At 40.2% G+C, this 72089-nt stretch overlaps 3 protein-coding genes and 1 long non-coding RNA gene across 4 annotated transcripts; 1 reads left to right on the forward strand and 3 right to left on the reverse strand.

Moving 5' to 3' along the window:
- Nucleotides 1-1691: 1691 nt before the first annotated feature.
- Nucleotides 1692-15481, forward strand: znf277 (zinc finger protein 277). The gene is made up of 12 exons (XM_053318904.1): nucleotides 1692-1719; nucleotides 3110-3329; nucleotides 4559-4647; nucleotides 5436-5518; nucleotides 6314-6405; nucleotides 7075-7185; nucleotides 8828-8960; nucleotides 11679-11746; nucleotides 11841-11937; nucleotides 12627-12669; nucleotides 12773-12947; nucleotides 14992-15481. The coding sequence occupies exons 1-12, from the start codon at nucleotides 1692-1694 to the stop codon at nucleotides 15191-15193; spliced, it is 1341 nt and encodes a 446-aa protein (XP_053174879.1). The 3' UTR covers nucleotides 15194-15481.
- Nucleotides 15482-16137: 656 nt separating this feature from the next.
- LOC128359016 (uncharacterized) lies at nucleotides 16138-30897 on the reverse strand. The gene is made up of 13 exons (XM_053319430.1): nucleotides 30775-30897; nucleotides 29281-29409; nucleotides 28796-28915; nucleotides 27811-27924; nucleotides 27004-27117; nucleotides 26603-26769; nucleotides 25378-26038; nucleotides 23260-23402; nucleotides 21543-21603; nucleotides 21015-21223; nucleotides 20196-20382; nucleotides 17909-18004; nucleotides 16138-16304 (listed from the first exon to the last, which is right to left on the reverse strand). The coding sequence occupies exons 1-13, from the start codon at nucleotides 30895-30897 to the stop codon at nucleotides 16149-16151; spliced, it is 2280 nt and encodes a 759-aa protein (XP_053175405.1). The 3' UTR covers nucleotides 16138-16148.
- A 6556-nt stretch (nucleotides 30898-37453) lies between these two features.
- Nucleotides 37454-40246, reverse strand: LOC128358627 (uncharacterized). Its single transcript, XR_008321407.1, has 3 exons — nucleotides 40204-40246; nucleotides 37923-38076; nucleotides 37454-37490 (listed from the first exon to the last, which is right to left on the reverse strand). It is a non-coding gene; the product is annotated as an uncharacterized LOC128358627 (long non-coding RNA).
- Nucleotides 40247-47498: 7252 nt separating this feature from the next.
- On the reverse strand, nucleotides 47499-53491 carry LOC128359020 (protein NLRC3-like; the record flags this gene model as incomplete). The annotated part of the gene is made up of 6 exons (XM_053319433.1): nucleotides 47499-47607; nucleotides 48265-48438; nucleotides 48825-48940; nucleotides 50353-50470; nucleotides 51573-53126; nucleotides 53205-53491. Coding segments are annotated over 6 exons (2358 nt in total), but the record flags the coding sequence as incomplete, so codon positions are not given.
- Between the last annotated feature and the right edge of the window lie 18598 nt (nucleotides 53492-72089).

A 72089-nucleotide genomic window follows, 5' to 3' on the forward strand; every position in this document is an offset into this window, starting at 1 on the left:
TCCTTCCTTCCTTCCTTCCTTCCTTCCTCTCTGACTTCCTCTCTGACCTCCTCTCTGTTCCTACCTGACACTTTAGACTTCCTTCCTTCCTTCCTTCCTTCCTCCCTTCCTCCCTCTCTGACCTCCTCTCTGTTGCTACCTGACACTTTAGACTTCCTTCCTTCCTTCCTTCCTCCCTTCCTCTCTGTTCCTACCTGACACTTTAGACTTCCTTCCTTCCTTCCTTCCTTCCTTCCTTCCTTCCTCCCTCTCTGACCTCCCCTCTGTTCCTACCTGACACTTTAGACTTTCATATTAAAGAGAATCTATTCAGTCTACAGCCCCGTCCTCCTCCTCTATAATAAGTCAAGGCTCACTTTACACAAACAGCATTTCATCTCTTCTATAACTCATCTTTATTTCCCACTGAACCCAATAAACACTTCTTTCTCCTTTAAACTTATCTGGAGGATGTGAAATGATGAAATGCTTGAAGGCCAAACATTTCCTTCAGTTAAATAAAAGCAAAAACACAAAGTTACCTGATGCCTTAAATCTAGATTTCAGCTTTTTTTTTTTTTACGTTAAAATCTGAGCGTTTTTCTACAAAAATAAAGATTTTTCTTTATTTTGGTAACCTGAGAGACAGTTTAAAACTCTTTGTCACCTCCATCCTTTCCTTCCTTCCTTCCTTTCTTCCTTCCTTCCTTCTTTCTTTGCTCCCTTCCTTCTTTCCTTCCTTCTTTCCTCCCTCCCTCCCTCCTTACTCCCTTCCTTCCTTCCCTTCCTTCCTTTCCTCCCTCCTTACTCTTTTCCTTCCTTCCTTCCTTCCTTCCTTCATCCTCTCAGATCCTCTCATCCTCTCATCCTCCATTCAGTTTCTCCTCCCTCTCTGTAAAACATTCACATTCAAAATCAAACGGTCCAGTCAGTTTATTTATAGAGCACATTTAAAAGCAACACAAGATGACCAAAGTGCTTTGCAGACACTGAGAAATACAATGAATAAACCCTAAAAGCACAGCAGCATTGCACAGAGAACAAATAACTAATAGAGAGTAAAATAAAAGCAACGTGTAGCTATCCAAAAAGGGTTACAGAGCTTTTTCTATCACTGAGGAACAGTTTGCCCCTCACTGTTCGATCTTCCTCATCTATCAGCACTTTTAAACCCCAGCTAAAGATCCTCCTTTAGGCTGCAGAATCACATTTGAGCTCCCTTAATTTTTAATAGTGTGATAAATTATTAACATTGACTCTTACAGTTACTTATTTTATTAAGTTGTCTTTATTTAACCATATTTTATTTTTTTTCTGTAGAGCAGAGCACTTTGGTCAACTACTGTTACTTTTTAATTATGCTCTATGAATAAATTTGATTTATCTCTTCTAATAACAATAACAAGCAACTTTAACACATATTTATCTTATATCAGTGTGTTTCATCTAAATAAATACCTTTTAATAGTATTTTATAGGCTACAAGCAGCTCTGTAAATATGTTTTTATTTTACTCTTCTTTTAAAAACAGCCATTTAATCGCTTTAATCAAGCGTCAGCCTTTAAAGCTGTAATTTACTGTTGTCTTTCCAACACGTGAACGCACCGTATCACATGTGCGTTTACCAGCAGACCCTGAAGGCAGCACGGGGGTCATTTCCTCGCTTCTGATTGGTCCGTTGACCGCTGTTATGACCACGTGGTGCAGGAAGATGGCTGCCCGTGACGGGAGTAAAGACGGTACGGTGAAGTTTTTAAACGTTTAATTTGACTTAATGAAGTTGTTTTGTTCTCTGAGATGGTTTTTACACATGGGGATAGACTAACGAGTCTGTGTCCGATATTAGAACCGACTGTCAGCTCTTTTATTTGTAACATTAGGAGCTAAACAGATAGTAGCTAGCCGGCTAAGCTAATAGGCTAACTGCATGAGTCTGATTGTAGCTTCTTAAATGTGAATATTTTCGTGTTGTTTTAAATCCTCTGTGACAGTAAAGTGAATATTTTGGTTTTGGATTGTTTTTCAGGACAAGATAAGACATATTATTAAGACTCAATATCCTCCTTATATCCAGCTGATAGTATAAATACAAATATTATGATGTATTTTTACTCTTATAATAAATTCCAACATTAAGATTAAAAGCTTTTCAGTTGAGGACGTGATTTACCTTAAAGGAGCTCTTCACCTCATCCTCCTCCTCCTCCAACTCCTCCTCTTGCTCATTCCCCTCCTCTTCCACCACCATCTCCTCCTCCTCTTCCTCTCTCCCTCTTCCTTCTAACCTTCCTCTTTCTCCCCCTTCTCTTCTTCCTCTTCCTCTTTCTCCTCCTCCTCAGATCACACTGTATAATATGTGTGTGTAACCTCAGCTCTCTCTCTCTGTGTGTGTGTGTGTGTGTGTCTTATTTAACCTCAGCTCTGTGTGTGTGTTTGTGTGTATAATGTGTGTGTCTTATTTAACCTCAGCTCTCTGTGTGTGTGTGTGTGTGTGTGTGTGTGTGTGTGTGTGTGTTATTTAACCTCAGCTCTGTGTGTGTGTGTGTGTGTGTGTGTGTGTGTGTGTGTGTGTGTGTGTGTGTATAATGTGTGTGTGTTATTTAACCTCAGCTCTCGGTGTGTGTGTGTGTGTGTGTGTTATTTAACCTCAGCTCTGTGTGTGTGTGTGTGTGTGTGTGTATAATGTGTGTGTCTTATTTAACCTCAGCTCTCTCTCTGTGTGTGTGTATAATGTGTGTGTGTGTGTGTGTGTGTGTCTTATATAACCTCAGCTCTCTCTGTGTGTGTGTGTGTATAATGTGTGTGTGTGTGTGTGTGTGTGTGTGTGTCTTATATAACCTCAGCTCTCTCTCTGTGTGTGTGTGTATAATATGTGTGTGTGCGTGTGTGTGTGTGTGTATAATATGTGCGTGTGTATAATATGTGTATGTGTGTGTGTGTGTGTGTGTGTGTGTCTTATATAGCCTCAGCTCTCTCTCTCTGTGTGTGTGTGTGTCTTATATAGCCTCAGCTCTCTCTCTGTGTGTGTGTGTGTGTATGTGTGTTATAATAACCTGAGTACTCTGTGTGTGTGTGTGTGTGTGTGTTATAATAACCTGAGTACTCTCTGTGTGTGTGTGTGTGTCTCAGGTGAGGACAGCATCCTGGAGCCGTTGTGTTTTCCAGAGCCGTCAGCTGATGATGATCCCGGCGTTCCCAGTGTGCAGCAGCGTTCCAGTGAGGAGCTGCTGGTGTGTCTGTTCTGCTCTGAGTCTGTTCCTCTGAACAACAAAGACCTTCTCCTCAAACATCTGCTGCTGCAGCACAAGCTCGTCATCGCTGACGTCAAACTCATCGCAGACCTGCCAAAGTAAAGAAAGTTGTTTTATTAAAGAGCTGCAAAATAGAAAGAATCTGAATTTAAGACTTTAAATTAATAAAATAAAACACAGAACAGAGAAAGATAGAAGAAAAAGAGAAATATATTAATTTACTGAGTTAATCTTTTCATTTTATAGATGCAGAAAACTTACTTACTTTCTTTCTTTCCTTCTTTCCTCCTCTCCCTCCTCCTTCTTGTTCTTTCCTCCTCCTACTTTTTCTTTTCTTTTACCTTCTTTCTTTGTTTCTGTTTCCTCCTCTTCCTTTCCTCATCTCCCTCCCTTTTCTTTCTTTTTTTTCTTACCTCATCTTCCTCCTCCCTTTTCTTTCTTTCTTTCTTTCTTTGTTTCTCACCTCATCTCCCTCCTTCTTGTTCTTTCCTCCTCCTACTTTTTCTTTTTCCCCGTCTTTCTTTGTTTCTGTTTCCTCCTCTTCCTCCCCTTTCTTTCTTACCTCATCTTCCTCCTTCTTGTTCTTTCTTCCTCCTCCCTTTTTCTTTTTCTTTCTTTCTTTCTTTCTTCCTGTCTGTCTTCATCTCCCTCCCTTTTCTTTCTTTCTTCCTTCCTTCCTTTCTTTCTTTCTTACCTCATCTCCCTCCTTCTTGTTCTTTCTTCCTCCTTTTCTTTCTCTTGCCTTTCTTTGTTTCCTCATCTTCCTCCTCCTCCTCTTTCTTTCTTTCTTTTTCATATAGTTTTTCTATATTGTTGTCATTATTTATATTTTTTATCTAAATGTATCTCAGTCAAATTTAAACAAACTAACAAAATAAGTTAGTTTTACACATGTAGATCAATATAAAACATCATTTCCATTTCAATTTAGTTTTTATTTGATGTTATGTTGTCCATTTTCCAAGAGATATATGTGTATTGGTTTGAACAGTATAACTCAGCTCTATGAACTCAGGTGTAACTTTTACTTAAATGATCTCTTAACTTTTCTCTAGTAGTTCTGCTAGTAATCATATGAGCCTCACAGTTATTATTATTATTATTATTATATTAACTCTTTCTCTGCTAGTAATCATATATGAGCTGCACAGTTTGACTTCAGATAAACTGTATATTGATTATCGGATGTTAAGTATCACAGTATATAATCATTTCTCTGACAGTAAAGCAGCCTGTTGATGTTGAGTTAAATCTTCTCTGTCATGTTTACCTGTGAGCTCTGATGATGCTGTGATGATGCGTTTCCTGTCCTCCGCTCCTCCGTCAGGTACTTGCTGTACTGGAGAGGCAGATTCTTGGAGCAGCCCGTCACAGATTTCTGCAGCGTCATCAAGACAAACTCCACCGGCCCCATCGGTGAGTCGAGTCCAGAGCTGCAAACAACCATCGTTTCATTATTAACTTTATATTGATACATGAATCACCTTCTTCTATAAACATCTATAAACAGAAAAAAGGCCTGTTGTAATATCATAGAGCTCACAATAAATATATATTAGGACCAAAAGGAAGAAAAAAAGAACCATCAGATATTTGGCATTTTTGCTTAAAACACTTCCAAAATAATTAATTATTAAAAGTGATGCTGATGATGTATCTTTAACCCTCCTGTTGTCGTGAAGGGAGGAAAGGAAGGAAGGAAGGAGGTAGGGAGGGAGGGAGGAAAGAAGGAAGGAAGGAAGGAGGGAAGAAGGGAGGAAGGAAGGAAGGAAGGAAGGAAGGAGGGAGGGAGGAAGGAAAGAAGGAAGGAAGGAAGGTAGGTAAGAAAGAGGGAGGAAGGAAGGACAGAAGGAAGGAAGGAAGGAAAGAAAGGGAGATGGAGGAAAGAAGGAAGGAAGGAAAGAAAGAAGGACAGAGACAGAGGAAAGAAGGAAGGAAGGACGGAAGGAAGGAAGGAACAGTCAAAACAGATGGGGTCAATTTGACCCTGGAATACGACAAGAAGGTTAAGCAGTTCAGAGGGAAGTGGATGCTGCAAATTATTAGAAAACATGAAATCCACACAAAATAATAGAAACTTTACAGTGATAATGAATCTGTGATGTGATGATAATGTATAAAAGCATCCTTGACTTCATCCTGTAAACAGTGTAAATATCTTAAAGTCCGTCTCAGCTCATTTAAAGCTCGTCTCGTTCCTGCAGAGAAACAGGAGGACTACTTCCTGCTGTGTGACGTTCTTCCAGAAGACCGAATCCTCCGAGAGAAGCTGCAGCAGAAACGACTGGTGAGGATTTAAAAAGAGGAGGAGAAGAAGAAACACAAATAAGACATTCATTAAAACCAAAGATTTAATCTCCTCCTCCTCCTTCTTCTTCTCCTCCTACTTCTCCTCCTCATCCTCCTCCTACTTCTCCTCCTCCTCCTCCTCCTACTTCTCCTCCTCCTACTTCTCCTCCTTCTCCTCCTCCTACTTCTCCTCCTCATCCTCCTCCTCCTACTTCTCCTCCTCATCCTCCTCCTACTTCTCCTCCTTCTCCTCCTCATCCTCCTCGTACTTCTCCTCCTCATCCTCCTTCTCCTCCTCATGCTCCTCCTTCTCCTTCTACTTTTTCTTCTCATCCTCCTCCTTCTCCTTCTCCTCCTCCTCCTCCTCGTCCTTCTCCTTCTCCTTCTTCTCCTCCTCCTCCTCCTCCTTCTCCTTCTTCTCCTCCTCTCTGTAATCATTCCTGAAGGAGGACTGTGGATTTAGTCCTCCATCACTTCATGTTCATCTGAGCTCCTGACTGTTTGTCATACATTATATTCCAGTCAAAGTCCAGTGTTGCTCTTCTTCTGTGGTGTTTGTCTCCAGTGCTGCTCTTCTTCTGTGGTGTTTCTCTCCAGTGTTGCTCTTCTTCTGTGGTGTTTGTCTCCAGTGCTGCTCTTCTTCTGTGGTGTTTCTCTCCAGTGTTGCTTCTCTCCAGTGCTGCTCTTCTTCTGTGGTGTTTGTCTCCAGTGCTGCTCTTCTTCTGTGGTGTTTCTCTGACAGCGTTGCTCTTCTTCTGTGGTGTTTCTCTGACAGCGTTGCTCTTCCTTACAGGAGGAAGTGTTGGAGCAGCAGCAGAAGGAGAGAGATGACAGCAGCTTCCATCGTCTCTGCATGTTCTGCAGTGATGAGTTCTCCGGAAACAGGTTCTCTACTCTCAGAACTCCCTCCTCCTTCCATACTAAGTTCCTCACTTCCTTCCTTCATTTCTTCCTTCCTCCCGCCCTTCTTCTCTACTTACTTCCTTCCTCTTTTCCTCCCTCCTTTCCTTCCTTCCTTTCCTTCTCTACTTCTCTCCTTACTCCTTTCCTTCCTCCTTCACTTCCTTCTTTCCTTCCTCCCTTCCTCCTCTACTTACTTCCTTCCTCTTTTCCTCCCTCCTTCCTTCCTTCCTTCTGTCCTTCCTTCCTCCCTTCTCCTCTTCCTTCCTTCCTTCCTCTTTTCCTCCCTTCTTAATCCCTTCCTCTCTTCCTTCCTCTTTTCCTCCCTTCTTAATCCCTTCCTCTCTTCCTTCTTCTTCACTTCCTTCCTTCCTTCCTTCCTTCCTCCTTTCCTTCCTTCTCTCCTTAGTTCTGTCCTCTTTCCCCCCTCTCCTCCCTCCCTCCTTACTCCTTTCCTTCTTTCCTTCCTTGCTCCTGTCCTTCCTTCCTTCCTTCCTTCCTTCCTTCCTTCACTTCCTTCATTCCTTCTTCGTCACTTCCTTCCCTCCCTCCTTCCTTCTTTCCTTCCTTCCTTCCTCATTCCTTGACCTGAGGACATCAGGAGGGTTAAACCACTCACCTCTACAGTCTTAACTCGTCTTGTTGTGTCTTCAGGTCGTCTCTGTTGAACCACATGGCCAGAGAACATTCCTTCAGCATCGGCCTGCCGGACAACATCGTCTACTGCGACGACTTCCTCGACACTCTGCAGAGCAAACTGGACAAGTAAGAACCAACACAGAGGCAATAAAAAAATAAAATAAAAGTTTAACCCCAATTTAGTTGATTTCAGATTTAAACTTGCCTGAAATCCTTTAAAGTGAATTTTTGAGTTGAATTTAATGAGAACAAGCTCGTCCTCCTTCAAGCATGAAATGAGAGTTCATATTCATTAACTGCTGCTGAGCTTCAACACTTGGTATCATATCATTTGTGTCAGTAAACATGCACCTCATCATCAGAGTTATAATTAAGTCACATAATAAAAGACACACACACACACACACACACACACACACACACACACACACACACACACACACACACACACACACACACACACACACACACACACACACACACACACACACAATACACACCTTGTTAGATTCAGCTCAACTTTCTCTGAACTTCTTCTAATCATCAGGTTTAGAGTTTTCTTCACTATCAAAGTAACTCAGTGATCGTTTTCTGTGTGTTAATTAACCCTGCTGTTGTCCTCAGGTCAAGGAAGGAGGAAGGAGGGAAAGGAGGGAGGGGAGGGAGGGAAGGAAAGAAGGAAAGGAGAGAAGAAAGGGAAGGAAGGAAGGAAAGAAGGAAGGAAGGGAGTAAGGAGGGAGGAAAAGAGGAACAAAGGAAGGAAGGAAAGGAGTAAGGAGGGAGGGAAAAGAGGACTAAAGGAAGTAGAGGAGGGAGGAAGGAAGGAAGTGAGGAAGGAAGGAAGGGAGTGCGTCGGGAAGAAAAGAGGAAGGACGTAATTAGGAGAGGGAAGGAAGGAAGGAAGGAGAGAAGAAAGGGAAGGAAGGGAGTAAGGAGGGAGGAAAAGAGGAAAGAAGTAAGGTGAGAAGGAAGGGAGTGAGGAAAGGAAGGAAGGAACAAAGGAAGGAAGTGAAGGAGGAAGGAAGGAAAGAAGGAAGGGAGTAAGTAGGGAAGAAAAGAGGAAGGAAGTAAGTAGAGGAGGAAGGGAGGAATGAAGGAAGGAAGTGAAGAAGAAGGAAGGAAGGAAGTGAGTAAGGAGGGAGGAAGGAAGAAAGTAGAGGAGGAAGGGAGGAACAAAAGAAGGAAGGAGGAAAGAAGTAATTAGAGGAGGAAGAAAGCAAGTAAGGAACAAAGTATGGAAGGAGGAGGGAGCAAAGAAAGAGGGAAGGAGGGAGGAAAAGAGGAAAGAAGTAAGGCGAGAAGGGAGGGGAGTGAGGAAAGGAAGGAAGGAACAAAGGAAGGAAGTGAAGGAGGAAGGAAGGAAAGAAGGAAGGGAGTAAGTAGGGAAGAAAAGAGGAAGGAAGGAAGTAGTGGAGGAAGGGAGGAACGAAGGAAGGAAGTGAAGAAGAAGGAAGGAAGTGAGTAAGGAGGGAGGAAGAGGAAGGAAGTAGAGGAGGAAGGGAGGAACAAAGGAAGGAAGGAAAGGAAGGAGGAAAGAAGTAATTAGAGGAGGAAGAAAGCAAGTAAGGAACAAAGTATGGAAGGAGGAGGGAGCAAAGAAAGAGGGAAGGAGGGAGGAAGGAAGGAAGGACAGACGGAAGGAAAGAAGGAAGTGATGGACATTTTGAATCAGCAGTTTGTGAGTTGAAATGTTTGTTATGTTTCAGTCTGCAGTGTGTAAGGAGGGAGGGAGGAAGGAATATTTTATGTGTTATATGTTATATTTCAGTCTGCAGTGTTTGTACTGTGAGAAAACGTTCAGAGATAAAACGACGCTGAAGGATCACATGAGGAAGAAAGCTCACCGCCGCATCAACGCCAACAACCACGACTACGACCGATTCTACGTCATCAACTACCTGGTACAAAAAATACACCTTCAGACTCAACCTGAACCACTTCCTTCCTTCTTCCTTCCATCCTCCCTCCTTTCCTTCCTTTTCATCCTTCCCTTCCTCCTTTCCTTCCATTCTCCCTCCTTTCCTTCCTTTTCTTCCCTTCCTTCCTTCCTCTTTTCTTTCCATCCTCCCTTCTTTCCTTCCTTTTCTTCCCTCCCTTCTTCCCTTCCTTTCTCTTTTCTTTCCTTCCATCCTCCCTCCTTCCTTTTCTTCCCTTCCTTCTTCCCTTCCTTTCTCTTTTCCTTCCTTCCATCCTCCCTCCTTTCCTTCCTTTTCTTCCTTCCCTTCCTCCTTTCCTTCCATCCTCCCTCCTTTCCTTCCTTTTCTTCCCTTCCTTCCTTCCTCTTTTCTTTCCATCCTCCCTTCTTTCCTTCCTTTTCTTCCCTTCCTTCCTCTTTTCTTTCCATCCTCCCTCCTTCCTTCTTCCCTTCCTTTCTCTTTTCTTTCCTTCCATCCTCCCTCCTTTCCTTCCTTTTCTTCCCTTCCTTCCTTCCTTCCTTCCTTCCTCTTTTCCTTCCATCCTCCCTTCTTTCCTTCCTTTTCTTCCCTTCCTTCCTTCCTTCCTCTTTTCCTTCCATCCTCCCTTCTTTCCTTCCTTTTCTTCCCTTACTTCTTTCCTTCCATCCTCCCTCCTTTTCTTCCCTTCCTTCCTCCCTCCTTTCCTTCCTTTTCTTCCCTTACTTCTTTCCTTCCATCCTCCCTCCTTTTCTTCCCTTCCTTTCTCTTTTCCTTCCTTCCATCCTCCCTCCTTTCCTTCCTTCCTCTTTTCCTTCCATCCTCCCTTCTTTCCTTCCTTTTCTTCCCTTACTTCTTTCCTTCCATCCTCCCTCCTTCCTTCTTCCCTTCCTTTCTCTTTTCTTTCCTTCCATCCTCCCTCCTTTCCTTCCTTTTCTTCCCTTCCTTCCTTCCTTCCTTCCTTCCTCTTTTCCTTCCATCCTCCCTTCTTTCCTTCCTTTTCTTCCCTTCCTTCCTTCCTTCCTCTTTTCCTTCCATCCTCCCCTTACTTCTTTCCTTCCATCCTCCCTCCTTTTCTTCCCTTCCTTCCTCCCGTCCTCCTTTCCTTCCATCCTCCTTCCTTTCCTTCCTTTTCTTCCCTTCCTTCCTTCCTCTTTTCTTTCCATCCTCCCTCCTTCCTTTTCTTCCCATCCTTCTTCCCTTCCTTTCTCTTTTCTTTCCTTCCATCCTCCCTCCTTTCCTTCCTTCTTCTTCCCTTCCTTCCTTCCTTCCTCTTTTCCTTCCGTCCTCCCTTCTTTCCTTCCTTTTCTTCCCTTACTTCTTTCCTTCCATCCTCCCTCCTTTTCTTCCCTTCCTTCCTCCCGTCCTTCTTTCCTTCCTTCCTCTTTTCCTTCCTTCCATCCTCCCTCCTTTCCTTCCTTTTCTTCCCTTCCTTCCTTCCTTCCTTCCTTCCTCTTTTCCTTCCATCCTCCCTTCTTTCCTTCCTTTTCTTCCCTTATTTCTTTCCTTCCATCCTCCCTTCTTCCCTTCCTTTCTCTTTTCCTTCCTTCCATCCTCCCTCCTTTCCTTCCTTTTCTTCCTTCCCTTTCTCCTTTCCTTCCATCCTCCCTCCTTTCCTTCCTTTTCTTCCTTTCCTTCCTTCCTCTTTTCTTTCCATCCATCCTCCCTCCTTTCCTTCCTTTTCTTCCCTTCCTTCCATCCTCCCTTCTTTCCTTCCTTTTCTTCCCTTCCTTTCTCTTTTCCTTCCTTCCATCCTCCCTCCTTTCCTTCCTTTTCTTCCCTTCCTTCCTTCCTTCCTCTTTTCCTTCCATCCTCCCTTCTTTCCTTCCTTTTCTTTCCTTCCATCCTCCCTCCTTTTCTTCCCTTCCTTCCTCCCGTCCTTCTTTCCTTCCTTCCTCTTTTCCTTCCATCCTCCCTCCTTTCCTTCCTTCCTTCCTTCTTCCTTCCATCCTTCCTCCCTCCCATCTGTCCTTCCTTCTTTCCTTCCTCCCTTCCTTCTTTCGTCCTTCCTTCCATCCTTCCTAACTAAATTTTAAAGTTCTTTGTCTCCTGGTTGATGGACATCTCTTGTATGAATCTATATCTATAAAGTTTATTATTATAATTATAAAGTGTCAGCCAGTCATATCTGAGCTTCTCTCCTTTATTCTCTCAGCCAGTAGAGGGAGACAAAAGCTCTAAAAAAAAGGAAGAAAGTAAGTGTAGGGGAAGGAAGGAAAGGAGTAAGGAGGGAGGAAAAGAGGAAGAAGGAAGGAAGTGAGGAAGAAAGTTGAGGAGGAAGGGAGGAAGGAAGGAAAGGAGTAAGTACTACTTCTTCCTCCTTTTCTTCCTTCCTTCCTTCCTTTCGTTCTGTCCGTCTTTCCTTCCTGCCTTCCTTCCTTCCTTTCCTTTCCTTCTGTCCATCTTTCCTTACTTCCTTCCTATTTTCCTTTATCTGGCCTTCCTTTCTTCCATATAAGACAGGAAAGTGTTCCTGTCTTATTTTCCTTCCATCCATCCTTCCTTCCTCTCTTTCTTCCTTCCCTCTTTCCCTCCTGTCTTATTTTCCTTTTCTTCTGTCCATCTTTCCTTCCTGCCTTCCTACCTTCCTTTCCTTTCCTTCTGTCCATCTTTCCTTCCTTCGTTCCGTCCTTCTTTCCTTCCTTTCCTTCTTTCCTTCCTTCCAGACGAGGGAGACAAAAGCTGTTTTAAATATCCGTCTCTGTCTCTCTGTCTCTCTGTCTACAGGAGCTGGGGAAGACCTGGGAGGAAGTGCAGAGCGAGGACGACAGAGAGCTGGTGGACGAAGAAGACGAGTAAGTATCTTCATCACAAACAAAAAGAGTTAGTTTAGTTTAAAGTGACTCCGTTTATTATTCTTAACTCTTCTCAAACCGGTATCGTCTGCAGTGATTGGTCGGACTGGCAGGCTCATCCCGTCTCTGCTGTGTGTTTGTTCTGTGATCATCAGTCTGAGACCATGGAGCAGATCTACACACACATGAAGGTACTACACACACACACACACACACACACACACACACACATGAAGGTACTACACACACACACACACACACGAAGGTACTACACACACACATGAAGGTACTACACACACACACACACACACACACACACACACACACACACACACACACACACACACACACACACACACACACACACACACACACACACACACACACACACACACACACACATGAAGGTACTACACACACACACAGGTTCTCCCTCCCCCCCCTTTCCTTCCTTCTTCTTCCCTTCCTCTTTTCCTCCCTCCCACCCTTCCATCCTCCCTCCCTCCCATCCTCCCTCCCTCCCTTCCATCCTCCCTCCCTCCCTCCTTTCATCCTCCATCCCTTCCATCTTCCCTTCCTCTCTCCCTTCCATCCATCCTTCCTTCCTTCTTCCCTTCCATCCTTCCTTCTTCCTCCCTTCCTCCTTTCCTTCCTTCTCCCTCCCTTCTTCCTTCCAACCTTCCTCCCTCCCCCCTCCCTTCCTTCCTTCTTCCTCCCTCCCTCCCTCCTTTCCTTCCTTCCATCCTTCCTCCCTCCTTTCCTTCCTCTCTTCCTTCCTTGACTCAAAGACAACAGGAGGGTTAACAAGCAAATTATTTTAATTATTTTTAATCTATTTTTACTTTTTTTTTAAATCATTGTTCATCTTGTTTTTTCTCAGGAAACTCATGACTTTGATCTCCATAAGTTGAGGATGGAACTCAGTGAGTAAAACCACATTATAAAATAAACACAGTAAATTAAAGTATTAAACTGTAGACTGTTTTATATGATATGGATTGATACATACTGCGTCTCTCTCCTCAGATCTCAGGTTCTACCAGCAGGTCAAACTGGTGAACTACATCCGGCGGCAGATCCATCAGAGCCGTTGCTATGGCTGCCAGGAGAAGTTCGACTCCAGAGCCGACGTCCTGCGTCACATCGTGGCCGAAGATCACACCATGAAGCTGCCGGAGATTTCAACCTGGGACCAACCGCAGTGAGTCCAGCTGCTGTGTTTGTTTTACTGCTAACTGGTTTATTTTTATATTCTGTGATTTCCAGTTAAACTCCTTATTTATCTTCTACTGGTCCTTTATGCAGCCGCTCAGTTCAGCCTCTGTCTATTAACAGGCCGTTTTAGCTCCTGTCTCTGTAAAAGGTCAGAGGCTACATCAATATATTTTTGTATAGGAGCAGGATTTCACTTCTTTTTCTCCTTCTTTACTCAATATATAACCACCTTAAATAAATCTGTACATGTTGGAGCTCATTCATCAGCTCTGAAATATGACTACAGACAAGAACAGCACATAGAAAAACCTTAGCAACAACCTTACTGGGGATTTCCACCGGGTCCGTCAGCGGCGCGGAACGGCTGTGCTACGGTTTAGCTCCGTCCTCTGCCCGGCGTCGACTCACACCGGGAGCGTTACAGCAGCGGAGCGGAGCATGCTCTGGTAGAGAAAGCTGCCTTTTAAAATGACGTTGCACTGTTAATACAGTAATTACGGCAGCCCAATCAAATCTGAAAGAGTGCCTTTAGCCTACCGTAATTACTGTAGTAGCTAGTCTACCGTAATTACTGTAGTAGCTAGTCTACCGTAATTACTGTAGTAGCAGCACAACTAAACAGCTCGATTTTGTTAACTTGCTCAATTTTGGTTGATTTGGTAATTTTCTTTGATTTTTGTGCTTACCCCATGTGTCAGTAGCTACGTAGCTAGATTGAATCTTTATCTGTCTGTTTTATTCCTGTTTGTTGCTGAAATACGATCGGGAGGCTGCACGGGTTGTTTTATTTTGAAAGATGGAAGTTTTATTATGCCGATTCAGTGTCTGACTTCCTGTCTGGTGCAATCTGCTCTGTTGAGCTTGTCGCGAGTTGGAAACGGCTCCGTCAAAAATACAAATGCTACCTATTGATAGCGCTGCGGCTGCTGAAACGTTCCCGGTGGAAACACTCTCATTGATTATAGTGTTACCGATCAGCTCCGGTGACCGCGGCGCAGCTGTAACGCACCGCTGCCGGACTCAGTGGAAATTGGGCTTTAGCAACCAAGCTACAGAACAGACGGTGCGGCAAGGTAGAAAAACAAAGTGTGCAGGGCTGGTTGAAGCCCTGACTTTTGACTTGCAGGGAGCATTTTTATTTAGCGTCAGCATGTTCACCTCTCGTTTAGGAAATTTGGACCATGTTTATATCATAAAATAAATAAGGATGGCAAAATGGTGTTTTTGGGTGGGAAGCCTGTGAGGGATGAAGTCATTGCAGCACATTGCTGTCTGTCAGTCACTTGTCATACCTAACCCTACCACTAGAGGACGCCAGTGTCAGAAATCTTACACTTACAAACTTTTATTTGAAGTTTTTGACAAAAGCATGATGGGAAATGTAGTTCCAAAACTCAGACCATTATTACCTCACATGTAGAGGTAAGAAAAAAAGACAATATAATAATAATAAAAAGACAAAATCAATTTTTTCTTTGTCTTGTATGATATGAACATTTCTATATTTGACATTAGTAAGACTCAGAATGTATATAATACATATTAAAAGAAATAAATGTGTGCACACCTGAGTAGTGGCAGGTGTGTAGGAGGAAAGAGTAATCACACAATGAAAAATTATATAATACATCATAAAAACAACTAAAACTAAAGAGAAAAGTAGATGATCTTCCTTCTCCTTCCTTCCTCTTTTTCTTCCTTCTACCTCCCTTCCATCCTTCCTCCCTCCTTTCCTTCCTTCCTCCTACCTTCCATGCTCCCTGCCTTCCTTCCTCCTTCCATCCTCCTCCCTTCCTTCCTCCTTCCATCCTCCCTCCTTTCCTTCCTTCAATCCTCCCTTCTTTCCTTCCTTCCATCCTCCCTTCCATCCTTCCTTCCTCCCTCTTTTCCTTCTATCCTCCCTCCTTTCCTTCCTTCTTCCTCCCTTCCATCCATCCTCCCTCCTTTCCTGCCTGGTTAAGACTAAAAGCTTAAAATCAGAACAGTGTGAGTTTCTAAGTGAACCTCTGACCTCCATCATCTCTCCTCAGATATTACTTCCCCACGTACGAGAACGACGCCCTCCTGTGCACGCTATCCGACAGCGACGACGACGGTGACGACGGCCGAAGCCACGAGCCGAATCACGGAGAGGAAATCCCCGTGATCGCCGAGGACATCTCCAACCTCCGAGCTCTCAGACAGACGAGCGTTCTCAACCAGCTGCTGAAGAACAAAGGATCCTGCAGCTGAGACACAGCGGGGACTTCTCTGATTTCTGGACAGATCAGTAAACCTTCGGAGAGCACTTATGGACAGGAAGGTTACCCCACGGTGACAAACTAAATCATGCAGCCTGAGCGTGCACTTTAAAAGCCAGCAGAAGACTTTTCCATCTTTCCCTCCTAACGTCGTCTAACAAAGGCTTAAAATCTACATATGTACACAAAAACATCGACTAGCTAAATCCCTGAGCTGTGACATCACACTGAAGATTTAAAGAGCAAACATCCTCCTTTCCTTCCTTCTTTCTTTCTATCCTTCCTTCTTCCTCCTTTCCTCCCTTCTTCTTCTTCCTCCTTTCCTTCCTTCTTCTTCTTCCTCCTTTCCTTCCTTCTTCTTCTTCCTCATTGTCTTCCTTCTTCCTCCTTTCTTTCCTTCTTCTTCCCTTCCATCCTTTCCTTCTTCCTCCCTTCCATCCTTCCTTCCTTCTTCCTCCCTTCCATCCTTCTCCCTCCCTCCCTCCCTCCCTCCCTCCCTCCCTCCCTCCCTCCCTCCCTTCCATCCATCCTCCCTTCCTTCCTTCCTCCCTTCCATCTTTCCTTCCTTCTTCCTCCCTCCCTTCCATCCTACCTTCTTTCCATCCTTCCTTCTCCCTCCCTCCTTCTTCCTCCCATCCTTCCTTCTCCCTCCCTTCCATCCTTCCTCCCTCCCCCCTCCCTTCCTTTCATCCTTCCTCCCCCCTCCCTCCTATCCTTCCTTCCTTTCTTCCTTCTTCCTCCCTCCCCCCTCCTATCCTTCCTTCCTTTCTTCCTTCTTCCTCCCTCCTTTCCTTCCTTCTTCCTTCCTTCCTCCCTTCCTTCCTTCTTCCCTCCTTTCTTTCCTTCCATCCTTCCTTCCTTTTTTAAGGTTTAAAGAGCAAACATCCTCTAATAAGTGTTTTGTTAAATAAATAAATATCATAGCTGGAGCTTCAGTGTGTCGTCGTCTACTTGACTTGACTGGTCTTGTTGTTTTTATTCGGTACGATGTTCTGCGTGGCTTTGCCGAGTGAAACCTGTCGTATGGTGGAGCCGAACTGCAGCGTGCTCAGAGTCTCCGCTGCGTCCTTCGCGTCCGGACTCACGTTCACAAACACGCAGCACTGCAGAGAAACCAAAAGCACACAAGCTGATTAAAACTCTGTGAAATCACTGCAGCAAGTCTCATGTGTTGATTATTAACCTTTGTGTCGTCCTCCCGGGTCAAATTGACCCCGTCTGTTTTGACCCTTCCTTCCTTCCTTCCTTCCTTCCTCCCTCCCTCCTTCCTTCCTTCCTTCCCTCCCTCCTTCCTACTTCCTCCCGATCATCCTACCATCCATCCTACCTTCCTTCCTTCCTTCCCTCCCTCCTTCCTACTTCCTCCCGATCATCCTACCATCCATCCTACCTTCCTTCCTTCCTTCCCTCCCTCCTTCCTACTTCCTCCCGATCATCCTACCATCCATCCTTCCTTCCTTCCTCTGTCCTTTCCTTCCTTCCTCTCCTTTCCTCCCTCCCTTCCTTCCATCCTTTCCTTCCTTCTTCCTCCCTCCCATCCTTCCTTCCTTCCTTCCTCCCTCCTTCCTTCTTCCTCCCTTTCATCCTACCATCCATCCTTCCTTCCTTCCTTCCTCTGTCCTTCTTTCCTTCCTTCCTTCCTCTGTCCTTCTTTCCTTTCCTCCCTTCCTTCCATCCTCCCTCCCTCCTTTCCTTTCTTCTTCCTCGACTTACAGGAGGGTTAAAGGATGAAATGTGATAATTCAATATAAAGCCTGATATTCTGTTTATATTTTACACCCTCACTCTGAGAATCTCCTCATAAAAAGTGTCTAAACCAAATGTTGAAGCACAGATGCGTTTAGAAAGCATCAATAGTCGATCTGACTGATCAATAAATGTGATTAACCCTCCTGTTGTCCTCAGGTCAAGGAAGGAAGGAAAGAAGTAAGGAGGGAGGGAGGAAGGAAAGGAGGGAGGAAGGGAGTAAGGAGGGAAGGAAGGAAGATTGGAAGGAAGGAAAGGAGTAAGTACGAAGGGAGGGAGGGAGGAAGGGAAGAAGATTGGAAGGAAAGAAAGGACAAAGGGAGGGAGGAAAGAGGGAAGGAAGGCATGGAGTAAGGAAGGAAGGAAGGGAAGGAGTAAGGAGGGAGGAAGAAAGGAAAGAAAGAAGTAAGGAGGGAGGAAATGAGTAAAGAGGGAGGGTGGAAGGAAGGAATGAGAGAAGGAAGGAAGGAGGGAGGAAGGAAAGTAAGGAGGAAGGGAAGGAGGAGGAAGGAAGGAAGGAGGGAGGAAAGGACGGAAGGAAGGAAGATTGGAAGGAAAGAAAGGAGGAAGGGAGGGAGGAAAGGGGGAAGGAAAGCATGGAGTAAGGATGGAAGGAAGTGAGGAAGTAGGGGAAGAAAGAAGGAAAAATTAAAGAAAGAAATGGAAGAAGGAAGGAAGGAAGGAAGGAAAGAACAGTCGAAAGAGAGATGGGGTCAATGTGACCCGGGAGGACGACAGGAGGGTTAAACCTTGATTCATGTCTCAGAGCAGAGAGACTAAACATCTCCTATCACACAATATCATGTCCTATTTTACCTCAGATATGAAAATATAACATAGACATAATGATGGAAATGTCTCTTTTTGGTAGTTTTGAGTCTCTTTAGTCTCTCCATCTCTACGTTGCCATGGTAACTAGATGGCAGCTGTTGAACACTATGTAAGGGTTTAAGAGTTTTACCTTTGCATCTCCGCTGAGGCAGGGCTGCAGCAGGTGGGTGAGTTTAGAGTTTCTGAACGGGATGTGAAGAGCGTTACACTTCAGAGCACTGAACACCTGAAGGAGAGAAAAAAACAGTGACCTTTGACCTGACTGAACACCATCATGGAGGCCGTCTGATTGGTCCCAAATTCATTCTGCATGCAGCCAGAGTCATAAAATAAACTGAAGAAGAAGAACGAGGGGTCCTGCAGCAGAACATCATGGAGTCAGTCTGGGATTAACATGAAGAGACAGAAGCAGCTGAGACACACAAATCCGAAGAAGAAGAAGAAGAAGTATGAGGAGAAGAAGGAGGAGGAGTATGAGGAGAAGAAGGAGGAGGAGTATGAGGAGAAGAAGAAGAAGGAGTATGAGGAGAAGAAGAAGGAGGAGTATGAGGAGAAGAAGGAGGAGGAGGAGGAGTATGAGGAGAAGGAGGAGGAGGAGGAGGAGGAGTATGAGGAGAAGAAGAAGGAGGAGGAGGAGTATGAGGAGGAGGAGGATTATGAGGAGAAGAAGGAGGAGGAGTATGAGGAGAAGAAGGAGGAGGAGTATGAGGAGGAGTATGAGGAGAAGAAGGAGGAGGAGTATGAGGAGAAGAAGGAAGAGGAGGAGTATGAGGAGAAGAAGGAGGAGGAGGAGTATGAGGAGAAGAAGAAGGAGGAGGAGTATGAGGAGGAGGAGAAGGAGTATAAGGAGGAGGAGGAGGAGTATGAGGAGAAGAAGGAGGAGGAGTATGAGGAGAAGGAGGAGGAGGAGGAGTATGAGGAGAAGAAGAAGGAGGAGAAGAAGAAGGAGGAGGAGGAGTATGAGGAGAAGAAGGAGGAGGAGGAAGAAGAAGATAAACTGGTTTACCTCACATTTTTGCTTTTTTACTGAACTTTGACGTTAACTGATAAATAAAAACTATTCATGTCATTATTTTTTGAAAGCATCCTCACATGCTTAAAACATTTGCACGCTACTATAAACACAGATCTGAAACTCTGGATCAGTGTCGATCTTAAAAATCACTAAATATTTAAATTTATCAACAGAACGTTAACCGATTAATCATTTTTAGAAAAATACTGAACCTCTCTGCTCCTTAATCGTGTATATTTTCTGGTGTGTTTAGTCCTCTGTGACAGGAAACTGAATATCTTTATGTTTATTTATCGCACTTTTCCACTACACAGTTCCAACTCGACTCGACTCGACTCGACTCAGGGTTTTTTGTGTTTCCACTAGGGATAGTACCTGGTACCTGCTACTTTTTTAGTACCTGCTCTGCTGAGGTTCCAAGCGAGCCGAGCCGATACTAAATGTGACGTCAACAGACTGCCGGCCACTGATTGGTCAGAAGAGTTGTCGCTGGAAGAGTCATGAGCGCTACGTCCCACACAAGAATCAAACCCGCCATTTTTAAATATCAACAACAGCGTTACAGCGATTAGTTTCTCTTCTCTTTGCTTTGTGTGAGACAGAAAGCCACATACAGCAGCAAGTACACCATCACCTCCATGTCCTCCATTGTTTATGTGTTTGTGTCGCGTATAAATGAAGTCACCGCAGTATCGCTGAGCCGTTGCTATGGCGACCCCGCCCACGTTGAGTAGGTACTTCTTTGTAATGGAAAAGGTCCTGAGTCATGCTGGAACTGTGTAGTGGAAAAGTGCCAATATTTTTTTGCCTTTAAAAGACATTTCAGGATGTCATTATGGGCTTTTGGAAACAGTGATCAACATTTTTGACCATTTTTTTAAACATTTAATGGACTAAAGAACTAATGTGTTGAAATAAACAACACAGAATTGGTGTTTAATGAACTTTGTTTGCTGTTAATTAGTTTTTTTTTATGCTCCAAACTGATGGAACAACCTTCAACGCAGCTTAAATATCGATTCCCTGATAACATTGAGAAACTTTAGAAACACAATCTTAAATTTTAATGAATGTTTCCAACTGCTTTAATTAGGAATTGATCTTTGTATTTCTGCTATTTGATTAATGTTTGTACTTTTTACACCTTTATAAATTTTAATATTTCTTAATGTAATTGCTTTAATTAGGAATTGATTTTCTGCTCTTTTTACACAGAAGGACAAGGCGAAGGAGACGGCGATGCTGCTGAAAAGGACAGTGACTATATTAGAGAGTATCACTTTAATAAACATCACACCTGCTCCACTACCTTCTACAAAACTTAGAGGAACATTAGTGACATCATTTAAAAACCTTTAACTGTATCAGGTGAGTCAGATTAAACAGCGTAGTATCATCTCACCTGTCCCAACGCTGTCAGTGACTTGTTGATGGCGGCCGCCTCCACCAGCCTCTGACCCTCCGCTTCGGTTTTAGAGATCCTCTCAGATCCAGCGAGGTCACACATGGTCAGCGTACCTCTGGACATCAGTCCCGACACCTCGTCCGAACCCTCCACCTCCAGCGCCACTACCAGGTGAGAGCGGGAACTGAGGAAGAGGAAGATCACGCAGCTGATGCCTTCATGAGCTCTGAATATAATCAGTGATGTCTCTAGTTCTGTTTTTACCAGACGGGGAGTTCCTGTCCTCTGAAATGAGGCCAACGCGGAAGTAACTTAGACCTGCATTCTATCAAAAGGCCACCAGGGGGCGACCGTCTCTATACAAGTCAATGGAGAATTCACCAACTTCTCACTTGATTTCTAACCTCAGTAAACGTTTTCAAAATGTGTTTATGGTCTCAATCGCTAGTTTAAAGCCTTCTTCAATGCAGTATGATGTTCATTTGGGACATTTTGGCCTCCCTGATTTTATATGTGACGATAAAGCAGGGTATGCATTAGGGCGTGGCTACGTCCTGATTGACAGGTTGATTGCCCAATGTCATCGAGATCCAGCCCTCGCAACCATAGCAACCTCTCCGCTCCGCCCATGGCCCCGCCTCATGCCCATATAAGTAGAATCTGTGTTTTTATTTTTCCCAGCATGCATCTGAAATTTTCAAGATGGCGCTGCCCAGATTTGAAACTATTGGCTTCCGAGCAGCAGTCAACAAACCAATGGGTGACGTCACGGATGTTACGTCCATTTCTTTTATACAGTCTATGGTTTTTACTCACCTCTGTATGTTCATCTTGGTCGAGGCGATCTTTCTGTTCTTTTCACCCGTTTCCATGACGTTGAGGATGTCGGCCTCGGTTTGGACTTGGACCTGGGTCAGTCCAGGGACGGATACCGACTTCCCCTGGACTCGGATTTCCAGCGTGGCACCGGAGCTTTTAGCCAACAGGTCGTTCAGACTGTCGTTATAAATCTCCAACATGGAAATCTAAAAAAAAGGTGGAAAATAAATTGTGAGGATTCGACTTTTAAATTAATAAAAGGAAATTTTAAGCAACACAAGACGTATAATGAAATATATGAAAGAATAAAATCAGGAAAGAGTCTCTGACAAAAGTATGTTTTAACCTTCGTGTCTTCCTTCCTTCTGTCCTTCCTTCCTCTCTCCTTCCTTCCTTTCCTCCCCCCTCCCTTCTTCCCTCCCTTCCTCCCTCCTTTCCTTCCTTCTTCCTCCTTTCCTTCCTTCATCCTCCCTCCTTTCCTTCCTTGACTTGAGGACAACAGGAGGGTTAAAACAACAGTCATACCTTCAGAGAGTAGGACACCTTCTCTTTTTCTGCACAAATACGGAGCAGCTCTCGTATAGACCTGAAGACAGACACACACGCACACGCGCACACACACACACACACACACACACGTTACTCTGTCACTGCAGACGTGAAGTAACACGAGACGGTGATGAGCAGAGTTTTGTGTTGCTGTTGTTTGTCTCTTCTCTGACAGGAAACTCGACCTCTGTGTGTAAACTGAGTCTCTTTCTGTCAGCGCTGCAGCTCATCATCACATATTTATTAACTGTTGTCAGGTCACACGTTGCATAATGACACACAATTAGTCTCATTTGGCCCCTGACAGCGATTCATGTTCCAGGCAGAGAGATAACAGACTGCTGCTGCTGCTGGAAGAAGTATTCAGATCCTTTAACTGCAGTAAAAGTACAAATACAGCAATATAAAAATACTCCATTAAAAGTAAAAGTACTGCAGTATTATGAGTGATGTAGTATGCAGTATTACAGTAAAAGTACTGCAGTATTATGAGTGATGTAGTATGCAGTATTACAGTAAAAGTACTGCAGTATTATGAGTGATGTAGTATGCAGCATTACAGTAAAAGTACTGCAGTATTATGAGTGATGTAGGATGCAGTATTACAGTAAAAGTAGTGATATATTATTATATATGACATCATTAGATTATTAATAGTGAAGCATCAGTGTTAGAGCAGCATGTTACTGTTGTAGCTGCTGGAGGTGGAGCTAGTTTATACTACTTTATATACAGTTAGCTAGTTTACACTACTTTATATACAGTTAGCTAGTTTATACTACTTTATATACAGTTAGCTAGTTTACACTACTTTATATACAGTTAGCTAGTTTACACTACTTTATATACAGTTAGCTAGTTTACACTACTTTATATACAGTTAGCTAGTTTACACTACTTTATATACAGTTAGCTAGTTTATACTACTTTATATACAGTTAGCTAGTTTACACTACTTTATATACAGCTAGCTAGTTTACACTACTTTATATACAGCTAGCTAGTTTATACTACTTTATATACAGTTAGCTAGTTTATACTACTTTATATACAGCTAGCTAGTTTACACTACTTTATATACAGTTAGCTAGTTTATACTACTTTATATACAGTTAGCTAGTTTATACTACTTTATATACAGTTAGCTAGTTTATACTACTTTATATACAGTTAGCTAGTTTATACTACTTTATATACAGCTAGCTAGTTTACACTACTTTATATACAGTTAGCTAGTTTATACTACTTTATATACAGCTAGCTAGTTTACACTACTTTATATACAGCTAGCTAGTTTATACTACTTTATATACAGTTAGCTAGTTTATACTACTTTATATACAGTTAGCTAGTTTATACTACTTTATATACAGTTAGCTAGTTTACGCTACTTCATATACAGTTAGCTAATTTAAGCTACTTTATATACAGTTAGCTAGTTTACACTACTTTATATACAGTTAGCTAGTTTATAGTTTATAGTTTAGTCCAGTGGTTCCCAACCTAGGGGTGGGGCCCCTCCAAAGGGTCAGCAGATAAATGTGAGGGCTGCTGAGATGATTAATGGGAGAGGAAAGAAGAAAAAACAAAGTTCTGATACACAAATGTGTTTTCAGTTTTTGGTGACATATTGGATCATAAAATCTGAAATCTAATATTAAATAATCTCTTCAGACTCTTCGGTGTCTCTGACCTGATGTTGACTCCGGGGTTTTCCTTGGGGCCCATCATGGTGAACGTCTTCCCGGAGCCAGTTTGTCCGTAGGCCAGAATACAGACGTTATATCCGTCCACACAGGAAGTAATGACCGGCAGAGTTCCTGTGAACACCTCCTCCTGACGAGAGGAAGACAATGTTGGAAGGAAATCAGTAAAAGCGAAAATTATCTTCCAAAATCCAAACATAGAATAATAAAGAAGGGCTGATGTCTCTTTTCTAATCTTCTGTTCCATTAGAAAGAGATTATTGATCCCAGCAGGACTCGTCTTTTTAATAATGGTCAAATTAAACTTTATGGAGATCATGCTAATCTTTTAAAAGTGCTGTTTAACAAATAGATTAAAAGTTTAATTTTAGATTTAATAGAGGATCTTCACTGCTGCTCTGAAGGTACACAGCTCGTTAAGACCCAGAGCTCATTAAGAGCTGCAGCTCATTAAAGCTGCTGCCCTTACAACTAAATGTCACAGGACTACATAAAGACTAAAACTAAAGGCTAAAAAAAAAAAAAAGACGATAAAAATCTTGCTCACAAAAAATATGAATTATTAATCAGAGGTAACGAATGCAGAGCTATAAACTCACATGCATGATGAAGTTTTATATTCAGAGATGTATTTCAGTACAATAAAAAATGTGCAAAGTAAAAGTTATTTGATATATTTCAGCTCCATAAACCTGCAACACCCTTCAGGTCTAATAAACAGACAGTCCTGGTTTCTCTCATGGAACAAATAAAAACACAATTTCAACATTATAAATAATTAAACTGATTAGATGTCCAAAATCTCTCTATTTACTACATAGTGCACTGAATTTAGTCTCCGCCGATGATTTGTTAGTGTCTGAAATCTTTATTTGTTGCTGACTACTGAGTGAACTATGTAGTGTGTATTTCTAGGGAGTAGTGAATGAGTGAATAAAGGAGTGATTGCAGGGACAGTAATAATTTATAGCATGTTAGCACTCAACACAAAGCTGAGGCTGATGGGAATGTCATTAGTTTGCAGGTATTCAATTCAGAACCAACCCAAGGCACTGGACTATTGGACTTTGACCAGTTGATGGTGCTAGATAAAAAGTCAGAGGACCACTAAAAGAGTTATAGAGTTATCCAAAAGTTGTTGATATATTTCAGTTTGTACCAAAATGTTGGATTGACAAACTGGCCTTTACTTCAGCTACGCTCACTTTTGGTCCACAGAAAATGCCAGAAAAGGTCCTCACATTTCTAAACACTTTCTTTTCCCCAAAAGATAAAATACTGTTTAATTGTGTGGTGTTATATAACCACACCAATCAACTGGATAATGATGCAGTAGGGAGACTGTTTTGGATCGGTTTTATCGTTTAATTGGGCTATAAAGAAAGTCTTGAGGCATTATTGGATTCTGACATGTTTGTTCTCTTTGGGCCAGATCATGAACAGGAAGGAAGGAAGGAAGGAAGGAAGGAAGGAAGGAAGGAAGGAAGGAAGAAAGGAAGAAAGGAAGGAAGGAAGGAAGGAAGGGAAAAAAGACAGGAAGGAAAGATGGAAGAAAGACGGAAGGAAGGAAAAGAAGACAGGAAGGAAGGATGGAAGGAAAGAAGGAAAAAAGAGAAAAAAGACAGATGGAAGGAAGGAAGAGAAGACAAGAAGGAAGGAAGGAAGGAAGGAAGGAAGGAAGGAAGGAAGGAAGGAAGGAAGGAAGGAGGAAAAGAAGATAGGATGAAAATATGGAAGGAAGGAAAAGAAGACAGGAAGGAATGAAGGACAGATGGAAGGACGGAAGGAAGGAAAAGAAGACAGGAAGGAAAGATGGAAGAAAGAGAAGAAAGACAGATGGAAGGAAAGAAGAGAAGACAAAAAGTAAGGAAGGAAGGAAGGAATGAAATAGGAAAAGAAGACAGGATGAAAATATGGAAGGAAGGAAGGACAGATGGAAGGAAAGAAGGAAAAGAAGACAGGAAGTAAGTAAGTAAGTAAGGACAGAAGTAAGGAAGGAAAAGGAAAGTGGGCCAGATTGGATCCCTTGGCGGCCGGTTCTGGCCCACGGGCCGCATGTTTGACACCCCTTCAGAAGGGTTGAAAAGGTAACTGTTAGGTATTACCTGCGTGCTACTGGGAGCGTAGACCTTATCAAACTGGAACTTCTTCCTGTTTCCCTTCTGGACGACCACCACTTCCTGGTCGTCCGTGTTCTCCAGGCAGGAGTTGGATGCTGAGCTCTTCCTGCAGCGGCAGAACACGCGGATGTTCCCCTGCAGCTCCAGCAGCTTGTTGTACAGACTCTTCCTCTCCACTGCTTCCTTCCTGTAGAGGGATCGAAGCTCCTGCACTTCCCCAGCCGCCTCCTGCTCCACCTGGGCCACTTCCCCCACACTGCCCTTCAGCTGCTCCAGCTGGTTCTGCATGTCCGTCAGCGCCTGGCGAACCGTCGACCGGAGCTGCTTGTTGGAGACGTTCAGCTCGCGGGTCAGAAGGCTAACCTGGCGGAGTTGGTCGGGATCCACGGTGGGTTTGATGATGGTTTTGGCAGGCGGGACAGCAGGGGCTCGGCGGCTCAGGAGGGATCGGATCTTCTCCCGTGCCTCCTGCTTGTCGGCCTCCAGCTCAGCCAGCTTCTGGTTCAGGTGCTGGACGACCTCGTTCAGGTAGCGGACCTCTCTCGTCAGGTAGCTGTTCTTCTGGAAGAGACTGTCCACCTCCTTCTCTTTGGTCTGGAGCTTCTGCCTCAGATCCTCAATCACCCGATCCCTCTCCAGGAGAGCTCTGATGGGTTAAAGTGAGATGTTTGGTCAGTTTAGTAAAGCAAGGAGGGTTTACCACACAGGATAGAGCCAGGAACTTTACCTCCTGCTTATCTTAAAAGCAGTCTTACTTTAACCCTCCTGTTGTCCTCAGGTCAAGGAAGGACAGGAGGGAGGAAGGAAGGAAGGGGGAAGGTAGGGAGGGAAGAAGAAAGGAAGGAAGGAGGGGAAGAGGAAGGGAGGGAAGAAGGAAGGAAGGAATGAGGAAGGAAGGAAGGAAGGAAGGAAGGAAGGAAGGAAGAATGAAAGAAAGGAGTAAAGAAGGAAGGAAGGATGGATGGATGGAAGGAAGGAAGGAAGGAAGGAAGAAAGGAAGGAAGGAAGGAAGAAAGGAAGGATGGAAGGATGGAAGGAGGAGGGAGCAAAGAAAGAGGGGAGGAGGGGAAGAAGGAAGGAAAAATTAAAGAAAGAGGGAGGAAGGAACAGTCAAAAGAGGTGGGGTCAATTTGACCCGGGAGGACGACATGAGGGTTAAAGTATAAAAATGAATGTAGTTCCTTTCTTAAAGTCAGCGTTTCTTGCAGACCTGAAGGAGTTGAGGTCAGCGTAGTTGTGATCTGCACCGGGAGGAGCCTGCAGCAGGATTTCTCCAAACATGGCGAGGTAGATGGAGACGACCTCTTCAGGGTCGTAGTTACACTGTCGGAGCGCTGCGGTGATCTCCTTCTGGTCCACCAGGCCTGGCAGAGAAGACTGCAACACAAAACCTTAGTCTTCATTTCCTGTTTTGGTTTACTTGGAAGCTGACAAGTATAGAGGTGATAGGCATTTACAGCTTCCACAACTGTTCCATAAAACAAGGGAAGCTAAACTATCCATTGGCAGATATTAAAGTTAACTAATACTCCTGTGAGCCTTTACTGATAATACAAGACTGAGAAATGTTTAGAGTAAAGACACATCAAGCAGCATCAGAGTCTTCCTCACCATGACTCGTTGGACTCGGGCTTGAACGAACTCGACGTTCATCTCCCACTGCAGCGGCAGCAGCAGCCAGACGCCCGCCTGAAGATCCCAGAACCTGCAGATATTCACCCTCTCCTGGAAAACACCAGAAGATACTGGAAGAGCATGTGGATGAAATGACTCACTTAAAAACTAAACTGATTTTTTTTTTTATTTAATGTAGCACCATAAACAGTATTAAACGGATTATATGAGTGTGCTGGCTCATTTGGTACAAACAAAGACAAAAGGAAGTTCCCAAAGTTTCAATTACATTCAATTCAATTATATAGTACCAAATAACAACAAAACATATCTCAAGGCACCTTTCACATAAAGTACTATACTCTTTAAATTTAATTTAAATAGACCCAACACTCCTTCATTAGCAGCACTTGGAAAGAGCAACAAGGAAAAACTCTCATTTAACGGGAAGAAACCTCAAGTAGAACCAGACTCTAATAGATAGATAGATAGATAGATAGATAGATAGATAGATAGATAGATAGATAGATAGATAGATAGATCCTTTATTGTCATTGTCACCAATACAACAACATGTAAAGTGCTCACCAGTCATCATTCATAAATAAAAAAAGTCTGTCTTTCTTTCCTTATTTTCCTTCCTTCCTTCCTTCCTTTTAATGATCCGGCCCACATGAGATCAAATTGAATTGTATGTGGCCCTTAAATGAAAATATGTTTGACCCCCCTGATAAAGGGTGTAAGTGAGTTTGAATTTGTCAGAGCTGATAGTGTGTCTTCTGGTTTAGTTTTTACCCGTCTCACCTCAAACATGTAGGTGATGACGGTCCCTCTGCCTTGGATGTAGATGCTGCCGATGCGGTCGTCCTCCCTGACCGCCGGCTGGCTGTTGGCCACAGTCTGCGGCTGACCGGAGCTCTAAAGGGACAAAATCCTTTTTTTTAACCCAGCAGCATTTTCTCCATGTACACTAACATATCCTGTCAATGCTTTTACTGATCACAACAAAAAAAAACACAAAAACAATCTCATCTCACTGTTGGGGGTGATGAAGCGTCCCTGACTGTACCAATCCTTTGGGAAGGGCTGCAGCTTCTGGGAAAGACAGATAAACGATTAGGAGTCCAGTTGCATGTGTAAGAAAATATCATAAATCCACAGAAAGGTGTGTTGTTAACCACCCTGCCAAATTTGAATGATTAAAAAAAATCGCCAAATATATGAAATTAGGCTTCAAAGTTGTGTAAAAATCAGCCTCTTTCTCTGCTACCAAACGCTGTGGGCGTGGCCGCTGAATTTGGACGCTACGTTTGAGAGCTTTCTGCTGCTAACTCAGCTGCTAGCTTGGCTGCTAACTTGGCGGCTAACTCAGCTAACTGGCTAACTGTAGACTGTAGTAGTAGTAGTGTGTGCTGAATGTATTTCTACCTCTACAGCAGCAGGGGCGGGTTTATGCTAATCACTAAATCCTGAAAACAGAAATCTTGAAACACAGTTTGTGAAGCCTAGCTCCACAATTCAAATCTAAATGGTTGAAATGCTTTTTACACCTTTTTTAGAAATACATTTATGACCTATTTAATGTGTTTAGAAGAAAATGTTTGAATTCACTTTACACTTTACACAAACTATACAAATTGTGAACACGTCCTTTAAATAATAATCGCTATCTTACCACACAAAAATGTGGGTCTGACCTGCTGGCTATACATGAACACTAGCTGCCTTTTGTTTTTCCAGAGGTTTAATGTGTTTTTATTTTCCCGGTAGGACATGTTTTAGTTCCTACCTGCGACTCATCAACATAAACTCTGTTTCCGTGATGGTTGAAGCAGCTGTAGAGAGTCCCGTTGTTGTGAAGGAAACTCTCAAAATCCAGAGACAATTCTTCACCTTCCTCCACTGTTTCCTGATGATAAGTATTCAAAGACTTTAATATTTTGTTTCATTTACAGTACAGAGACAATTCTCAATATGATATTGAATGTATTCATTAAAAAAACAAGAAAACGTTTTAAAGAGTTCTCATTAACATGTATTTTTTAAACCTTGAAATTATACTATATTATACATCTCAATTTAAAAAACAGCTGTTGAGTTTCTTTTCTTAATCTGTGTAATCCTACATAGTAAGGATAACAAAGTAATAATTAATGTCCAAACAACATAAATGTAACAGATACTAATACTTATAAATTATGATAGTTGTAATTGATAACATGACAAATGCATTATTAATGTCTGAGTGAACATTATAAAACAAAAGCTGCTCACATTCACTGCTGTATTCACGACAGTTTGTGTTGTTACTTCTTCTTCTTCCCTTTGAGTATCGATCTCTTCACTCTTTAATGACTGGATGTCCACCGTGTGGCTGTCAGGTTTCACCACTTCTTCATCTGCCTGAAAACACCAGAAACACGTTGAAGCAGGAGACAGTCACTGACTTCCAGACCAGACTGTTAATGTCTTTGATACGAGCAGTGGAAGAAGTACTCGGAACCTTTACTTGAGTAAAAGTACCAATAGAGCAAAGTTACAGTACTGCATGAAAAATCCTATTACTGTAAAAGTACATACGTATTAACAGAAAACTGTATTAAAAGTAGTGGTTTGGTCCCTCTGACTGATATATTATTATATATGACATCATTAGATTATTAATAGTGAAGCATCAGTGTTAGAGCAGCATGTTACTGTTGTAGCTGCTGGAGGTGGAGCTAGTTTATACTACTTTATATACAGTTAGCTAGTTTATACTACTTTATATACAGTTAGCTAGTTTATACTACTTTATATACAGTTAGCTAGTTTATACTACTTTATATACAGTTAGCTAGTTTATACTACTTTATATACAGTTAGCTAGTTTACACTACTTTATATACAGTTAGCTAGTTTATACTACTTTATATACAGTTAGCTAGTTTACGCTACTTTATATACAGTTAGCTAGTTTACGCTACTTTATATACAGTTAGCTAGTTTACGCTACTTTATATACAGTTAGCTAGTTTACACTACTTTATATACAGTTAGCTAGTTTATACTACTTTATATACAGTTAGCTAGTTTACACTACTTTATATACAGTTAGCTAGTTTACACTACTTTATATACAGTTAGCTAGTTTACACTACTTTATATACAGTTAGCTACTTTACTACTTTATATACAGTTAGCTAGTTTACACTACTTTATATACAGTTAGCTAGTTTAGTCCAGTGGTTCCCAACCTAGGGGTGGGGCCCCTCCAAAGGGTCAGCAGATAAATGTGAGGGCTGCTGAGATGATTAATGGGAGAGGAAAGAAGAAAAAACAAAGTTCTGATACACAAATGTGTTTTCAGTTTTTGGACTTTTTCTCTAATCTTTGATTTTTGCTGAAATATTGGATCATTTGAACATTTATTGAAATGAAAGCATGTGAGAAGTTTAGAGATCACTATTTGGTGGCGCTGTTAACAACTCATAGACATCTGAAATATGAGCCGACTACACACTGCTTTTTGGTTTTATCTTTAACAATGTGTTGTATTTTAAAAGCTTGTTATATTATCCATTGTGTCAAATCTTCATCTGAAAAGTAACTAAAGCTGTTAAATAAATGTAGTGGAGTAGAAAGTACAATATTTCCCTCTGAGATGTAGAAAGTATATCACATGGAAAGTAGTTAAATGTATCCTACTTAGTTTCCACCACTGGTCGATACTGTTGAAGTGGATTATATTTAATACTCTATACTTAAAGCATGCATTAAGATATTTACCTGCACGGTGTCGTCGCTCTGTCCCGCCGGTGTGGAGGCTCGGGGAGGGTCAGGCTCAGGCTCTACACCGGCCTCCAGCCTCTCTGGTTGGGACACTTCACTCACAGACGCTCCGCTGCCCATCACGACATCCAGAGAGATAAACAGCCGGAGAGATGAAGCCAGGCAGGAGCGGATAAAGCCAGCGATGATGTAAGAACAGACAGGTGAGAAGAAGAACAGGTGCAATCTGACACACATCTCAGGTGACTCTGTTAATGGTTGTCATTACAACACCTGGCGACCCCATGGAGGTTAAAGACGGGACCAGTCAGTCAGAACTGAAGAAGCCTCTTGGATCAGAGTCCAAACGTGTCTTCAGGTGTCTAAAAGTCTCTGAACAACCATGACCTGCAGACTGACAACAAACTGATACACCTGTCCGCGTGACTCCACCTACCGGCTTCCCGTCATTTAACATCCGGTGTAGATGGTAATGGTCCGGTGTGACTAAACAGGCGATGGATATGCTCCTCATATTGTGAAAGTGACGCAATGCCGGTGTTTTTGTGCTTTAATTAATATAATATAATAAAATGATTAGTGGTTATGTGATTTTCGTTTTAAAATATAAAAGATTAAATTGAAATATGAGCCGTTTTTCTTCCTGGTCAAAAAGGGATGAGCTGAAATTAAAAAATGGTTTGATTTTCTTTTCATATTTCTGGTCTGGGTCTGGTCTTCTTTTGTTTTAGTGAAAATAAATTTGACTTTTGAGGTATCTTTTTGTTGCAAGAAGAAAAAAACTGTACAGAGATCAGTTTGCTTGATTATTCATCAGAAAGCAGGACGTTGCTGTTTTGTGGCGGTAAAAAGATCTTTCATGTGTGCTGACTAAGAAGCTCACCGTGCAAACCTATTTCACTCTCAATCTTCATTTTTTCTTGATGTTTTGACACCTTGAATTGCTAGACTGACTCTCCTCTCCCACATTGTTTAAAATGTATTTTATCATGCATTTATTTCTCCTGAGTGTGCTCAGTTTGTATGGATTGCAATTCACTTGTATCGTCACGTAGTGGCGCAGTTTCCTTGTTTGTATTGTTACAGATTTGGGTTTCTTTTTTCTTTTCTTTCTGTCCTTTCTTTTGTGCAGAGCTGATTTTTAAACCTGAGAGGCTGCAGCTATGCTTGTTATTGGTTGTCTGCTGCAGGACCTGACTTCCTGCCCATTTGTTTGGCGGGAGTGACTGATAAATTTGCCACAGCTGATTGATACACAGTGGTTACAGAAGAAGACGTTTTCAGCTTTTGCATCATTATCAATTAACCTACTGAAGTGCTGCTAAATTGTAGCATGCCCTAATGGATATGGACCGAGTAGCTGCCAAGTCTAGAAACTCATGCAGATTAACAGAACTCAAGTTGGGAAAACTTTCACACACCTGACAGTTTCCAATAATTAATGACTGATGAATAAATATGAACTCAGGTGGAATTGGAAAGCTATAAATATCACCAAATTACACAGACAATTCTTTCCTGAAACTTTAAATAAATGAATAATAAATTATAAGAATAATGGAGCGTTAGTGTGACATAAACTCAGATGTTGTGTCCTGGTGGTCCAGTGGTTGGACAAAAACAGATCCACAGAAACAAAGAACAGATTCAATCAAATATGAGTCATTAATACACAAATACAGAAAAATAACTACAATAAAAATAGATGTTATACATGACGCAGAAGCTCCACACGGGATAAAAACACTCATAGTTCATTTATTTCCACTTTTATTAGAATTTGAATAAAGCAGAAAGCACTCAGGAGATTTAAATTTAAGATGTACTGCATATAAAACTAAATAACTGGTAGATCAGTGGATAAAAATGAGATTAGTTATTGAATGTGTTTAAACTGCTGATGGCACAGATATATTTCAAAGAGCTGCAAGGACACATAAATCAACAGGAAGTTCAGCTGGAGATGAGTTGGACAGTGGAGAAGATACACTTCATGTTTTAAATCAGTCCGTTTGTATCATAAATCACTGTGTGCAATGTTGTACAATACATGCAAGATGCTGCACTAATGTAGAAAACAAGATGGAAAGGATGTGATTGGATAGATTTGTAGATTTATTTATTTGAAAGACAGGGACAATTCATATTAATCAAAAGACATTAACATGTAAATACACAAGATTATAGTCAGTGGCTACTTCCATCTTTAGTCCCTGGGCGCAGGTTGAAAACAACAACATGTAAAATAACGTTCTTTAAAGAAAAAAATTATAGTGTTGAGGTGTTCACAGATCTGCTATGTTCTTCTTCTTTTACAGTATCTGTAAACGATGCATCCTTCTTCGTCCTCTTCGCCGTGAGTCAGTTACAGCCTGGTACAGTCACTTCAACACAAACACAGTTGATTCAAACATAAATAACATGACAAGCAGGCAACTGCTTTCTTTTATGCTTGATTATTTCAGTTAGTTTATGTTTTAACATGATGACAGAGCTGTTAAAAGCTCAGATAAAGATTTATAGAGGATTTGTCTGCTGCTGGTCAACACGAGAATACGTTACAAATCAGACTACAGTGAAAAATGTTTTTTGAATTAAAAGATAAACAAATAAAATAATCTATAACAACTGAAGTTGTTATATGTGTCTATATGTGTTGTTCTATCAGCTGTTTGATTGGACTGAAATAGGTGATCAGCTGTCTGCAGTTACCTGAGGAATGGCTTTGGCCTCTTCTGCATCACTTCCATGAGCCCCGACGATGCCGGCATCGTCGGATGATCCAACATCTAGAGACGCAAAAAATAGCATGTCAATCAGATGTTTCCATAATCACATTTATTACAGGTAAATTACAGATGTTAGTGAGAGGGAGAAACATTCAATAAATCACATTTATAAATACAGGCCTTCTTTTTCATTTTCCCAAACTGATCAAAGGTAAACTTTTATGAAGTAAACAGTGAAATGGAAAGTTGTCTCACTGCATTCTTTCTGAGCATGCTCCGCCTTGACATAGCCTAAATGCGCAGTGACGTTTCCTCACTTATAGATATGGTGGCTTCCAAGCAGAGCAACTGGTCCACGGCGAAGAGCTAGTTTCTAATTCAAACTCTAAAAGACTTCAATATTATAACACGTATTATCGTACGCCGTCTCCTCCTTAGTGCCTCCAGTAGGAGCGCCTCATTATCAAACTGTTGCTGAAATCAAAATGTCACAACAACAGCAACAACTGTGCTAATCAGTTGACAGATCTCCATCTTTGGTCAATCATGTAATGTTTACATCAATCTGTGCATGTCACACAGTTGCAAAACTTTAAAATTAAATGCGGTGGAGCATAAACACCAGATCGGAAAAGCTCATGTCACATATCTTTAATCGGAATGAAAAAAAGTGGCTACAGGTAGGCATGCCCTTAGTCATACGCTGCTATATTGTCTATTTTACTATAAATGGGGCCATAATTTACAAAATGAACATCATGCTGTGTTGAAGAAGACAAACTAGTGAAAACTAGTGATTGAAACCATAAACTCATTAGGAAACTGTTTACTAAGGTAATAAATTAAGCCAGAAGTAGGCTCATTTTCTCATAGACTACTATTTGGATCCAGTGGAGTCGCCCCCTGCTGGTCATTAGAGAGAATGCAGGTCTGAGGCACTTGCACGTTTATCCGATGATAATTAAGATAATTTAGTTCCTTCTCTGACGTTGGAGCATGTGGTTTTAAGTGTGTGTGTGTGTCTGTGTGTGTGTGTGTGTTTCTGTGTGTGTGTTAAATGTAATAAAATTCTGGTGATAAAGTGATAAAAAGCTTCATTCTTCAAACGTTGCTGCACTGATATTTGAGATCAGTTTGACACAACAAAGGTATCCTCTGCTGTGTGTGTGTGTGTGTGTGTGTTCTCTCACCGTGTCTCCTCATCTCGTTCTTCACAGCCTCCACACCTCCTTTCTTCTCAATGAAGACGTAGATGATCTTGGATGTCTCTCGGTCCTTCAGCTGAGCCTCAGAGATGCTGCAAATGTCGAACAGGTTTTTCAGTTCAGGGTCCAGATTGTTCAACTGCCACAAAAACACACAACAGGAAATGCTTTAACACAAACAAACAACATCAGCCGAGGACCGATGACATCCACAGTTAAACAATTTAATGTTAATATCAAACCAGACCAGAGAAATGTCTGCAGGAGGCGCAGCACCCAGAGTTCCTGATCCAGAAGGAGGAGGGGGGTCATCATGAGCGGGAGGTGGAGGAGGAGGGGGGTCGTCATGAGAGGGAGGTGGAGGTGGAGGGGGGTCACCATAAGAGGGAGGTGGAGGAGGAGGGGGGTCATCATGAGAGGGAGGTGGAGGAGGAGGGGGGTCATCATGAGAGGGATGTAGATGGGGGATACCATGAGGGGGAGTTGGAGGGGGGCCACCACGAGAGGGATGTAGACGGGGGCCACCACGAGAGGAAGGTGGAGGTGGAGGGGGGCCACCACGAGAGGGATGTAGACGGGGGCCACCACGAGAGGAAGGTGGAGGTGGAGGGGGGCCACCACGAGAGGGATGTAGACGGGGGCCACCACGAGAGGGATGTGGATGGGGGATACCATGAGGGGGAGGTGGAGGAGGTGCTACAGTGGGGGGGGGGCACAAAAAATATGAGATCAGGTTAGATAAGATGACATCACACAGAGATCACAGCAGGTTGGTTTCATTCATCTGAAGGATGACAGTCTGATATTTACGAGCAGGATTTGTGACATCACAACATGTTTGGAGCCAATCACAGTGCAGTATTCACCTTAAACAGGTGTGACGTGGAAAGTTGAAACTTAAACAGCCAATCCAGTTTTTACAAGTGTTTGTTTTGTATGTTTGGCCACATAAAGCGAAACTGAGTTTGGTATAAAGAGGATTCTTGTTAACCAATAAATTCACAAACACTAGTCTTTTTATATTTTGCCTAAATTTGGGATATTTTTATTATCAATGATTTCAGTGATTCATTGATTAGTTGTTTAGTCTATTAAAATAATAGCCTTATTTTTCCAGATGTGACGTCTTTGACCCACAGTCAAAAATTTAAATATATTTAGTTTACTATCATGACAAAGAGGAAGTTTGAAATCTTCACATTTTAGAAGCTGAAATAACTTTAAAAAATGACTAAAACATTTGTACAGTCAGTCCTATTTACTGTATGATGGATCAAAGTGTCTCTGTAAGGTGACTTATTGAGTCTCTCTCACCTTGTCTCCTCAGCTCGTTCTTCACAGCCTCCACACCTCCTTTCTTCTGAATGACGTCGTAGATGTCCTTGGATGTCTCTGGGTCCTTCAGCTGAGCCTCAGAGATCCCGCACATGTCAAACAGGTTCTTCAGTTCAGGGTCCAGATTGTTCAACTGCCACGAAAACACAGAACAGGAAATGCTTTAACACACACACACACACACACACACACACACACACACACACACACACACACACACACACACACACTAGGGATGAGCGGATCGATACATACAAGCTACTCATTTAGTATCGATTCTCTTTTTTTAAAACTATACTATATGTTAAACGGTGGCTGCATCATTTCTTAAAGTTTTCAGTACTTTTGTGTAATGTTTATCTCTCTGAGATAAGCCGGCCCGTGTCACATGACTGTGGTATGCTCAGGACTGCATGAGTAGGAGCGCTCAGCTGCAGCTGCAGGCACACAGGGCATGCTGCGCGTCCACAACAAATGTGAAGGACTTGTAACGTTGTGCAGTTCTACTTTTCATCTGTAGTTAGAACTACAGCGAGACGCACTATTGATGATGAGAATCCTGTTTAAACCTTTAAAAACAACGCGCCCAGTCTGCTGCCAACTGTCCCACAAAAGACTCTGCAGGAGAGTTTTGAGGCCAAGTATATCCAGGATGGATAGCACTGTTATTAGATATGAAGCCTATTACCTCTGCTAGAGAGTTGGCAGAGATTATATTTTGGTCTGTCTGTTTACCATAATAAAAGTCATCATCATAATATGGTTTTAAATTTTGTTACACAAAGGTAATCAGGGGTTGGTAATGTATTCTATTCATCTTTATGTTTTAATTCTTTATTTTATTATTATTTCAATCGTAATGTTTCTGAAATGTATGTTTAACATCACAACTACCACAGAAACCAATAATAGTCCGATATGCAATTTACCGTAAAACTAAAATGCAAACTTGAAGCCTCCAGCAAGTTCATTTTCATTGATCTCGAATTTTCCACAACAGTTTGAAAAAGGAGATGCGGCTTTAAAAGCTTTTTTCAGCCTGTTAATGAATGTTAGTGCGTACTCACATCAAAACCTGCGTTAGGATCCCAGCCCACGTGACCGATGTGCCTGAGGAATACAGGACAGACATGGTGAGATCACACACAAACACACACACACACAAACACACACACACACACACACACACACACACACACACACATACATACACACACACACACACACACACACACACCAGCTGTGTGAAGGTGAGAACAAAGCTATCACAGCTCACTGAGAACTGGACATAATCTGTGATAAAAGTGGGACTGGACTCACTGGAAGTTTCTGGGCATGCTAATGTCGGCCTTGGTCAGCCTCTTCTTCTTGTCTTCTTGGGCCAGGCCACCGTGGCTCAGCATGCTGTTGATGGGTACCGTGGCGACGTGTGACAGAGCCGGACCTGCACACAGTGAGAGGAAAGAGGGAGATCAGAGAGAAACTGATCACATTTCTACTTGTACAAAAGAAATATCCTTATCTCATTCCTGCTCCCCAGAGGATGAACCTTTTTTATTTTAATGACTCCATGACCAGAGGTGGGAAGCATTTGTACTTCATTACTTCTTTTTGCTTTTCCATCTGCAGATTATTTCAGCGATTCATTCATTTAGTTGTTTGGTCTATAAAGAAAATAATCAGAAATGCCTGTGTTTTTCACTTTTGCACATTTTTCAATAAAATTCTGGTGAAAGTGATAAAAAGCTTCATTCTTCAAACGTTGCTGCACTGATTCATTATATTACAGATCAGTTTGACACAACAAAGGGTATCCTCTGCTCTGTGTGTGTGTGTGTGTGTGTGTGTGTGTGTGTGTGTGTGTGCTCCCTCTCACCATGTCTCCTCAGCTCCTGTATCACGGCCTCCACGCCTCCTTTCTTCTCGATGAAGTCGTGGATGATCTTGGACGTCTCTGGATCCTTCAGCTGAGCCTTAGAGATGCCCCACACGACGAACAGGCTCTTCAGTTTAATGTCCAGATTGTTTAACTGCAACGAAAACACAGGAAACGTTTTATCACACACACAACATGCAACTGAGGACCGATGACGTCCACTTTAACATGATTTAATGTTAATATCAAACCAGACCAGAGAGATGTCTGCAGATTTAACAGCTCAGAACATTTTGCTGATTCCTGCTGCTCAAATGTGTTATTTTAGTCACATGCTGGCAGGAACATTTACTGAAGTACTGTATTTAAGTACAATGTAAAGGTACTTGTACTTTACTGTAGTACAGTTTGAGGTACTTGTACTTTACTGTAGTACAGTTTGAGGTACTTGTACTTTACTGCAGTATAGTTTGAGGTACTTGTACTTTACTGCAGTATAGTTTGAGGTACTTGTACTTTACTGTAGTACAGTTTGAGGTACTTGTACTTTACTGTAGTACAGTTTGAGGTACTTGTACTTTACTGCAGTATAGTTTGAGGTACTTGTACTTTACTGTAGTACAGTTTGAGGTACTTGTACTTTACTGCAGTATAGTTTGAGGTACTTGTACTTTACTGCAGTATAGTTTGAGGTACTTGTACTTTACTGTAGTACAGTTTGAGGTACTTGTACTTTACTGTAGTGCAGTTTGAGGTACTTGTACTTTACTGTAGTACAGTTTGAGGTACTTGTACTTTACTGCAGTATAGTTTGAGGTACTTGTACTTTACTGCAGTATAGTTTGAGGTACTTGTACTTTACTGTAGTACAGTTTGAGGTACTTGTACTTTACTGTAGTGCAGTTTGAGGTACTTGTACTTCACTGTAGTATTTCCATGTGATGCTACTTTCTACTCCACTACATTTATTTGACAGCTTTAGTTACTTTTCAGATGAAGATTTGACACAATGGATAATATAACAAGCTTTTAAAATACAACACATTGTTAAAGATGAAACCAAAAAGCACATTTCAGATGTCTATGAGTTGTTAACAGCTCCACCAAATAGTGATTTTTCCCTCTAAACTTTTCACATGCTTTCATTTCAATAAATGTTCAAATGATCCAATATTTCAGCAAAAATCAAAGATTAGAGAAAAAGTCCAAAAACTGAAAACACATCTGTGTATCAGAACTTTGTTTTTTCTTCTTTTCTCTCCCATTAATCATCTCAGCAGCCCTCACATTTATCTGTTGACCCTTTGGAGGGGCCCCACCCCTAGGTTGGGAACCACTGGACTAAACTAGCTAACCGTATATAAAGTAGTGTAAACTAGCTAACTGTATATAAAGTAGTATAAACTAGCTAACTGTATATAAAGCAGTGTAAACTAGCTAACTGTATATAAAGTAGTATAAACTAGCTAACTGTATATAAAGTAGTGTAAACTAGCTAACTGTATATAAAGTAGTATAAACTAGCTAACTGTATATAAAGTAGTGTAAACTAGCTAACTGCATATAAAGTAGTATAAACTAGCTAACTGTATATAAAGTAGTGTAAACTAGCTAACTGTATATAAAGTAGTATAAACTAGCTAACTGTATATAAAGTAGTATAAACTAGCTAACTGTATATAAAGTAGTATAAACTAGCTAACTGTATATAAAGTAGTATAAACTAGCTAACTGTATATAAAGTAGTGTAAACTAGCTAACTGCATATAAAGTAGTATAAACTAGCTAACTGTATATAAAGTAGTATAAACTAGCTAACTGTATATAAAGTAGTGTAAACTAGCTAACTGTATATAAAGTAGTGTAAACTAGCTAACTGTATATAAAGTAGTATAAACTAGCTAACTGTATATAAAGTAGTGTAAACTAGCTAACTGTATATAAAGTAGTGTAAACTAGCTAACTGTATATAAAGTAGTATAAACTAGCTAACTGTATATAAAGTAGTATAAACTAGCTAACTGTGTATAAAGTAGTATAAACTAGCTCCACCTCCAGCAGCTACAACAGTAACATGCTGCTCTAACACTGATGCTTCACTATTAATAATCTAATGATGTCATATATAATAATATATCACTACTGTTACTGTAATACTGCATATTACATCACTATAATACTGCAGTACTTTTACTGTGTTAGAGTCCAAAACCTGAGTGTGTGTGTGTGTGTGTGTGTGTGTGTGTGTGTGTTTGTGTGTGTGTGTAGTGTGCGTACTCACATCAAAACCTGTGTTAGGATCCCAGCCCATGTGACCGATGTGCCTGAGGAAGACGGGACAGACGTGGTGAGATCACACACACACTTACATCATCACAGAGACAGTGTGGTCATTGAGCATGCTCAGACTCAGCTGGTCAGATGGTGGAAACACTTTTCTCATCTTTGAATCGTTTAAACTGACTGAAAATCTCCAACTTTAAAGAGCCACAGCAGCTGTGTGAAGGTGAGCACGGAGTGAAGGTCTAATTTTTCTCTTGAGTTCTTTTAAAAAATCCTTACAAGACGATTTTTGTCACTTATTATACGAATGTTTGACTTCCAGCTCCTACCACAATATTTTGGGTCACAGGCAGTGTAGGCCTAGTGTAGCAATTTCTTTGAGAAAGTTTGAGGGAATGACATCAAAGCTGCCCCTGGTGGGCTTTGTGTGTTTTATGATTCAGTTAAAAATGGCAGAGATATGGGTTTAAAATGACTAAAATAACAGTGAATGTCTCTGCTGGAATGTAAAACATGGGCTGGGGGGGGGGGGGGGGTTGATGTGTTTGGGGTTGATGTAAGTGTGTATTAGTACTATTCATCATAATGAATGCAATCAACCCTCAAACAGGAAAACATCACAGAATTATATAATAATAGTGTTAGATTATCAAATGACATTAAACTGAATCATCTTGAGGTCAGTTTACAGTAGAAACAGTCTCTTACTTTGTGTCTGAGGGTCCAAGATCATTACTGAAGTATGGAGGTTCATCATTAGACCAGTCACTCTTCATAGATGGACAGCTGGATATTCCAGACTCTGCTCCGTCGTCGTCCTCTTCCTCCTCTTCCTTCATCTTCTGGAGTCTGAGAGGTAAACCAGTAACACTGGAGACACACACGCACACACACACACACACACACACAGAGAGAGTAATAAACCCAATCCTGCCTTAATAGTTTACATGACTTAAACTACAACCATGTGTGTTTTCTAGTCATCACAAAGATAAACTTTGACTCTGGTTTAAATCCAACAAACAGTCTTTAGATAAACATCTGTGTGTTTCTTAACTGTGACTTTTCTCTATTTAAAGCGCAGCAGTGAGTCACGTTAAATCATTGTGAGGACGCACAAATCAGGAAAAGAAAAACAGGAAATTACTTTTCAAGGCATCAAACTCTGTGATTTCATATTTTTCTGACACAGTTTAATCAACTAAACAATTAACCTGAAAAAATATCGGAACATTGATCAATAATGACAGTATTCATTATTTACAGCCCTGATATTAACACTCACCTGCCTCAGACTTCTGTTTTTCTCCTTCGGCTCCGTAGATTTAAGTTTCACTTTCCTCTCTTCTTCATACTTATTGGAAGTCACGTGTGTTGGTGTGTGTGTGTGTGTGTGCTTGTCTTTCTATCTTTTTGAGGCCGTGTCTGTGTTGTGAGGACATTTTGTCTCCTCGCTACTTCAAAGGACAAGGAGTTAAGGACTAGGACTAGGAGTTAAGACTTTTCTTTTAAGGTGAAGGTTAGAATTGGATTTAGACACTTATTTGTGGGAAAGCTTTATGTCAGTGCGTGTACCCACAAGGCTATGATATGGGAGGCCGTTTAGGGTGAAAACTATGGGAGGCCGTTTAGGGTGAAAACATTGAAATATGTGCACACACACATTGAAAACATGCACACACACACTAAAAACGTGCACACACATTGAAAACGTGCACACACACATTGAAAACGTGCACACACACATTGAAAACGTGCACACACACACTGAAAACGTGCACACACATTGAAAATGTGCACACACGCACATTGACAATGTGCACACACGCGTTGAAAACGTGCACACACACATTGTCAATGTGCACACGCACATTGTCAATGTGCACACACACGTTGAAAACGTGCACACACACATTGACATGATGTGCAAACACGCACTGAAAATTTCCACACTCTACCACCTTCTCACACAGCGGGATATAGGCTACTGTGTGTGTGTGTGTGTGTGTGTGTGTGTGTGTGCGTGTAAAATCTCAGTGCGCCAGGAAGTTGTTTCAATGTAACAGGAAGGCACCGCCATCTTTTCAAAATAAAATCAGGGCGAATGATTAATAAGATTTATGAGCAGGTGATGTGCCTCGTGCGTGTGTGTGTGTGTGTGTGTGTGTGTGTGTGTGTGTAAAATGTCAGTCTTGGACAGCTACTTCTGGTTTAGCCACGGTGTCTAAATAGACATAAATCATTGCATGTTGTAGATTATAAAGCGAAGTATAGAAGGTTTCATGTGACGTGTGCAATAAATATCTCTCTCCACAGGTTTAGGGATGTTGAACTAAATTATTAAATAAATTATTAATTGTGCATATTGTTGCCTAGATCACAATCATACAATCTGTCACTACAAGGCACATCACCTGCTCATAAATCTTATTAATCATTCACCCTGCCTGATTTTATTTTGAAAAGATGGCGGTGCCTTCCTGTTACATTGAAACAACTTCCTGGCGCACTGAGATTTTACACACACACTCAGATACACACACACACACACACACAGTAGCCTATAACCCGCTGTGTGAGAAGGTGGTAGAGTGTGGACATTTTCAGTGCGTGTTTGCACATTGACAATGTGTACGTGCACATTGTCAATGTGCGTGTGTGCACGTTTTCAATGTGTGTGCACGTTTTCAGTGTGTGTGTGCACCTTGTCAATGTGTATGTGCACATTGTCAATGTGCGTGTGTGCACGTTTTCAATGTGTGTGCACGTTTTCAATGTGTGTGTGCACATTTTCAACACTTATGTGCACATATTTCGATGTTTTCACCCTAAACGGCCTCCCATAGTTTTCACCCTAAACGGCCTCCCATACTATTAAGAGGTCACTCACGGTCAACACACTACACGCACGCACGTTAGCTTTAGTCAAAGAAAACCTGTTTACTGCGCCTTCATCTATCACATCATACTGTTGTAGGCTGTCATACATCATACTGTTAAGTCAACAGACAACAAGAATAACAGTCATATCTGATTATAAAGGCAGTGGACAAAAAATAATGGATCAATGGCGGAGATCAACATTTGTCTCCAGAGGAAAACATGAGGATGTCAGCTGACTGCGTTTGTCACTCCATGCTCGCTATAGCCTACAGTCTATTATATTTACCTATATACTATATTTTATTTGTTTGCTCCAATTTTGAGTGTGTAAATACATCAACTGTATAGTGTCTCTAAAAAAAACCCATTGACTTTTATTTAATACCATCTTTTTCAGAAAGACCCATAGATCTAGTTAGATTTGTTTATAATAGCAATAGCAATATAAACGCAATAATACAATAAGCTCTTCTTGGGCCCTGCAGGTCAGCTTATATTAGACTCATAACCTGAGGGTTCAGGATAAAACACTTTTTTATTGGAAATGTTTTTTTTATCCCACTGGTTAGAAAAACCTTTGAGGATTCAGGAAATACAAAGTGAAAAGCATCACATTCTTATAATATTACCGAGTTGATGAAACCTCCTGAGATCAAATTTATCAATATTCTCTCTTTCCTTTCTTTTATTTTAAATCAGTCTTAAAATTAAGCTATTTTTCAAAATTATTAATATTTTTTGTCTAATTTTCTTGATTTCTTAAAATTCTATAAATGTGTTTATAAATATTTATATAATATTTGTTGTTGTTCTCAGCAGTCCTGTCTTGTTTTGTGCATGTGGTACTGTGTGGTATTATTTGTTGAATAAAGTTTAGTATTTAAAAAACAAACAGCATGTTGACAGATTGTCTACTGTGGGAGGGACAAAGAAGCATTTATCCTCTTTTTTTATTTGAAGAAGAAGAAATGTGGTAAGAAAGATCTCTGTCCATATACGGGCACTAAGATGTTAATCATGAATAACTGGATTGTTTTAAATATGCCGCCTCAGAAAGAATGAATCACTGAAGAAATGATGAATGATGATGAAGACATGGTTAAAAATGAAACAGCAAAATAATACCAGAGACAGTGTGTGTGTAGGCTGCATGTCTTTCTAACCTATTTCCCTATTAATCCTAATTTTTCCTTTACATCTATAACTAGATGAACTCTCTTCTTTCCCACATTTTTAAAAATCTCTTTTTTCATGTATTTCTTTCCTTGTTTTGTGTTCAGTCTGTATGGATTGCTGTTTTCTCCTATCGTCACTTGGTGGTGCTGTTTCCTTGTTTGTATTTTGATTTCTGCAAGAAAATGAAAGAAGAAAACAGCCAATCTAAAGTGAGTACATTTCCTGGAAAGAACCAAATACTTTATCACTAATTTATACATGCAAACACACAATTCAACATATATGAGACTAAAGTTTCCAATAATAAATGACTGATGAATAAATATTAACTCAATCAATAAATACCACTGAATTAGACAGACAATTCTTTCCTGAAACTTGAAAGAAATTAATAATGAATAACAATAATGGAGATTTAAAGTAAAGCGGTACATGAACTCAGATGTTGTGTCCTGGTGATCCAGTGGTTAGACAAAAACATCTAAACAGATTCACAGAAATCCAAAACAAAGAACAGATTCAATCAAATATGAGTCATTTATACACAAATACAGAAAAAATACAATAAAAATAGATGTTTGAAGCATTTATTTGCACGTTTATTAGAAGTTGGTCTTTGTTTAGTATCACCATCATCCCACCAGCCTTCCTTCAGACGAGTATAAAACTTCTCAAACCAACGTTACACAATGCTTTACACAAAACTAACAAACATACAGAAGATTCAAATTTAAGATGTACAGCATATAAAACTAAATAACTGGTAGATCAGGGGATAAAAATTAGTTTGAAGAAGTGATTTAAAGGAAGATAAAGACTCCTGACATTGATCAAGAGTCCTGACAGCAAAGACCAGGGTCCAACTGTGCTGATAATCAGCACTAATTCATTTCCCTCCACTCTGTGAAGTTAGAGAAAAACAAATGGTGGCTTTATTTATTGAATGATTCATGTGTTTAAACTGCTGATGGCACAGATAGATTTCAACGAGCTGTAAGGACACAAGTCAAGGCAGCTTTATTTACATAGCGCATTTCATACACAATGGCAACTCAATGTGCTTTATATAAAAAAATATTTAACATGAAGAATTGGAAACAAAAAACATAAAAACATGCAATTTGAGAAATAAAAATAAAACCCAATAATAGTAAAAACATGGAAACATTAAAACATAACCACTAATAATAAAAATAAATAAATAAAAACAAAGTACAAAAAAAGAGAGAGAAAAAAAAATTCAGCTGGAGATGAGTTGGACAGTGGAGAAGATACACTTCATGTTTTAAATCAGTCTGTTTGTATCATTATTGCTGTGTGCAGTGTTGTACAATACATGCAAGATGCTGCACTAATGTAGAAACAAGATGGAAAGGATGTGATTGGCTAGGGCTGGATCACATGATCTCACCTACAAGTTTAAATTAAATAGTTATTGTTAAAGCCTCCTGATTGGCTGACCAGTGTTTACTTACAAACTGATGCAAATGATTTTTTAAATAGATATAAATGATTTATATTGACATCATCATTTTGCAAATAAAAGCTGGATACCTTTAATATTTACACACTAAGTTTCTCTGAAATGTAACGTTGAGCCTTTAAAAGTGACTAATCAAATCTTCAAATCAACAGGTAACCAATCAAGTAATGATAGAAATGGAGCCCAAGCTCAGAGTCTGCATCAACCAGCTCATGTAGAATCTGTTAAGTGCTGACTTCAGCTAAATCCAGAGATAACTGTTCAGTTTGTAGTCAGTTAAGAGACTTAAGTGATGATGACAAAGTCCAGATCCAGACTCGGGTCCAGATGGATCATCAGGATCCAGCTGATTCTCTCTCAACACTCCTGGATGTTCACTCTCACTCTGACAGAGATCAATGCCCCACCTTCCAGCTGATAAGAGAAGAAGAAACAACAGAGGTCATAAATGAGTGTTTAGTGAGACTGGGTTCATCAGCTGTCAGTCAGTGATGCAGCACATCCAGTATAACGAGCAGCAGGGACTTCAGTCCAGTGTTGCCAACTCCTCAGTAAGGAAAGTAGCTATAGGCTGTCCTAAAAGTCGCCAGAAGTCGCTAAATGACGTCATCGCCTAATTTGCATAATTACCATTTGCATGTTATTGTATTGGACGCTGTGGGGGAGACAAAAAGTGAGTTAAAAAACCCTAAATATGTTAAAAACTACAAATGAGCTTTCTTATGTTGATTCTTGGTTTGTTTGTTTTTTAAAATGTAAATCAATTTTGATCTTTATTGTTAAATGTTAGAATATCAAATTTAATCAAAAGACTGTTATGCAGGGTGGATGCGGAGTGGTATGAGTCTCCTCTCTGCTCTGACTGCAGCTGTGTGAGGCTACTGTGAACCTGACCGCCTGTGAGTGCTTTGGGATGGGGGAGGGGCTCACGGCAGCACCCACTACTCGTTGAGGACAGTAACGATACATGCTTTCACTTCAGCGTCTCCAATAACACCAGAAAAAGTCGCTAGATTAGTCGCTAGTCGCTTTTGAGGAAAAAAGTCGCTATGAGGGTTTGGAAAGTCGCCAGATTTAGCGAGAAAGTTGCCAAGTTGGCAACACTGCTTCAGTCCTGTTCAGACCAGATGTGGAACAGTTGTGCAGCATAGCTTGCTTCCTTTCAGCTCTCATGTTAACGTGTTGGAGTGAACACACTGAGCTCCGAGCTCAAAGACCTGCACACACTTTTACTATCAAGTCTGTTTTCTCTCCAGATTTCACTCAAGTACACAAAGGAAATAAAGTGCTGAGAGTCATGAACACATCATTACTGCAGAAACAGAGACATTCACTCATCAGTTTACTGATGGATTTACTGCTGATACATGTCAACTCTTATCAAAGTTTAAAGCTACAGAGTCTCTGTGGGATTTGAAGATGTTTCCTGCTGTTAAATCATCACATGATAATCAGTCAGAGCTCTCCGATAAACAGCTGCTGTGATTCCTGGACTTCAGCAGAGGTTCTGGTTAAAGATTAAAGATGACTTCATTGCCATTGTTCAAAAGATACAACGAAATTCAGGCGTGCTCAAGACCAGACTCGTATATCCAAAAAAAAATGAAGAGAAAAAAGAAATAGTTAAGAATAAATAAATGCATCCATCACTCATATACACTGTCCATAGAGCAAACAGACCATATACTCCTTTATGCCAGCGTATGCAGTTAAAATGGGATAAAAAAGTGCTCATAGATATTATTGCACATTTAGTTGTGATGTGTTCCGGGGGTTTGCTTTTTTATGATTCTCTGCAGGGACTTTTTGTCTGCTTCAGAGCTGCTACCATACCACACCAGGATGCCGTGAGTGAGGACACTCTCAATGGAGCAGCAGTAGAAAGACCTCAGGAGCTGCTGTCAAAGATTTATCTTCCTGAGCGTTCTCAGGAAGTACATTTGCCTCTGTGCCTTTTTTTACCAGTGCTGTGGTTAACTGTCCATGAGACATGGGCTGTATAAAGACCACATGGTTACTAAACGTAATGATGCTTCAGTGAAATCAGAGCCAGTGATTTGCAGGCTGCAGTCAGACTGATCTTAGAGCTCTGACAAAGATGAACTGATCAATTGTTTAGTGTTGAAATGAGAGAACAAACACTTTGAGATCAGATTTGATGGTGTGACAGTTTGATGATGAGGAACACTGTCTCTATACATCTTGTAAGGCTGTCAGCTGTAATCCAGCTTTATTTCCTGCAGACATCAACACAACAACAACAGTCGTCTTCACATCAAAAACACATGATCGCAACAAGCTTCTCGCTGATCTGATTGGCTGACTGTTCTCTCTCTCTCTGTCTTTCTGTCCAATCCTGAAGCCTGTCACCATTCTCCTCTCACAGCTTCACCGAGGAAAGCAGCACTGAGAAGGTTGGAGCTTCACCAGGAAATACTGGATCTTTGCTTTGATACTGACTGTGTTTAATACTAAACTGCTGAAACCAGCACAAACTGACTCCAACGCTCTACTGACCTCAGAGTCTCCAGCTTGCAGTCTGTACTCTCCTTAAGATCACACAGCTGCTTCACATCTGAATCCTTCAGGTTGTTCAATCTCAGATCCAAATCTCTGAGATGGGAGGAGTTGTACTTCAGAGCTGATGCCAGAGAAGCACAGCTGATCTCCGTCAAACTGCAGCCACTCAATCTGAATAAAAAATAAAAGATGTTAGGTTAGAAGACAAAGTTCCTGTTTGAAATCATTCAGTGTTTCACAATCTATTCAGATGTGAAGGTTTAAATACAACTGAAGCCAACAGGATATAGGTTAAAATGGTCAAATACAAAAGACAAAAACATAGTTTTGGAGGTTCAAAGTGAATTATCCAGTGTAAATGTTTATTGTTATATTGAAGGTTTAAAATTGCAGCTTAAAATTGCTCTAACACAGTCAATGGACTAAAGAAAACACATTTTCCTCTTAAGATATGCTGTGTGGATCAGCATAATGTCAACTTTATGTCTGCAGTTTAATGTCACCACAATTTTCACATCATATTAATCTCAGCACAGAAGTAAGAAATGGTGTCTGACCCCAGAGTCTCCAGTCTACTGTCTGGACTCTCCAGTACAGCAGACAGATCCTTCACTCCTGAATCCTGCAGCTTGTTGTTGCTTAGATAAAGCTCTCCGAGATGGGAGGGGTTGCACTTCAGAGCGGAGGCCAGAGAAGCACAGCTGATCTCTGACAAACTGCAGTTAATCAATCTGAATAAAGAATAAAATATGTTCCTGTTTGAAATCATTCAGTGTTTCATAATCTGTTCAGATGTGAAGAAGGTTTAGAATCTACTGAACATCCTTCAGAGAAAAATCATCCCAAAACAGGGGATCTTTCCCTGTTTTGGGATGATTTTTTCTGTTTTCTTCCTATTTTAATGTCATTGTTTTTAACCTTGTAAACATTTTTTTACCTCATAAACATCATCCTTATTAGATTAGATTAGATTAGATTAATTTTATTGTCCCGAAGGAAATTTGTCTTGGGCTAAAAGTGCCAGGTGCAGCTGCACATATACAACAATACATAATAGGCACAGAAAAACAAAACATACACAACAAAACAAAATAACAAAAAGTGCTACAAAGTGCTTCAAAAGTATAGTATATTGCACAGAATAATATTGCACAAGATCATGTAACGTACGGCACAAGAAAGGAACAAAGTCTGCAGTTTAGTGTCACCACAGCTGTCACATCATAATAACTTTATTTGACACAGACATCACAATAGCATTGGAACTGTAACATACAATTATGCACAGGCAGCAGATGCACTGTTATTTAGTGTTTGTAGCTAAACACTGATTTACATCACCTGACCACAGGATGCTTTTTAATAAAGTTAAATAGAAAAAAGAAAAGAAAGAAAGTTAAGAAAGTGTTTCTCTTTTAGCCATGATTTGACACCTCTGTTGAAAACGAAAATGAACATTGTGCTGCATTTTCAGCTCAGTGGGCTCAGACACTTCCAGAGTTCATTTAACAGTAAAGACTGATTGTCTAAATTAGGTTTTGTATGTTGCAATGTGACAGTTCCAGTTTGTTGAGGCTGTGCTGACTCTACTGGAGTGCTGCTGCCTCGTAACTCATTCAGTAAGGAAGGAGCACCACCATCTACACATTTAAAAGAAGCTTTAGGCTGGATAGTTAATGAAGATTTACAAGGTGAACATATTGTGTTTCTTCAAGATGTGACAATACTGCCACCTCATTGGTTTATTTTTTGATTGGCTGCTTATATAGTGATATGATGGGTTTTATAGTTGATTGTGAGGCTTGTGACCAGGTAGTGATGCAGTATGACAGCTGTGACAATATCATGGCATGCATGTAAAAACTTTCTGATGAGTCTGAAGCAGTTGACATTTGATTTAACTTTTAAAAGGATATTTTTCACTTGTTGTGTTGTATCACATTTTAGAGGTGAGTCTAAGATGATTCCCAAGTACTTGACATTGTCAATCTCAAAAATCTGAGCACAGAAATAAGAAATGGTTTCTGACCTCAGAGTCTCCAGTCTACAGTTTGGACTCTCCAGTCCAGCAGACAGATGCTTCACTCCTGAATCCTGCAGGTTGTTTCTACTTAGGTCCAGGTATCTCAGATGGGAGGGGTTGGACTTCAGAGCTGAGGCCACAACTTCACAATGAGTCTCAGAGAGTCCGCAGTCAAAAAGTCTGTGATTAGAGATAATAAATATGTGTATATACATATATATTATAGCTATAAATTCATTTTAAATAATCATCTGATTAATCACACAATCTGCTGTGATTATTTGCAATTAATCACTTGTTTCTCCCCTAATATTGAAGCTTGTAATAAATAATATCTAAATGTAAATATGTAAAATGTAAAAATATAAAATAAATGTAGAATCAACATCAATGAAGCACATATAAATTCACACACATTTATGATCTACAGATTTCCAATAAAACCATGAAGGCCACAGACAGATTTCTTATATTCACTATCAGAAAGTATACACAGGCCTTTAAAGTTACAGCTGAATCAAAAACCTCCAAAACCATTACAATTAGATATCAGCTCAGAAGGCAATAATTTCTGATATGCACTAATATAAATGGTAATTAACAACAATAAATGTGTTCTCCACAAACTACCATTACATGGTTGATTCCAATGGATGCCTTTTAGGGACTGTTGGTTACAAATATTTTTGACCCTCCTCCACCATAGATAACCACATTTTATGAGGAAGTATTGGAGAAAACAAAAAGTAAATGCTTACTTTTCCCACCATTACATTTAACAGCAAGCAGTGACTGTTCAATCCCCTAGAGAGACACATTATAGAAAGGTACAGCAGGCACTGTCCGCTGTGAAATACTGTTGTATCAAACACTGGAATCACAGCTCCATTTAATTTAACTGGAACATTTCCACTCACTACAAGTCTTCCTCAGGCAAATACCCACAGGAGGGAAGTAAAGGATATATACTGTATATTCAAAATGTCCGGTGAGATAATCATCTAATCACATTCATATGCGTCAATATATCCTCATCACCAGGAAAATAAAACATTAACATAAATAGAAATGTCTGTTTGACCTTTGATGAGGATATCCTGACACATGTGAATGTGCTTGCAGGTTCTCCTTGTAGTGAAACACTACTCATGTATAACTTTGGCAACAAGCAGGTGTAACATGTTTAACACTTTATAGTGTGCATGTTTGTATCTTTACTGTAATACTGATGCTTCAGATGAGAAAGCAGCTTTATAATGTTGATAATCACATCTGGACTTACTGAGCCTTTCTGCAGTTCCGCACAGCAGGAATCAGTCTCTGTCGTCCCTCATCCGATGTGTTGTACTTCTTCATATCAAACTCATCCAGAACCTCCTCTGACATCTGCAGCATGTAGGCCAGAGCTGAGCACTGGATCCCAGAGAGTTCTTTCTTTGATCTGTTCTCTGACTTCAGGAACTCTTGGATTTCCTGATGTACTGAGCGGTCATTCATCTCCGTCAGACAGTGGAAGATGTTGATGCTTCTGTCAGGAGAGATAAACTCACTGTTCATCTCCTTCAGGTTGTCGATGACTCTTTGGATGGTTTCTAGACTGTGTTCTGTCAGACCCAGCAGGCCTCTTAAGAGACTCTGGTTGGACTTCAGAGAGAGGCCATGAAGGAAGCGGACAAACAGGTCCAGGTGGCCACTTTTACTTTTGAGAGATTTCTCCATGGCTCCCTTCAGGAACTCATCTAAAAATGAGTAACTGTGATTTCCATACAAGAAGTCCTTCAGTACCTCTGTCTTCATGTAGGTGTAACAGTGGTACATGTAGACTGCAGCCAGAAACTCCTGAATGCTCAGATGAACAAAGCTGTAGACTGTTTTCTTGAAGAGCACACTCTCTCTTTTGAAGAGCTCTGTACAAAATCCTGATAACACAGAGGCCTCTGTGACATCAAGACCACACTGCTCCAGGTCTTCTTGGTAGAACATGATGTTTCCTTTCTCCAGTTGTTCAAATGCCAGCCTCCCCAGCTTCAGAAGAAGTTCACCATCAGCCTTCGTCAGCTCCTGTGGACTCTTCTCATGTCCCTCATCATACTTGTTCTTCTTCTTTGTCTTTTGTGTGCTATACTTGTTCTTCTTCCTCTTTGTCTGAACTAGCAGGAAGTGTGAGTACATGTTAGTCAGGGTTTTGGGCAGCTCTCCTCTCTGGTCTGTAGTCAACATGTGGTCCAGAACTGTAGCAGTGATCCAGCAGAAGACTGGGATGTGACACATGATGTGCAGGCTCCTGGATGTCTTGATGTGTGAGATGATTTTGCTGGACTTCTCTTCATCACTGAATTGCCTCCTGAAGTACTCCTCCTTCTGAGCGTCAGTGAATCCGCGTACTTCTGTTATCCTGTCCACACATGAAGGAGGGATCTGATTGGCTGCTGCAGGTCGGGAAGTTATCCAGATGAGAGCCGAGGGAAGCAGCTTCCCCTTGATGAGGTTTGTCAACAGCACGCTGACTGATGACTTCTGTGTGACATCAGACACGACCTCATTGTTGTTGAAATCCAGTGAAAGTCTGCTTTCATCCAGGCCGTCAAAGATGAACAAAACTTTACAGACAGTGAGCTTCTCTGCTGTGAGCTTCTGTAATGTTGGATAGAAAACATGGATCAGCATAAGCAGACTGTACTGCTCATCTTTGATCAAGTTCAGCGCCCTGAACAAGAACGGAATCATCAGACTGATATCTTGGTTTTTGGAGCGCTGTACCCAGTCCAGAGTGAACTTCTGCACTGATACGGTTTTTCCAATGCCAGCAACTCCATTTGTCAAAACGACTCTGACTCTGTGTAAGACTTCACAGATGTCCTGATCTTTGGTTGGAGCATCATGGAGGGTCTTCATCTTGGAAGCTGTTTCAAGCTGCCTCACCTCATGTTGGGTATTAACATCCTCATTTACCTGTTGGTCAGGTAATACTTTAAAGATGTCGTGACACTTGATTGGAGTGTCATGGAGGGTCTTCATCTTGTAAGCAGTTTCAAGCTGCCTCACCTCATGTTGGGTATTAACCTCTTCACTGAGTCCATCTGTGATGTAGACCTCAGTGTAGATTCTGTTGAGGGGGACTTTACTTTCTGCTTCATCAGTTCCTTGAGTCACACAATCACATGTGCTGCTCAGACTGATCTGATGTTCATCTAAAAGCTCCTGCAGACCACTTTCTGCTGAAAGAGAAGAAAAAAAAGGTATAATTAAAAAGAAATATGTCTGACTGTTAATGTTCAGGATAGAGGAGGTATATTCCTGTCCTGTTTTCAGAGAGCTACAGTCTTACTTTGTACAGTGCCGGTCTGAATGTCTGTCTGCAGTCCAGGTCTGGTTCTGGATCTTTTTCCACACTGGGGACAGGAGGAGTCTCCTGATGAAGCAGACTGCTCCCAGTATGAGGTGATGCACTGTCTGCAGAACCAGTATCCACAGCTGGCAGAGACTGGATCCTTCAGGACGTCCTTACACAAAGAACAGCAGGGCAGCTGCTCCTCCACAGAAACACCCTTCCTATTCCTCTCTCTGTGGACATGAACACATTCTTTGTGACACATGATATTAGTTGAGGCCAACTGACACTTTCGCCACATAAATAGTCCAGACTGTTATAGTATTTAGACACTTACAGTTTTTGTTCTTCAGACTCGGAGATTCAATACATTCAATTTGAAAGAAAATTATATACAGTAAACTACAATCACAAGAGTTCATAAATAATTAGACCAACACAACAGTATGCCAGCAAAGGCAGAGAAGAAGAAGAAGAAGAAGAAGAAGAAGAAGAAGAAGAAGAAGAAGAAGAAGGAGGAGGAGGAGGAGGAGGAGGAGGATATACTTGTATAAACATCTGATATTTGAGAACACAAAGTCTGACATGTTGTTTTAAAATGAGGAAATCATTTTTATATAACAGTTTATTTATCCATCCATTATTTGCCGCTTAGCTGGGGCCGGGTCACGATGGCATCGGGTTAAGCAAAGTGACCCAGACATCCTCCTCCCCAGAAACGTTCATCAGCTCCTCCTGGGGGATTCCCTGGCCAGGAGAGATATATAATCCCTCCAGTGTCTTCTTGGTCTACCCCGGGGTCTCCTCCCAGTCGGACATGCCTGGAACACCTCCACAGGGAGGCTTCCAGGAGGCATCCTGACTAAATGCCTGAACCACCTCAGCTGGCTCCTTTTGATGAGGAGGAGAAGTGGCTCTACTCCTAGCCTCCTCCTGCTTTCTGAACTCCTGACCCTATCTCTAAGGCTGAGCCCAGACACCTGCTTGTATCCCCAATCTTATTCTTTAGGTCACTACCCAAAGCGCATGGCCATAGGTGAGGGTTGGAACATAGAACAATCAGTAAATCGAGAGCTTCGCCTTCAGGCTTAGCTCCTTCTTTACCAGGACAGTCCCGTGCAACGCCCGCATCACTGCTGATGCCGCACTGATCCCCCTGTCCATTTCACGCTCCTCCCTACCCTCACTCGTGAACAAGACCCTGAGACAATTAAACTCCACTTGGGGCAGCAACTCCCTCCCAACTCTGAGGGGGAAATCCACCTTTTTCCGGCAGAGCACTGTGGCCTCCAATTTGGAGGTGCTGACCCTCATCCCGACCGCTTCACATTCGGCTGCAAACCACCCCAGTGCCTGTTGGAGGTACTGATGTGTTTAGGCCAATATAACCAAATCATCTCCAAACAGCAGCGAAGCAATTCTGAGGTCCCCAAACTTTTGGCATGAAGAATCATGACATGAAATTTTCATATCATTCCATGCCAAATGTCAACCCTAACATCCATCCTACTGTCATATCAAAGCCACACTCCCCCCAGTGCAGACATGGCGGAGGTTTTGAATGCTCTTTATCGTTCCATCAATAATTTACAAACCACATGTCCTGATGGTGTGCTCATGGTTGCTTGGGAATTTTAATCAGGCCAACATGAAGACAGCCCTCTACACTACATCACACACTGCAGAAATAAAGCCAAATAAATAGAAATGGACCCCAAATATCCCCAGAACCATAAGTTCAGGCTGCTGAGGTCAGGAGGAAACCTCTGCAATCTAAAGGCAAGAACAGAGAAGCTGAGGAGAAGTTTTCTTCCTCATGCAGTCACAATACTGAACAGCAATAAATGAGTCACTCACATAAACATAAGACAATCATGCTTTTGATCCCTGAACTGTTTTACATGATTTTTATTACCAGTTTGTAACTTTTATTCTTCAATATGACCAGCTATAAACTGATCTGTTAGGGTCTCATGCAGTCACAATACTGAACAGCAATAAATGAGTCACTCACATAAACATAAGACAATCATGCTTTTGATCCCTGAACAGTTTTACATGATCTTTATTACCAGTTTGTAACTTTTATTCTTCAATATGACCAGCTATAAACTGATCTGTTAGGGTCTAAAGTGCATTTCATTACACATTATATTGTATTCTTTGTATACGTGACCAATAAAGAACTTTGATATTGAGTTCTTATTATTACTATTCATCATAATGAATGCAGTCAATTCTCAAACAACAAGAAATCACAGAATTATATAGGAATGGTGTTAATAATGTAGATTATCAAATGATATTAAACTGAATCATCTTGCGGTCAGTTTACAGTAGAAACAGTCTCTTACTTTGTGTCTGAGGGTCCTGGTTCATTACTGAAGTTTGGAACATGGCCTTTAGATCGGTCACTCTTCATAGACAGACAGCTGGATATCAGAGACTCTGCTCTGTTCTCCTCTTTCTTCGTCTTCTGGAGTCTGAGAGATAAACCAGTAACGTTGGGGACACACACACACACACAGTATAATAAATCCAATCCTGCCTCTCAACTTAGTAGCTTCTTATTAGTTTACATGACTTTAACTACAACCATGTGTGTTTTCTAGTCATCACAAAGATAAACTTTGACTCTTGTTTAAATCTGACAGACTTCAAATAATCTGTGTGCTTCTTACCTGTGACTTCTATCCATTTAGAGAGCAGCGGTGAGTGACGTTACATCGCTGTGAGGATGCAGAAGCCAGGAAAAGAAAAACAGGAAACAACTTCTGAAGACAAACTATGTGATTTCATAAACACAGTTTAATCAACCTGAAAAAATAATCATCAGATTGATCAATAATGACAGTAATCATAATCTGCAGTCCTGATATTAACACTCACCTGCCTCAGACTTGCTGTTTTCCTCCTTCTGCTCTACTGACTGTAAAATGGTGTCTGAATGGACTCTCACCTTTACTGCATATCTGCCTGCTCCTCCCTTCTTCTTCCTTACTGCAAGTCATGTGAATGTGTATGTGTGTTTCTTTGTAGATTAACTCACATCTTAAAGTGTGAGCTTTGAATTTAACTGAAGAGCTTTCTGTAAAGTTGTCTGACTCTCCGACTCTGTTACAAACACAGATATTAAAGTCTGTGTAAAGTAAGAATAAATATGTGTTCTGAGTTTGACATATACACCACAAACATCATCTACTGGATACTGAATCAATAATCATATCAGACTAAAACATCATGTAAGCTCATCATATGTCATATAGAAAGATTAAAACACAATGTACCACTCTTTATCAATATTTACCATAACATTAATTACTAATATTACATTTGTAAAATCGAACATATATCATGACAAAACAGCCTCATATAAAATACATTTGCTAATTATTACAATGTTTTATATAAATGTAATTTATCTTTTAATCTTTTAATTAAAATACAATTGTGATATCATATTAAATGTGTCAAATGCATTTTCTTTATGAAGTTTTTTTTTTTTATTGGTAAAAACAAATGATCAAAAATGACAAAATACATTTGCTAATAATTATAGCATTTGTATAAAATATAATTGCCACTATTGTCACAAACTGGGCCAGTAAGTGGCAAAAAGGGAGTCTACACATGAAATAATGAACCAAAATTAATTTATAAGTAAATCATTTTAACTTGAAAGTAAATAATGGTTAAATCATTTAAGCTGAAATTAGGGCACAGTAAACAGATATACGGTAAACTTACATTAAAAATAAACCAAAAGTATGTATGAAATGTGATATTAAGGTGCATGTATGCAGTGTATGAATGAGTGGAGTATGTTGTGTGAAGTGTTGAATGCAGGAGGAAATAATACTTAGTTCCACATGGCAGGTGGAAGCCTGAAACCAAGTCTCAGGCTGTGTTCGAAACCGCATACTACATACTACATACTACACACTTCTATACTACATATTTCTCTACTACATACTTCTATACTACATACTACATACTTCCATCCTACACACTAAAGGACCAGATAGTAAGCAGGCCGTTTACACTGTAGTAAACTACACAATAACCCACAATGCATTGTGTTCCTACCCGAGCTGAAATCATCAGGCTGAAGCTGATTTCATTTTAGCTCTAACTCTGTAAATAAACCACTTTATCCACATGTCTAACCTTTTTAGGAAGAAAGTAAAGTAGCCCTTTAGATCCACAATGTGACGCTAATTTGTCCAAATAACACCTGTTTAAAGTTTTGTTCCTGAGAATTCGGAGCCGCTCAAGTTAACCGTAGCGAGTAACGCGCTTCCTGTCATTTTCACAAAATAAAACACCCGTTACCTTTTATTATTAAGAAAACCATAACGATAGAATTGGTGCTTTTATTCTGAAAACAGGAAGCGAACATACCCTCGCTGTAGCTAACTTGAAACCACCGAGGAGATGATCTGTGACGTTTGTATTTTGAGTTTTTTTCAAAAGTAGCGTTGCATCTTGGGTAATGTGAGTGTGAGTAGTAACGTTGCATCTTGGGTAATGTGAGTGTGAGTAGTAGCGTTGCATCTTGGGTAATGTGAGTGTGAGTAGTCAGCTCTTGATGCATACTCTGCATTTCTGGAGAATCTAGTAAACCATCCAGGAACTTCTCACATACTCTAAATCACATACTACACAGTTAAACACACTACATACTTCACATGACGTCAGAGTTAGTACGAGTAGTAGGAAAGGATGAGGTTTTGAACAGACCCCAAGTCTCAGTCTGGAGGCAGCAAGAGACTGAGCAAATGGCCAGACAGCCCTTAAATCACCAGTTCCCCATACACCCACAGGTGAGCCAAATTGGCCCGACAACCTGTCCCAACCTCGACCCAGGGAAGTCCCACAGCTGATGAGCAGACAGAGGGGCAGGCCGTCACTCCTCTTCACTGTTCAATTAAAAGAGAATCAATATATTAATAATTATATTTTTTTCATGAAACATTTTTAGGTTTTACATAAAACACAATCACAAAATCAATCATAATATAATATGACATTTGTCTTTGTCAAATTGAAAGTTATTATATTCATATTACATTTGTAAATTATTATAGTGTTTTATGTGTACCATAGTATACATTAATGTAATTATTCACACAATTCATCAATATTGTTAAATATTTCAGCTTTTATATAGAAAAAATTAATGTTCAGATTTATCAAATAAAATATAAGAATTATATATTCTTTAATTAAATTGCAATATGTGTTATCTTATGTATTATATTTTCTACTACATACTTTTTTAAATATATTTAACATTATATATTTGACATCACATTTATTTAATTTACATTACATTAAATTAAATACATTTATATTAAATGTGGATTAAGATTTTCAATTATACAATTTAATTGTAATAACATTGATTACATTAATATGTTTTCTATTAAAAGACTTATTTATCATCATAAAAACACAATCATCATGAGATACATTTGACCATTTACAAATATATAGGCCTACTGTATATTTAACACAATATATATATATGCTTCTAAAGTGACATTTGATTTAGGAACATTTATTAAACCTTAAATCCTGATTCCTGTCAAGTCATGTAGTCTGCAGCACTGATCCTTCTGCTGCAGCATTAACAGTAATGTACTGTACTGTTCTCCCTGTGTGTTATGTGCGAGCCAGGATCAGAGCGTCTTGCTCCCTTTATTTCCTTATTTTTAGTAGTAATACCACGAGTGAAACTGCAAATAAAAGACAAAACAAAACTTTAGCGACACACTGTAAAGAAAACTAATGAACAGTAATGATATTTAAAGAATAGCTAAAATACTACACGGCACAAATGAGCCGTTTATCTTAACAGTAGGCTGATACACATTGTTGCTAAGCAACGCTCACTTTACACAAAGTCCTTCTAAGGCATTATTATAATGTCTCTGCTTTACATCAGCTCTTTGCTGAGCTACTTTTAACACTTTTTGTATGACTTCCCAGTCAATAAACATCACACATTACAATACTTAACATTACATATTATATTATATATTACATCAAATATCAAATTAACAAACTTACAGCCATTGCTTTCGTGAGTATGAGAAAAGACGATTCAGAGCCAGACCAGCCGTCTTTCTTACTGCTGGTTGCTACGTTACTGCAAGTAGCTATAAACCGTTATGTAGCCTTCAAAATAAAATTCCAGATCGCTGTACAACTATAACTGAGCGTGTGTGTGTGAGTGTGTGTGTTCTTATGTAGAATTTCTTACCATAAATTTAATCTAATACATTCATTAAATCAAGTAATTCAAGTACCTTAAATCATTTAAATTATTCTGAGAGCAGAACAAGCAGTGTCTTCTCCCATTAGTACTAACATTGACACCCCACAAGGGAGCGCTATTTCCACAGTTTTACTGACTCTGTACAAATGGATGTAGAAGCAACAATCTCATCATGTTGCAATTAAATATCTATCTATGTCAGAGCTGGATGTTTTAATCAGTTAATTGAATTTAAAACATGCAGTGAATAAAAAAAGAGCAGTTTGTGTTTGTTATAGTAGGAGTTTATGATTTTACTTTCTTTAAGTGTCACTTGTGAAAAACAGACTGAACAGAAAAAGATACATTTATTTCCATCTGATGTAGTGACTCAAACAGCTGCTGTGAACTTTTTATCAGCATTATCATGACTGAATGTGTTTTTATTGGTTTATTTGATTTGTTGTCGATTGTACATTACAGCTATTCACATGTTAATCAGAAACAGCTTTATTGTCATTGTTCAACACCACAAAGTTATATTGCTGCAACACATATCACTGATAAAAAGCAACAAACTGCAACATCAATCAAAAGTCCAATTGAAATAAAAAATACCAACATGAAAAAAAAGGAAATACAGAAAACCAAAATGTAAACAGAGAAAATCCACAATTTGATGATATCACAAATGTATTGATCCCATACAGTCTGCTGCACATAGACATCAATGTAAATCCTGCACACAGTCATAGATGATGCTGTGATGCTCTGTCACTGACTTCAGTACAGCAGTTTAATGATTTATACATTTATTTATTGATTTATGAAGTTTACAGAACAAAACTAATTTTATTACGTGTTCTGCATCATTTGGAGAAAACTCGGTTCTCCAATTAGTTTGCAGTTTAGGTTACTCCTGTTTCCTGCACTCTCCAAAATGAAGATCTTCTCACAGTCAGGCAGATCTGTATCATACCCATCACCTACAATAATCTTGATTATCTTGAATGTTTCGTAGGGGGGGATAAGCACCTCCTCCTCCTTTGTTCCATTTGCTGGATAATCCTTCAGGTAGGCTCCTAAACAGGTCTCAATTTTAAAGCAGGTCTCTTTACCATATTTTGCAAGGTTTTTTTTGGTGGAACTGGAGGCAAATTCACCAAACCGAATGGTGTCGTTAACATCGCCGGTGAACACAATGTTATTTTTTCTATAAGTAGTCATACAGGATTCTTTGTTATTCAGGATTTGTATGGCAGAAGTCAGCCAGAAATGTAAATAATGGAATTTGAAGGAGCTGCCATAGATATTCTTACTGGTCCGGACTGCTTCATTGAATTCCTCATAAATGTCGTTAGATGTATAAGCACAGATTGCCTGCATGTGGTTTTTGGTGAGCGCTGTATCCGCTGGATGTAATTTGTTTGAACATTTTTCTGCATTTTTCCAGGCAATTTCAAACTTTCCCACATTCTCTTTTTGGAAATATTTGTCAATGACCGTCATCATTTTGTTCTCGCAGCCTAGGTACATGTCATCAACAGCTTCAGGAGCCTCGTTCAGTACAAGAGAGTCACTCTGGAGGGCAGAAGAAAGATTTTATGATGTATTCAAAGTAAGTTGTAGAAATGACAGTCATAGAAACTACAGCTGTAAATCCAGGTTGAAGTTTGAATGTTTTCTGTCAGCATGATGAGAAAATGCTGCTACTTAACGTGTCAATGAAACATGTTTCATTGTTTGACAGTCTAATATCCGCTGCTAGTGACAGTGAAGTTTTTGTGACTGTGGTTTTTGGCGTCTGGTTAAAGTCAGAGAAAGATCCTGGTGTGTGTTTAATACAGAGAAAAAGTTGATGAACATTGTGAAACAAGTGAAAGCAGCATGTTTCACAATCTGTAAGCAAACACTGAACACATGACTGAGAATGTGAACTGTGCACTTTGAGCTGTGCTTTAAAGTCTGTGTAACATTCTGATTAACATGTTTATTCATTGCTGCAGTTCAAAGACTAAATTCAAACTTCTCCACTTGTTTCTTATCCACCTTTTTCTACCACAACATTAAATCCCACAATAACACACACACATCTTTCACACAGGATGTTGGAGTGGAAACTGTTTTCATTGTTAGAAGAATGGGCTACTCACCTCATTCTTCAAGATCAAAGATGTTACAACAATAACAGCAATAAGACCTGCTACAGCAAAACCTACTCCAAGAATTATGCAGAAAGTTTTCTTCTTCTCTGCAGTCAGGACAACAGAAATACACACAGTTAAATAAAGATGTGGGGCCAGATGCAAGAAACACTCGTACGCACAAATTCGTTCTTAAATCATGCGAGTGATTTACAAGAATTTGCCGCATTCACCAATTTTCTGGTATTTTCTCTTAGGTGCGAACAAAATTTACGAGTGGTGCAGACCTGTCGTACCTATCATGCACAACCATCCTGTCCTTCTCCAAAGCAATAAAACTTGACTTGTTGCTGTCTAATTGTCTGATGGTAGTGTGACAACAATATCATGTGGGCGAGGGGTGGGGGGTATCACACAAGACTCAAGACTAAACAACACTGTATGATACAATACAGCCAAGCACGATACCGTATCTATACTTTGCAGAGTGATGTAGTCTACTGTATTTTAGTTTATCAGCACGAATAAGACACAGAGGGGTCAAGCTGTTACCCCTCATCTCCAACTTCTTCTTCCAGCTTATCCTGTGTTGTCAGCCCAGGTGTTAGCAGGTCTGTGCTGACAGCAGGTGTAACATCAGCAGTTGTCACTAACATAACATTTGTGGTAGAAGTCGCAGGCTGAGCTAATATTGTCAGTATTTTAGAGACCCCTCCACAAAAAATAAATCACAAATCAGGGGAGCTCATGTCTTATTGAGGAGAGCCATGCTTCCCCTGACTCCCCTGTAGTTCACACCCTGACTAATGGATTATGTCCCGTTAAATTGTAAAAAATAATAGGCTATTTAAAAATGTATGTAGATATATCAGTCATTTAAATTGACAATTGAAACTATGATATAATGCAAGCTCACAATATAAATATTAGTAACTGAAACTACAAAGCGACTTGTTCACACTTACTTTTCCACAATGCAAACTGACTTTTTATTAATTACTTTTATTCATTTAATTGAAATATTGGTGATCAAGGTCATAGTTTAGCTCCCTGACTGACGACAACCCTGGCGAGATGTTTTTGGCATCCAGTTAATGTCAAATCATTTTTGTTCTTATTTCTGTGACGGGTGGGATTCATCATGTTTAAGAAGGTCATTTTCGACTGTTTCCTGGTGAAACGAGTGTTTGATGAATCCGACGTGGCACGCTTGTAAATTCCACCTCTTGAAAAACGTACGACAGATTTAAGAAAATCTTGCATCTGGCTCATTGTCACAAGCATGGTAGAATTTAGTGATTTTGGGGCAAACACAGACATGGGGCCCTCTACATCCTTTATTCGCCCCCTTTTTTTAGCCTTTTTAAGACCCATCTGTAATGTCTCTTGGAGTCTTTTAGCAGGGTCATGATATATTTTCATAGCTTGATTGTAAAATATGATCACCCCCTTGGCCTGGCTGGATGCTCTCTGGGCTCTCACTGCTCACCATTATCTGGTTCTGAAAACCAACACACAACACAGTGGTTTAAAATAAATACATGCATTTCCTGAAGTACTCTTCTTCAGTACAAATTTGACGTAATTGTACTTAAATGAGTGTTTACAATTTATACTACTTTGTACTTCTCTTTCACTATATCTCAGAGGCAAATATTCTACTTCTTCTTCTTTTTTTCTCCAAACAAAGATTTTGAATTTTCCAACTTCTTGAGCTAGATAAAGTCTTTAAAATCCCTCATGGGTCACATGGAAAATACATCACACAGTTGACTTTCTACAGATATGTGGTTTGAGAGGAAAGCCAAACTGCAAACATGATGATCGTACACAGTGTGATGTATTGCTGTGTTCTAAACAAGCCAACAGTAGCCTATATGAAGAAGTTAAAATGAGATCCACCTTAAATATCTGCAGCAGTAAAACACAACATACAAATGCAAAAGAAATACTGATATTGATAAATGTTGGATGTAATCAGACAGGGATATTTTTTACTTTTCTACTTTTACACTTAAACTGCAATTTGATTGAAGTATTTTTACTTTTTGAATACAGGTGTTTAGCTAGTAGAGGAGTAACATTACATTAATTACACACAGTGTAGAACTGTAGTCTACATTTACTTAAATAAATGATGTGAATATGAATTAATATTCAATATAGTTTTCCATGTTGACAGTTTTAATACTCACTGCACAAGTGTAATGATAATCGGCCATCATCACTTCCTGGGTGCAGACAGATCACCTCTGCTGTTAGTGATAGGAGCGTCCACTTCTTGTTGGGAAGTAAAAAAGATTGTCAGCTTGGAAAGTTTAGAAACAAAGTTTTTATTGATGCCTTTTTAGCTCATGGATTTAGTAAAACATTAATAAATAGTGAAAAATAAAAGAACAATTTCTTAACCATGCAGCGTTTGGGGCCCAAGGCAGTTGCCTACTTTTGCCTTATAGTAAGTCTGCCTGAAGAGCATTCTTTCCATAGTGACACATACAAATACATAAAGTTTGTAGACACGCTGTTAAAGTGTGAAGAAAGAACTTAAAACATTGACAAATGAAGATATCTATTAGGTTCAGTTATTATATCTTCAAATTTAAAAGTATTTCATCATTCATGGGTGAAAGTGTTTTTACCTGTGCTGAACAGCTGCTCTGAGACGCTGAGGAGGCAGGAACAGGTTGCAGAGGTTTTATAGTCTGTCAGAGAAGGGACGGACTCTCTCTCTTTTTTATTGATCGTGTTTCTATTCCAATATGACAAGAGACTAAACACTGGAACACATGTATGTACTGTGAGATCATGTTGGACAACACTAACCTTTCACATAAAACTACAGTGTATAACATCGAGTACAGTAGAAAATGAAACAAAACAAAACAAAAAAACCCAGTTAAAATATAATGAATTTCAGTTATATAACCAATTATTCAAATATGATGAAGCTCAAGAATCCATTAAATTATCCTATTTCTTGTCCTTTCTGTTCATCTTCTGTAAAGAAAAAACAGTGCAATAAAGGTGTAAATAAAATGTCCAGATTTATTTTAGTTTATGTAGAATGAGTCAAGTTTCTGTAAAGCTGTTTAGAGAGAACCTAGACCTCAGTGTTTGTGCAGACTGTTCACATTTCAACTAAAGGATTATTCTGCTGTTTATTTATTAAAGATATGTTTCTGCTTATTATCAAGTCCAAGTGATTTCACTTGTAAACGGGTGGTATCGTAATGATGCACAAATTAAATTGAGTCACACTACCAAATAAACCATAATATGAATATGTAGTTTCAGACACGTATTTTTTTCTGAGTTGGGAGTGAAATCATTCAGAATAATATAAAATCATTGTGGACACCAAGAACTGGTGAACTGGTTTAGTCTGGACTCTTGGTTCACACTGCTGGATGATGGGTAATATTGATTTATTAGTGTGTTTTTTGGTTGTGTATTTGTGTGTAATATAGTTTTTGTGCACTTTACTATTACTCTAATAGCAATATGTTATAATTCATAATATTTAAAATAACCTTTTTTTTTTTTAATTCTACAAATGTGGTTATCATGACAGACAGACAGACAGACAGACAGACAGACAGATAGATAGATAGATAGATAGATAGATAGATAGATAGATAGATAGAGGTTTATTGTTTGGACAGTTAGAGAAGTTTGAAATTCCTATATTTGTCTGTGTAAATGTCCTCAGTGACAGTGAGTGAGACCCTGTTAGAGACCGTCCGTTACCGTCCTCTTCCGCTTATCCGGGGTCGGGCTGCGGGGGCAGCAGCCTAAGCAGGGAAGCCCAGACTTCACTCTCCCCAGCCACTTCGTCCAGCTCTTCCCGAGGGATCCCGAGGCGTTCCCAGGCCAGCCGAGAGACATAGTCTCGCCAGCGTGTCCTGGGTCTTCCCCGGGGTCTCCTACCGGTGGGACGTGCCCTGAACACCTCACCAGGGAGGCGTCCGGGAGGCATCCTAATTAGATGCCCGAGCAACCTCATCTGGCTCCTCTCGACGCGGAGGAACAGCGGGTCTACTCCGAGCTCCCTCCGGATGACTGAGCTTCTCACCCTATCTCTAAGGGAGAGCCCAGTCACCCTACGGAGGAAGCTCATTTCAGCCGCTTGTACCCGCGATCTTGTTCTTTCGGTCACTACCCAAAGCTCATGACCATAGGTGAGGGTAGGAATGAAGATCGACTGGTAAATAGAGAGCTTCGCCTTTCAGCTCAGCTCTCTCTTCACCACGACGGATCTATGCAGAGTCTGTATTACTGCAGACGCTGCACTGATCCACCTGTCAATCTCACGCTCCATCCTTCCCTCACTCGTGAACAAAACCCCAAGGTACTTGAACTCCTCCACTTAGGGCAGGATCTCATCCCCGACCCGGAGAGTGCACTCCACCCTTTTCCGGTTGAGGACCATAGACTCAGATATGGAGGTGCTGATTCTCATCGTGGCCGCTTCACACTCGGCTGCGAACCGATCCAGTGAGAGTTGGAGGTCACGGTCTGATGAAGCCAACAGGACCACATCATCCTAAACATCATACTAAAACTGTTATTTGAACACATGATTGTGTTCAAATAACAGTCAGCAATCATGTATTCTACATAATGAAGAATATCTCAACTTCATCACAACAGGTAAAATACTTTATAGGCTTCTTTTTTTCTGCTTCAAATAACAGCAGAGCTACAGACTGATATTAGAGAGAGGAGGATGCAGCTGAATAACATCTGTCTCTATTGTTACGCTGTTTTTACCTTCATGGAGAGAACAGAAGTTAACTTGAGGTGTAGCTGAAAGAGGAAGACAAGATGTTCTTCATGGAGAGGGTTTACAACATGAGTCTGTGCAATATATGCAAGATTACAGTCTGTGAAACCATGTGGCTGAACCAAGAGAATTTCACCAGCTCAGTCAAATGACCTGTTATCTTAATGGACATATAGGCTGCATGTATTTCTCAGGCTTTCTTTACACTTTGTAAATATCATCTTAAAATGAATTTTGGCTTCATAGTTTGTTACAGTACATAACCTTGGTAAGTTACCTGCCTGTCTATACACAAAATATACCAAATTACCACTGTTTAATATGTGAGAAATCCACAACACATCATCATTATTTCTACTTTGCTCAGATGACTGTTTTTTTTATCTTTATCTGCATCAAACAGATCATGTACAACAAATCTGTAAAGTGCTGACTTCAGCTAAATCCAGAGATAGCTGTTCAGTTTGTAGTCAGTTAAGAGATTTAAGTGAAGATGACTTGAAGTCCAGATCCAGACTCGGGTCCAGATGGATCATCAGGATCCAGCCGATCCTCTCTCAACAATCCTGGATGTTCACTCTCACTCTGACAGAGATCATCACCAGCTGAAGAGAGAAGAAGAAAGAACAGAGGAGATAAATGAGTGTTTAGTGAGACTCACTTCATCAGCTGTCAGTCAGTGATGCAGCACATCCAGTATAAAGAGCAGCAGGGACTTCAGTCCTGTTCAGACCAGATGTGGAACAGCTGTGCAGCGTGGCTTGCTTCCTTTCAGCTCTCATGTTAACGTGTTGGAGTGAACTCCGCTCCAAGCTCACAAACCTGCACACACTTTTACTATCAAGTCTGTTTCCTCTGCAGATTTCACTGAAGTACACAGAGGAAATAAAGTGCTGAGAGTCATGAACGCATCATTACTGCAGAAACAGAGACATTCACTCATCAGTTTACTGATGGATTTACTGCTGATACAAGTCAACTCTTATCAAAGTTTAAAGCTACAGAGTCTCTGTGGGATTTGAGGATGTTTCCTGCTGTTAAAGCATTACATGATAATCAGTCAGAGCTCTCAGATAAACAGCTGCTGTGATTCCTGAGGCCTGTACTACGAAGCTGGATTTTCTCTTATCGAGGTAACTTCAGGGTTAACCCTGAGTTTTCCGTACTACGAAGCTGGTTCACTTCTTACCGGGGTAAATCACCATGGTAACTTATGCTGAACGGCTAACCTGCTCCGGAGCAGGTTATGTTCTGGATAAGAGATCAATGAGTACAAAAGCACCACCTCCTGTCCAATCAGTTCTCTTAAAAAATGACCTGCCCATTCTTAGAAGATCCTGTCGGCATTGGTGCGCGGATCGTGAGAGGAGCGCTTAGGAGAGAAAGAGTTTTTAGGGATAGATGCAATTTTTTTTTTTTTTTTTTTTTTTTTGAACCAATGTGTTTATTGATATTCCAAGCTTTACATACCGGTACTTAAACACACTTACAGAATGTTCTTTTTAAAAAGCTTTAAATTCTTTTGTTCCATATCTGAGTAAAAAAATAATAAAAAATAGACAAGGCAAAAATAGTAACAGTATAAACAGAGAATCTATCGGCAAAGGTGGATCCATATTCTTATGACAGTATCAGAGGTCTGAAAGTTAAAATAAATGATTGAATAAATAATAAAATTATTGATAATTATATAAGAGACAGATTAAGTAAAATGTCCATGGTGATTGATACTTATGAAATGAAATCATAACAAATACAGAAACAGAGACAGAAATACACCCTTATACTTTGATGGTCCAGGCCTATCAGTGCCTATATGATGCTCAATCATCTAGGTGTCCTGTAATGTAAGTCCAAAGTACATAATTAGTGGGTTCCACCTGTTCTTGAATAAGGCCATATCAAGGTTGAGCTTTGCTGTTATTTTTTCCATAGTGTATACCCTGAGAAGTCGTTCTTTCCATTTATCAACGGTCGGGGGTAATGGCTTACACCAGGACACAGTTATCATCTTTTTTGCTACCATTATGAGTACTTTAAGTAGGTACCTTTTTTCTTTACATAAAAAATCACAGGGAAGCACTCCAAGAACAAAGACCAGCGGGTCATTCGTTATATGAATTTGTAAAATTTTAGAAAGTTCCGCCCGGATTCCCTCCCAGTACAATTTCAGTTTAGGACAATCCCAGAAAATGTGTGTGAAATCTCCAATTTGTCCGCATTGTCTCCAGCAAAGATTTGTCTTTGTTTTGTCAAATTTGGATATAATAAGTGGAGTTTTGAAAAAACGGAGATTCACTTTCCATATGGGGCTGCTGGTCAGTTTATGACCATTCTCACACACCAGTTCCCAAATTTGGTCCTCAATCACAACATTCATTTCTAGTTCCCACTTTTCCTTTATTCCAAGAGAGCTCCCCGCTACACTTGTCTGTAGTAATTTATATAAATGTGAAACAATTTTTTTACCATCCCCTTTCTTTATCACCTTGATGAAGAAAAGTTCTAAATCAGAAGGCAGTGATGTAAGAGATTGCCATTCTTTATGTGAAGTCAGATAGCTTCTCAACTGCAAAAACCTGTAGAAATCTGTGGATATCAAACCAAATTTTTCCTGTAAATTGTTAAATGACTTCAGGGTTTCACCATCAAATAAGTCATCAATAAAAATAAGGCCCTTATTTTCCCATTCTTTAAATCTCAAATCTAAGTATCTGGGTTTGAAATCTATTATCTCGGAAATTTTCATTGCCCTAGATATAGACCGTGGTGCATTTATTATTTTTTTCACAGAATTTAAAACCTTACGTGTGCACTTCATCCAGATATTTGAAATTTTATTCTTTGTCCATATCTCATTTGAGCAGAATGGTAATGCTTGTAATGGGATTTCAGGGCATGAATTTTGCTCTAAAGATAGCCATGTTGTTTCTTTCTTTTGTTTTAGCCATTCTATTGCCCCGTGTAATTGTGCAGCCCAGTAATATAATTTCAAATTCGGTACATTTAGACCACCACGTGCTTTACTGCTAGTCAAGTGCGTAAATTTGATTCTGGGTTTCTTTTTCTGCCAAATAAAGGAAGAAATCATTTTTTGTAATTTTTTGAATTTAGCTGTTGAGACCCAAATAGGAAGAGACAGAAACAAGTATAACAGTCTGGGTAGAATGTTTGTCCTGACTGTCTCAATCCTACCAAAGAAGGATAGTGGCAATAATTCCCATCTTTCTAAGTCTTTTCGTATCTGTTCTATTAATTTCCCATAGTTCAAATTGTACAGTTGAGAAGCATCCGAGGAAATAGTTATTCCCAAGTATCGAAATCCATGAGGTGACCAGTTAAATTTGACCTTATCAGATAATTCTGATGGCCAGCACCCATTCAACATCAAAGCTTCCGATTTCGATTCATTTACTTTATAGCCTGAGGCCCCACCAAAGTCTTTCAAAAGTTTTAAAAGTTCAGGTATAGAAGTGCTGGGATCCCTAATGTACAAAATGACATCATCCGCATATAATGCTAATTTGTGATCCTTTGTCTTGTCTGATATACCAAGGATTAATGGGTTATTTCTAATTAGTTCTGCTAAGGGTTCAATACTTATAGCAAACAAAATTGGGGACAGGCAGCAACCTTGACGTGTTCCTCTTTTTAATGGAAAACTATCAGAGATATGACCATTGACTCGAACTCTGGAAGTAGGGTTTTTATATAGGACTTTGAACCACTCAATAAATATTTCATCAAATCCCATTTTACTTAGGACCTGCTCCAGAAACAGCCAGTCCACCCGATCAAATGCCTTCTCGGCATCGAGACCGAGGAGCATTGATGGGTGAGACTGTGATTGGGCAGTTGATATTATATTAAGCGTGCGCCTAATGTTATTTATTCCCTGTCTCCCAGGTATAAAGCCGGTCTGATCTGGATTAATCAACTTGTTGATGATCTTCTGGAGTCTTTTTGCTATTATAGCGCTCAATATCTTAACGTCACTGCATAACAAACTTATTGGCCTGTATGAGGCACAATGTGTCGGATCTTTCCCCTCTTTGTATATGACCGAGATAACCGCTTCTCCCCATGTTCTAGGTGGGTCTCTAGCATTCAGCGCATAGTTATATACTCTATGTAGAAGGGGAACTATCTCGGCTTGAAAACATTTATAGAACTCCCCGGGGAACCCGTCCGGGCCTGGCGATTTGTTATTTTTGAGCTTTTTAATAGTATTTTTTATTTCTTCTTCAGTGATATTTTCAACTATAGCTTTAGATTCATTTTGGTCCAGTTTGGTAAGGTTAATTTGTTGGAGAAATTGTTTAATTTTTTCTGATTTATTGGGGGGGGTTGTTGAATCATAAAGTTGTTCATAATATTTAGAAAAAGCGTTGGCTATTGCTTTTGGATGAGACACCAAATTTTTTGAGTTTGGGCATGTAACTTTTTGTATTGTTCGGCTTGCCTGTGCTTTTCTTAATTGGAAAGCAAGCAGCCTACTTGCTTTGTTCCCTTGTTCATAATACTTTTGATTAGTGAAGCGTAAGGCCCCCTCTGCTTTGTATGTTAATAAATCATTTAATTGTTGTCTACATTTACTTAGTTCTATGAAGATAGTATCCTTATTTGTTTTTTTATGTTCTGTCTCTAATTTCTTAATCCGTTCTTCTAATAACCTTTGATCCTTTTCGCGTTCCTTTTTTAATTTAGAGGATAGTGATATAATTTTACCCCTCAACACTGCTTTCGCTGTGTCCCATAGGGTGGAAGGGGAGACTTCATTATTATCATTTGTGTTTAGGAAATTTTTAAATTCGTTTTTTATATCCTGAACCACCTCGAGGTTATTTAAAAGTGACACATTCAATCTCCATAGTTTCTGAGTCTTATTTTGGTCCATACATAACGACATAAACACTGGGCCGTGATCCGAAAGAGTTTGGGGCTCTATGTTGCATTCATCCACTCTATGGGCTTCTTGTCTCGAAATACAGAAGTAATCAATTCTTGAGTGACTCTTATGTACTCTCGAGAAGTGAGTGTAGTCCCTGGTCTTGGGGTTTTTTACACGCCAAATGTCAACCAATCCGAGCTCATCTAGCATATTGCACACTGCTTTGGATTTGGATATTTGATATTTTTGTTCGAATGGAAATTTATCAATGTTTTTGTTTATCACGCAATTAAAATCACCCCCTAATATTATTATTCCTTTTGAGTTCCCCGCCAAGAGTTGTGCCACCTCCTTGAAGAACCCTGGATCATCCTCATTGGGTGCATAGATA

Source organism: Scomber japonicus, chromosome 5, assembly GCF_027409825.1.
Source record: "Scomber japonicus isolate fScoJap1 chromosome 5, fScoJap1.pri, whole genome shotgun sequence".
Classification (NCBI taxonomy): Eukaryota; Metazoa; Chordata; class Actinopteri; order Scombriformes; family Scombridae; genus Scomber; species Scomber japonicus.

Coding starts and splice junctions, on each gene's coding strand:
- znf277 (XM_053318904.1), top strand. CDS start 1,692: ATGGCTGCCCGTGACGGGAGTAAAGACG. Junction 1,720..3,109: donor CCGTGACGGGAGTAAAGACG/GTACGGTGAAGT, acceptor TGTGTGTCTCAG/GTGAGGACAGCATCCTGGAG. Junction 11,938..12,626: donor AGATCTACACACACATGAAG/GTACTACACACA, acceptor GTTTTTTCTCAG/GAAACTCATGACTTTGATCT.
- LOC128359016 (XM_053319430.1), bottom strand. CDS start 30,897: ATGGGCAGCGGAGCGTCTGTGAGTGAAGTGTCCCAACCAGAGAGGCTG. Junction 26,770..27,003: donor CCCGAGTCCAACGAGTCATG/GTGAGGAAGACT, acceptor TTTGTGTTGCAG/TCTTCTCTGCCAGGCCTGGT. Junction 23,403..25,377: donor ACGCTCCCAGTAGCACGCAG/GTAATACCTAAC, acceptor TCCTCTCGTCAG/GAGGAGGTGTTCACAGGAAC.